Source organism: Panthera uncia, chromosome C2 (genome assembly GCF_023721935.1).
Source record: "Panthera uncia isolate 11264 chromosome C2, Puncia_PCG_1.0, whole genome shotgun sequence".
In the NCBI taxonomy this organism is placed as follows: domain Eukaryota; kingdom Metazoa; phylum Chordata; class Mammalia; order Carnivora; family Felidae; genus Panthera; species Panthera uncia.
Genome location: NC_064810.1, coordinates 13,797,559 through 13,869,647, shown reverse-complemented (window position 1 = coordinate 13,869,647; position 72,089 = coordinate 13,797,559). Strand labels below are relative to the sequence as shown.

Below are 72,089 nucleotides of genomic sequence, written 5' to 3'. Positions count from 1 at the left end.
GAAAAAAAAGAAAAAAAGAAGATACATATACCAGGAGTAGCAATAAAATAGGGACATCACTACAGACCCTATAATCATATCAAAAACAATAAGAGGACACAGAGAACAATATCATGTTCATAAATTCAACAACTTAGGTGAAATGGATCTGTTCCTTAAAAGGCAGGACATTGCCAAAAGCTTGCTCAAAGGGAAATATATATTTGAAGGGTCAAATGACTCGTGGGAAACTACATTTTGTGATTAAAATCTTTCCAAAAAAGAAAACTCACAGTTCATATAATTTCCCTGGTAAATTCCACCAAACATGAAAGGAAGAAACAATGCAAGCCATATGGAATCTCTCCAGAAAAGAAAGAGAGAAGAAAAAATTAAAAAAGTAGGAGAGGAGGGAATATTTCTCCAGTTATTTTATGAAATCAGCATTACCCTGATACCAAATCCAGGAAATTGGATGTCAGAAGTGTTCCCACCATTCCCTAACTGATAAGCAAGACTCACTGTGCCTAGATTTTTTGTATAAACAATGCAGTTTTTGCTGAACTAGTGTTTTCCTTGTGGGAGTCTGGAGACTTTTTGATCTGTTCTCAGTTAAAATTTTGGGCTTCCTTGAGAAGAAATAACACCCATGGATTGCTTCATTTCTGTTGCTGGGGGAAGAGTAAGTTCTGTGTGGCCCCTCCTAGAGCGAGAAGGAATAAGAAGGTCTTCACAAGGATACCTCCAGAATCTGCTTGGGTCTCTTCCCCTTATTATCTAGCTATGTATCATGACATACTTTGCTATAATAAATCTTCACCAAGAGCACAATTCTATGCTGAGCCCATGAGTCTTTCTAGCAAATCTCCAAGACTGGGCATGATCTTGAGGACCCCCCAACACAATATGACCTGGAAAAGGCAAAGGTGTAGATAGATTGAACAATCCGTTATTTATAGGGTTTAGGAGTGTGAGGAGGGCTTGATTGCAAAAAGGTTTTGAAGAAGCACGAGGGACCTCCCTACTATTTTCCAGAGTGGCTGCACCAGTTTGCATTCCCACCAAGAGTATGAGAGGGTTCCCCTTTCTCCACATCCTCACCAACATCTGTTGTTTCCTGTTCTGTTAATTCTAGGTGTGAGGTGATATCTCATTGTAGTTTTGATTTGTATTTCCCTGATGATGAATTAAGCATCTTTTCTTGCCATTTGCAATGCTGTAGGTGGAGCTAGAGTGTATTATGCCAAGGGGAATGTCAGTCAGAGAAAGACAAATACCATACGATTTCACTCATATGTGGAATTTAAGAAACGAAACAGGTGAACATGGCCAGAAGTGGGGGAGGAAGAGAGAGAGGCAAACTGTAAAACAGACTCTTAACTTCAGAGAATACATTGAGGGTTGCTGGAGGGGAGGTGGGCAGGGGCATGAGCTAAATGGGTGTTGAGCATTAAGCATGACACTTGTGATGAGCACTGGGTTTTATATGTAAGTGATGAATTGCTAAGTTCTACTCCTGAAACCAATATTACACTGTAGGTTAACTAACTGGAATTTAAATAAAAACTTGAAACCATAAAGAAAACAGAGCATGAGAAATTTTTGGGGGGAGTGTGATGGCACTATTTTACATCTTGATTGTGATGGTCGTACCACGACATCATGCATTTTTCAAAATCACAGAACTCTACACCAAGGGAGTGAACTTTTCTGTCTATAATTTAAAAATAAAACATAAAAAAATGATTTAGGGAGGCTTTGCAGATGATGGTTTATGCAGGAAAAAGATACACAGAATATTTACCATGAGCTAAGTAAAATAAACTAATTGAAAAATGTTATGTCATTTAGTCTAAAACCTCCCAGCAACAGAGACACAATAGAACTGGTAAAGCAATTCGTAGAGAGCAAAAAATATATATGGCAAAAACAAGCAATTTCAACCTTTCTTGGAATCAAGCAAATACAAAAAAAAAATTGTTAAATACAATAAGTTCTATTCCTTATAATAAATAGAAAGAAAACCAAGGTTTCTATTTCAGATTAGCCAAATTTATTAAGATCACTGGGAAACATGCATGAGAATTATCAAGGTAGGATCAGTGACCGGTAAGAAGATAAAGTGGGTTCACAGGATGAAAACCACATTCTCCCTTTTTAGGAAGCAAAGGTTGGGAATAAACAACTAAGGGTTTCAGATCCAGACAGGAGCCGCCAGACTGTAGGTAATCTGCAAATCACATCAGAATTATCCCAATCTAGTGTGGGAACACAAGGGCACGGGAATCAAGGCTGGTGAATCATGAAGTTACATGTGCAGGCGATAAAAGTCTCCCATGGTGTTCTCAATAGTAGTAGCCAAAGCCACAGCCGTAGCCAGAGCTGCATCCATAGCCGCAGCCACAGAGAGAGCGGGAGCCATACCCGTAGCCACAGCCATAGCCACAGCCTAGTCTGCGGAAGCCACAGCCATAGCAGGAGCCATAGCCACAGCCCAGGCCTCTGTAGCCACAGCCTCCATAGCCACAGCCTCCGTAGTAGTTTCCATAGCAGCTGCCACACATGATGTTGGCTGTTGAGGTTGTGCTTGGGTAGAGAAGGCGAGAAGTGTCACTTCACTGTGGACAATTCCCCTGCAGAGGGCCTTTTATATGCCCTCAGTGTGAGTGGGACCCACCACACAAGTCAGGCCACTGGCTAATCTTGTGACTATAATTAGTTTGTTGTTTCTCAACCATGAAATAAAACCACAGAGGCATTAAAGAAGCTTGTTTTTTTATCTAGAGACTCGGGACTCCCTCGAAATAATTCAATGTCAGCGATGAGAGCAGATAGACATACAAATCTCTGCATGACACCAAATACTCAAACCTCAAGAAACAGGCATCATTTCAAGAAGTAGCATTTGCAGCAGGCCAATTTTGACTTGCTCTTGGCACAAAATAAAATCTCTATTCTTCTCCCTATCGTTGCAAAAACCAATAGCACTCATTTTTAACCAATGAGTTTTGCCTCTACCTTGTTTCAAAACATTCTTCCTCTTCAGTGTTTCAGCTGTCGGTCCTCCCCTGAAATGACGCAGCACAGAAAATCGCAATGCCCGTCCATCTCTGTAATACACTTAACAAACAGCCAGCTTATTCCCATGTCTTGAGAGCCAGCTTGAGCCAACTGCATTTCCGGGTTTTCACTTATACAAATTAGTCTTTTATTTTTTATGCCTAATTCTTCTTCAGGACACTAAAAATAGTTTATCCTATGAACTGCAATTTCTGTTCAGAGTCTACCACCAGAAAGAGTGATAATAATTAATCCTGTTTTATTAAGACTTCTATCAATTGCCATTTTCAATTGGCCATTTTTTTAACTTTGAGAAATTTATCTGAAATGTCAGTGCTTCCCAAAACTTTTTTTTTGTTGGTAATTCCTCACCAGTCAATAGGGAGATCTGTTCACATTTGGGAATATATAATAATCAGCTAATATTCTGACTAACTGATATTTCTTTTTATCTTCAGATACTTGATTTTGCCCATTATACAAAGGAAAGTTCATTTGTAAAGATACACAATGTTAAAAAGGCAACCTATTTTTAATCAGGCACATGGAACTCTCTTAAATAATCATTGAATTTTTTTTATTTCATTGTTTTCACTATGATAATCCAGGCTATTAGGAGGTACAGAAAACCCAGGAGAATCTTGTCATCATGTGAAAACAACTAGATTTTATGTCGTCAGGATGATTCAGGAAGGAGGTCCAATTACACACACAAATCCATAGTCAGTGACCAGGGTGGTCACAATACAATGATTTTCTGTGTCTAAAGATTGTTATTACATATCTCTTCATATAACTTTTAAACATAACCAAGGAGTATAAGATTGGGTTATGCAGTAGCAAAGAGGGTTCGGGACTGAAAACCACAGTTAACCCTGCTGTGGAATTCAGTGCCCAAGATCTTTGTAATTCATTCAGTTCATCCGTTTTGATAAGTAATTCAAATTATCCAAGGGTAAATAGCCTCTAAATAGAACACAGCAATGTTTTTCTACTAATAATCAGGTTAAACACAATCACTTATCCATTTACCATGCATTTTTCATGTATTTTCTATTTATTTTATTGATAAGTGTATTTCCACAAACTAGACACATCATTACAGTCGTGTATCATTTCAGTCCCTCCTTCACCATGATAATAACTGTTAGAAAATCTCACTACATCAGATACTTGTTTCAAATTATCATACTTTAGATTCCATCAATCAGTTATCTTTCAATGGAAATTTATTTTTTAATGAACGCTGGTTGGAATAATGTGATTGTCATTTTTTTAGACTTAAATCCTATATATTGAATGAATTCATTGCCAGAAGGGTGTATGACTAAATTATATTAGTTAACAAAATAATTATGTAGCGAGTAGTTTTGTAACTGGTTAAAATGATTGTGGAAGTTTCCATCTGTCCCATAACTATCAACATCTGGAAGCAGAATGGAATATTTTTTACAACCAATGGACCTACACTGACATATTATTAACAGTCAAAGTCTATAGTTTAAATTGGGATTCACTCTTGATTTTATACATTCTATGGGTTTTGACAAATGTATAATGACAGGTAGCCACCATTGTAGTGTCACATAGAATAGTCTCGCTGCCCTAAAAATCCTTTGTGTTCTGCCTATGTATGCACCGTGACATTCCAGGTTTTTTTTTAAGTGTTGCTGGCCAATGCTTTGAAATATAATTACTGCTAATTGACTCTCATGAAAAACAAAGCAAACAACAGACAAATCTTTCTCCAACAAAACTCCTTGAGTTTTCCAAGGTAATTTCTTAATTCACTATTCTTCTTCATAGAAATTTCAGGAATGTATTTCTAAGATACTGCATCTACTGTCCTGTATCCTTTTCTCTCAAACATTTAGACTATCGACCCACCACTCCACTGAAAGCATGCCTGTCATGTCTTACCAAATCTAAATATGGTTTGTTTCTCTGTATTAATCTTACCAAAGCTCTGAAAATTCAGGTCGGTTGAACTCTTTGTTCTTGACATATTCTCTCTCTCGGATTCTGATACACTCTGCTCACTTATTTTGCCTCCAACTTCACTTTTTCAGAAATTTTTGTATTAAATGATCCCTACTTTGACCCAAATCTCAGACCATTGTTTTTGGCCTTTCTATGTCCTTTAACTTCACCCTTTTATAGATGTCCACTCAACTGTCCACTTGATAATTCAATTTTTATCTTAAATAGCCATCAGAAATTTAACATTCCCCACACAGAGCCCATTATGACACCGAATGTATTCTCTTCCAATATTTCAATCTCATGGCTCAAGAAAAAATTAAATCATAGCCTCCCCCTGGGGCATACCTACATAGACTTCCCATTGCATTTAGAATATCCTACAATAGGGGCGCCTGGGTGGCTCAGTCGGTTAAGCGGCCGACATCGGCTCAGGTCATGATCTCACAGCCCGTGAGTTCGAGCCCCGCGTCGGGCTCTGTGCTGACAGCTCAGAGCCTGGAGCCTATTTCAGATTCTGTGTCTCCCTCTCTCTCTGACCCTCCCCCGTTCATGCTCTGTCTCTCTCTGTCTCAAAAATAAATAAACGTTAAAAAAAATAATAAAAAAAAATAGAATATCCTACAATAAACTCTTTCCAACACTGTCCTCTACCATTTTCTTTCTCATCTTCCATATGCCAAACACAGTGGCTCTTCAGTATCTCAAACCAAGTTTTCTCCCTCCTTGCCATTGTACTGTTGGCCTCCCTGTCTGGAAATTGCAGCAAGAATGCTTGAATCCTACCTTGAGCAGGTATTAATTAAAGTGCTATCTCTTCAGATATGTCTTCTCTGACCACTCAGTTTAAAATTAACTCCCCCAAGTAATAAATAAGCTTATTCAACTCATTGGGGTTTTTGTGTTTTTCAAGTAGTCATTCTTATCAGAATTTAATATATTTCTTTCAGAGTTTAATTGCCTATTGTGTGTCTGTCACTGACTGTCTTCCTTACAATGAGAAATTTAAGTTCCTTGAGAATATGGACCATATCTATCATTTTCATTTCCTCATCCCATATGCTTGAAATGAAACCCTGGCATGGAGTAAGTTCATAATAAAAAAACAACTGAAAAAAAAAAAGCAACAAAGTAGAATAGCTTTCTAAACTGAGATTTCTAGTAGAATAAATATTTCCTCTCCATGTCTAAGTCCCATAAAGATAAATGGCACAAACCCAGCCATAAAAAAAGAAGGCACTTCTGCCATTCGGGAGAACATTGATCAACTGGGAGGGCATTATACTAAGGGAGATAAGCCAGACAGAGAAAAATAAATACTGTATGGTATTACTCATGTGTGGAAGCTAAAACAAAAAACAAAAACAAAAGGCAATTTCATAGAAACAGACAATAGAACATTGTTTGCTAGGGGCTGGGGCAAAGGAGAAAATGGGGTGATGTAGGTCAAAGAGCATAAATTCTCAGTTATAAGAGTAAGTTCTGAGGAGCTGACGTACAGCATGGTGACTATCGTTCACAACAGTTGTATGCTTGAACGTTGTTGAGAGATCTCACGCACTCTTACTGTTTATGAAAACCGACCTATGTGTTCCAGAGCCAACATATAACATGAAGACAGGGTTTGGGGATTAAGAGGAATGATAGTTGTGTTACCTTACCAGGCAAATGATGTTGCGGCAGGCTAATGCCTTCAAAATCGCAGATCCACCAGGGGTAAAAGGCTGAGGGGTTTTATAGGAAAATACAGGACCTGAGTGGTTTTGATAGGAATCTGGTAGTCCTACCAGTCACTTTCCTTATCCCTTCAAGGTGGTCTCATGACCAGCGCTGGTGCGGGCTATCTGAGTGTTGTTCCTAAGTGTTCACTGAGGTCAGCCGGTTGCCTATATGGATACCGAGGTCCTGGAAGAGAGGATTCTACAGAAAAACAAGTGAGAGAGAAGGGGAGGTTTCAAGAATAAAGAAGAGAAAAATTTGTTTACTTTAAAGTCAAGTCTTGCTGAAACACTAGGGTGTCCATCTTAATTTCCATCTATCTTTACATTTCTACAGCAGTTTCATCACCACACACACACACACACACACACACACAAAGAGTTAACGATGTAAGATGATAGACACGTAAACATGCTAGTTACCCCGATCGTGGTAATTATTCCACAATGAATATGTGTATCGAAGCATCACGTTGTACACTTTAAATGTATACAATTATATTTGTCAATTTTCCCTAAATAACTTTAAAAAAAAGGACCTACCTGTCTTACCTTTTAAAAATCAAATCTATGGTTACCAGAGGGGAGGTGGATGCAATAGGTGATTGGGATTAAGGAGCACAATTGTGATGAGCACAGGATGCTGTATAGAAGTGTTGAATTACTATCTTGTACACCTGGAACTAATATTACGCGGTCTGTTAACTAACTGGAATTTAAATAAAAACTTAAAAAATGTCAAATCGAAGGTGCCTGGGTGGCTCAGTCGGTTAAGCATCCAACTTGGGCTCAGGTCATGATCTCAAGGGTTGTGAGTTTGAGCCCCACATCGGGCTCTGTCTGGACAGCTCAGAGCCTGGAGCCTGCTTCAGATTCTGTGTCTCCCTCTCTCTCTGCCCCTCCCCTGCTTGTGCCCTCTCTCTCTCTCTCTCTCTCTCTCTCAAAAATAAACATTAAAAAAGAAAAAAAAACTTTCAAATATTTTTTCAAATCAAATAAACAACATTATAGCCTTGCTCATAAGATCTCTTAGAAGCTGGGTTCTCAAGTAAGCAAACACTGTGTAATTAGGAAACAAGTTTTGTTTTAAAGGCACATGACACTACAGCAATAGAGTCCCCAATATATTGGTTATAAGGAATTCTTCAGATTTTTTTTAATGTCATTTGTTTGGAAATGAGTCAATTCTGCCTGTGATTTACCCACATACCATTCAGGTTGTATAAAAGGCCCTGTGCAGATTATGAAGTTCAAACTCGAGGAACTGATTCTGCTCCTCAACTGAACCCTCTGTTCCTGACACCATGTGCTATTACGGCAACTATTATGGCGGCCTGGGCTATGGCTATGGTGGCCTGGGTTGTGGCTACGGCTGTGGCTATGGTGGCTATGGTTATGCCTGCCACCGTCCATGCTGCTTTGGAAGATACTGGTGTTCTGGCTTCTATTGAAGTATTCTAGACTTCTGATACCTTGGATAGTTCTTGTTGTTATATAAGGGTTGATTATTATATTAGTGTTATTTTCTCTTCTAACACTAATATCTAAATCCTAGGCCACCTGTGATAAAAGAGTCACCAATCAATTCATTATCTAGACTGTCCAATGATTTTGTCGGAAAAAATATCCGTTCGTTTCTATACGTGTGCACAAATCCAATCTTAATATTTATTTGGGAAAATTCTGGTTTTATTTTTCATTAAATAAAAGCTCATTTGCAAGTATGCCATATATTTGTTTACATACATTTATTTATCTTCATCATTTCTGAGCGTAAGAATGTGTGCATGCGCGTGCGTGTGTGTGTGTGTGTGTGTGTGTGTGTGTGTGGCTGTATAGCTGCTATTTTTCTACCAGCTAAAGTCTGCTCCAAAGACATGACTTCATTGGCACTTGAAAGGACAAAGACTTCATTCTGAGAACTGCAATGGCTTGCACTAGGAAGCCATCAGCATGAGTGAAATGATGAATGAGACACTGATGAAGCACCCTCAAGCATCATCTAGAGTTTATTCTTTACATCACTCAGGTGCAGGCGTATCTCATGTTATGTTCAAGTTTTTCTGTCACCACTCCTTAAAGACAATAGCCGGTCATGAATTCTGAAAAACAAAACACTATTAAAGAACAGCAAAAAGATTGGTCGGACCAGCCAAAGTCTCCTTTCAGCTCCAAACTGCTTTCTAAGCAGTAATCGACATTCATTGTCTCTGTTCTTTATTACCTATTCTCCATTGCCTTCCGAGTTTTCTGGCACCTCTGCTGGTCTTGGTAGCTAAAACTTTATCCTGAGAAGCCTGACCCCTCAGGTCTTGTGCCCGTGTACAGCAGTCCTTTGGGAATAGAAGCAACCCCAGTAGATCCTGGGAGTTTCTGCCATGGACATTCAAACTCCCACTATAGAGCAGAACTATATCTCTTCATAATAATCAACACTGTAATTAATTTCTCTGTCTACTGGTAGGTGGAGCCCATGATTACCAGGTAGGCAAAAACTCTATATTAATTCATTAACTAGTGGGTCCCAGGGAGTCATGGTGAAAGAGAGCAATTTTACCTAACAGGTGTTTTTTTCAGACCAATATATTCTAGATATCGGGGACAGGGTAGCATCGGTTAAAAATATATTTCTCCATTGTAAAGACAATACCAAATCTCACAAACTATAATCCTTAGCACATTCATTCGCAGCATTTTAAGAAGCCATTTCAGCGGGCTGATGTGGTATGTGCTAAGATGAATAGATCTCATAGCAATGGGTGTATTATTTCACTTTCTTCTCAGAGACTGTCTCAGTCCAAAGCAATGTTGTGCAGAATTCTGTGATGATAAATAAGCCACCACATGTCTCAGATACTGGTGATGATCATGTCACTGTGGGCAGCCGAGACAAACCCATACCCAGAATATCTATCATTCTTATTAAATAGCAACTTCCATCTATATGGAAGGCGCCTGATAAAATCAACTTGCCAGAAAGAGCTGGTTGGAATCCTCTAAGTATGGTACCACATTAAGGGCTCAGAAAAACCCTTTGATGCTTTCGGATTGGATATTCAATTCCAATATCAGCTAGATCAGCTTTGTAAAAGAAGAAATAGTTCTACCACTATGGCTATTCTATTCTTGGGCCCATTGCACATATGCTGTTATTACAGATGACAGAAGCTGTTAGACATTTCCTGGCTGAGTCACTGTCCACCTGATTGTTTCGTACGTTCTCTGTTGTGGATGCACTATGGTGAAAACTGACATCAAGCTCAAATATCTACTTAATTCGTATCCACTCCAATATGTCCATCTGTACAATTCCTCCCCAGATCTCTTTGTTTAATCATACTCTTTCTGACCCCTGAACAACTAACCAAACTATTAATAACTGTCCAAATGTCCTTGTATGTTCTTACCTCAGACCACATCTCTCTCCACGTAAATTTCATGATTGGGTATCCTTCTAGAAAGCTCTGTCTCCTGGGAACATTTTCCCTGACTATTCTTTCTCAGAGCAATTCCGAATGCAACAGCAGTCCATTTTCAGGCTAATTCCAACATATTGAGAAGACCCATCCATGAACCAGGCCTGAATGTATTCTCGCTCTGCCATTTAGTCATCTGAACACCCCCGTAGGGCTATAGCAGTGAACTGATAGAAAGACTTCAGTGCTACAGGTAGGCTTTAGGCCCCCTAAGTCTTTAGGCAGGGAACACGTGCAACTCATTCATGCCCTTTGCACCTGCTCTAACTGACTCTGAATCTATATTACCACTTAACATCAGACTCCTGCCGCTAAGTCTGCCAAAATTTATGACTTGGTGGGTCTGAGAGTACCCAGTCATGAAGGTCAGCACACATCGTCATTTGATGTTGCATAGTGACAGATGTTCAGTCTCTGCTTGGGTCCATTAGTATGCCAGGAGCTTCTTTTTGCGCTGTGAATATATTCTGCCACAATATGGCCTTGCTCCAGAAACCTAGCCATCTGTGCTACAACTCGCACATGGGCGTTTGCCAAAAACTGAATTTTGCAGGAAGAACAATAATGAATCAAGTGTGTATGTGATGGGTATCACTATTCCTACATCCTATAAGTCTTTAATGGTGGCAATAATCCCTGTCATTCTATGCTGTGATGGTTAATTTTATGTGTTAACTTGACTGGGCTAATGGATGCCCAGATAGTTGATACAACATTATTTCTGGATGTGTCTGTGAGGATGTTCCTAGATGAGATTAGCATTTGAGTTCATAAACTAAATAGGGAAGGTCAGTCACCCTCACCAAGGTGAGTGGGCATCATCCAATCTGCTGAGGGCGTAAATAGAACAAAAAGGGAGAGAAAGGGTGAATTTGCTCTCTGCCTGACCCAGGATGCCCATCATCTGCCTTCAGACATTGGTGCTTCTGGTTCTCAAGGCCTTTGGACTCACATTCCACTGGCTTTCCCAGTTCCCCAGCTTGTAGATAGCAAATTGTGAGACTTTTCAGCCTCCATAATTCTGTGAGACAATGCCTATCATAAATCCTCCTTTCTCTCTTTATATATATTTTTTCAGGGTCTTCCATTCGAACATTCCCACTATACTGGTGAGGGAGCATAGCTTCTATGTATATCCATGCTATTTATGCCCACAAGACTGCCGAAATTACTGTGAAATGGGTTTACGGAACCATTAATCCCATAGTGAGACAGATTTGGATCAGAACTCTGACTGACATCTGGTCTTTGTGTGCCTCCAGCTTAATAGAGACAATTCTTGTATTTAGGGTCCCTATATAAACGTGAGCTCAGACCCTATGTCAATAGCATTCTAAAAATTTAGATATTCTCTTTTCCTAGACTTCAGTCGCCCTGGTAAATTCCAAAGTTCCCTAAAAAAGAGATTGGATATCGGGGCATCTGGGGTGGCTCAGTCAGTTGAGTGTCCGACTTTGGCTCAGGTCATGATCTCACTGTTCGTGAGTTTGAGACCCATGTCGGGCTCTATGTTGACAGTTCAGAGCCTGGAGCCTGCTTCAGATTCTGTGTCTCCCTCTCTCTTTGCTCCTGCCCTGCCCTTCCCTTCTCTCTCTCTCTCTCTCTCTCAAAAATAAATAAAAAACATTTTTAAAAAAGAGATATTGGATATATATCCATTGAGAAAGAAATTAGTTGGGGGATGCTTGGGTGGCTTAGTCGGTTAAATATCCAAGTCTTGATTTCAGTTCAAGTTGTGATCTCAGGGTGGTGAGAGTGAGCCCTGCATCAGGCTCCATGCTCGGTGTGGAGCCTGATTGAGGTTCTTTGCCTCTCTCCCTCTGCCCCTCTCCCCTGCTCACATTCTCTCTCTCTCTCTCTCTCTCTCTTTCTCTCTTTTAAAAAAAAAGTTGCAAAAATCAAAGAATCTATCTAAGGGCTTGGAATAAGCCCATCTGTCAAAGTGCTATTGCAAAATAAGGGAGAACCCTTTAACATATTTTTTTAATTCTAAAATTCATAATGTTTAGGACACATGGCATAGATGATGCTATTACAAGTATACAAGCAAACAGCAAAATAAAGGGAAGAAACATATATCTGTCATGAAAAATGTACTAAATTTACTGGAGGTAGAAAATTTAACATAAGCTGAGATGGGGGGAAGGACTGAAAGACTCTCCTAAAATTTAGAGCAAAAGCAGAAAAAGACAACAATTGTGTCAAGTAGAGTAAGACATATACGTCAAAGATTCTAGATGACTAGCAAAGGAGACTTGGAATTTCATAACCAAAGTGTCAGGAAGAGAATAAAGGAGGAAGGAAGAATGTAATGGAAGACTTTTTAATGGGGAAGAAGCGTTAGAAAACAAACTTGGTCATCACATTATACACTAATTTAATATTAGTTAATAATAAATGCTACTAGTAACTCAACTTATCTTTCTTTTGCATTTAGTGGGGGGAAAAAAATCCTGGCAATTATGTAAGCAGGACAAACCAATAGAAATTTATATTCACACGCACAGAGAAAACAAACAAGTAGTTATAAAACATTCCTTTGCCACATTAAAACTGCCCATGAGAAAGTGAGCTAACTCATTGCTCTTTTATTCAGCTGTAAAGCAGGGTAATTTTAACACATTGTAGAGTTGTTCTGGCGCTTCTGTGGGATGATATGCATAAAGGACTTGGCAAGTGATTGTCCTATGGTAAACAGCTAAAAAATGCTACATTATTATTATTATTATTTAGATTATAAATATATATTATAAATATAAATATATACAGAGCTTTGACATATGAATTACAGAAGCAGTGCAGAATAAGCTTGACAGAAAATTACTCTTTTATATGCAAAGAATTCAGAAAATAAACCATGCATGAGATAGCAAAAAGTTACATTTACTAGATACTAACATTTCATAGCAATCTGAGAAGACTGGTTCTACCGTTATACCTCCCATTTAGGTAAGAACACCAATGTCCAAGGGGTTCCATAATTTTTCAAATGTCATGAGACCTATGTTTTACATTTTAGGGTGGTAATTTAGGAAATATTTTGTGTATATCGTTGGATAGGGTAAACACAGCGTTGTTGGGGTGGAGGTTTGTCACTCTAGAGAAAGAGAGACACGGATAAGGAATAGGGTAATGTGTAAAAGATGCCTATATAATTCAGTTTCAATTAGAGATATTCATAATTTGAAGACTTTGAAGACACAAACCAACCAATATGAGCACAAAAATGGATGTTTCTTTGGGGATGATAATGGTAACATTTAACATCAGATTCAATATGTTAGAGCTACTAAGAATGTTAATTAATTCTAGGTGACATTAAAACATATGTTGGGCGGAGATCTTGGAAAATCATAACCAACAATCTTCGCTCGTGAGCTACATCAAAGGCATTGCTTGTCTCCAACTGTTTTGACTTACCAAGCAAGTTAAAATAGTTGTAAAATCTACTATTTCTTTCGATGTGTAAGCATAGATTGGCTAATTTTTACTCAATACTAAACAAAAATTCTAAGCTTCAAGAATAAATAGGAAAGACAAGTCCTCACATAGGTATACTTTGGGGAAAATATGGTCTCTTTGGAGATTTGATATTTCCAGTTATCTTAATTCCTTCTTGCGAGGTCAATAATTTCAAAGTGTGAAGCTATCAACCTGTGAACTGGGGCATATCCATGACCTTAAACTAAGCACAACACTTAAACTCATTCATGTCCAAGATTTAGAAATCACATTTCAAGAAAAAATAATTGACAAGTTTACAGACATATGAGTCTCACACACACACACACACACACACTCACACACACACACACACACACACACACACATGTGGGAAAGGCAAATAACTACAGCTACAACTGTGAAACCACACAAATGATGGGAAAGAAACAACTCAGGATAAACAAGTACCCTGTTTTCATGGGGGATGCCATGAAACAGCTTTAAACATAAATACATAATGGGTTTTAGAAATGGCATAATCTTTTAAGAATTATTTTTTAAACCATAACAAGACTTGTTAGCTGGAAACAGGCTGGGGTGGATTTGAACCACTTTACTCTTGAGTGGAACAAGCATAAGAAACACTTGTTGCTTAAATATGCCCCAACCAAAGACTAGATATTGGAATCATGCATCAAAACTCATATCTTGTAAGGAATTTCACATAGATGAAAATTTTGATGTAAAAGTACATGGAATATATAGTACTGCTTAACTAAATTGGCAAATACTGTCTTGTTTATCTTAACAATAGCCCAGCGTCACACATTATTACTGCTTAACCAGAGAAGAAAACTGACCATTACAAAGACTGTTACTTTCTTCGTATCACAAATCAAGGACTTGGTATGGCAACGGAATTAGAAATATAAAAAGAAAATATCCCCTAAAGAAGGCTATTGGTTCCTTTAATACAAATAATTTTTCACAAGCCAAAAAGATAACTATTAATATTAAATAAGAAAACCAGGATTGTTATGCCAAATTGAAGAAGTTTATTAGAGAAATGGAGAAAAATATTCAGTATGGAAATCAAAAGACAGGAACTATGACAGCCTCATCCGGATGAAACACCACACAGGAGCTCAGAGGATAATTTTCACATTCTTCTACTTTTCACGGGTTATATTCAAGAAAGGAAGGACTTGTCGTTCAGACGTAGAGAGCACCAGAGTTCAACTCTTCAGAAAAGTGGTGTCTAAAACCTGTGATGTAGGATAATCAGCACCCAACAGTGTGAGGCTCAGAATTGGTGAATCCCACGTCCAGGCGTAGAGGGTGAGAGTCTCTGTTACCAGTAGCCACAGCCAGAGCCACAGCCATAGCAGGAGCCATAGCCACAGCCCAGGCCTCTGTAGCCACAGCCTCCATAGCCACAGCCTCTGTAGCCCCAGCCTTTGTAGCCAGAGCTTCCATAGCCGCAGCCTCCATAGCCGCAGCCTCCATAGCCACAGCCTCCGTAGCCACAGCCTCCATAGCCACAGCCTCCATAGCCACAGCCTCCATAGCCGCAGCCTCCATAAGAGTTTCCGTAGTAGCTTCCACACATGGTGTTGGCTGTTGAGGTTGTGCTTGGGTAGAGAAGGCGAGGAGAAGTGTCACTTCACTGTGAACATTTCTTCCTGCAGAGACCTTTTATATGCTCTCGATGTGGGTGTCGCCCACTACACGTGTCATGTCATTGGCTAATTTTATGACTAATTGGGTTAGTTTGTTGTTCTTCAAACATAAGATAAAGCTTCAGAGGTATTACGGTGATTTGCTTTGTCTGGACTTCATGTATCCAGTCTAGAACTTGAATGAGGGGAGGCACTCAGTCACATCTACACAGTCCTACCCCAAATTAGACCTTCACTTTAACCTCCTATAATCATCCTTTATTTCAAGAAAGAATACATTTGCTAAGGTCTTGGCCCCCAAATAATTATATTATTGTAAAACATTTCACAGAGAATAGCATTTCTTTTCATTCATGAGTTTCTCTTCTCTTTTGATCCAAATAATTAATTTCTTCAGGGATTTAGTGGCTTTTTCTATATTGAAAACATAATGCATCTTTCATGCTCATAATGTTGATAATAATTTAACTCATTAAAATTTCAAGGGAAACAGGTCTGAACAAAATATCTTCTACTTTTGCACTTATACCAATGAGTTTTATTCTCATTTATGTCCAACTTCTATTGAAGGACAAGACAATGCAAGTTATTCTGGCGGAATCCAATTTTTACATTTCTTTTTTTTGTCCTAATTACATATGCTATCATTAGTTACTATTCTAAGTAACTGTCCAATAAGCTTAGCATCATGCATTTTTGTTAATAAATTTAGACAGAGAACTGTTTCTTTCTCAAAACAGTATGCTTTGTGACCCGACATGCTGAGCCCTCTTGTATAACCCTTGAATTATAACTATCTTCATTCAAATAGTGTGATAGCTCATCTTAAAGTGATGCCAAAGAAAAGTGGGGGGGAGTTTTATGTTAGAGTTAAAAAATGTACTGCTGTGTATTTGAGAAAAATGCATGTGGGAAGGCAGTATTATCTATCTAGTCACATTGATTTCTAATAATTTGGTTATAGTTCTTAGGCAAAATATCATTTTATCTATTCTCTCAAGTAATGTTAGGCAGGGTTTGTAGAATGGAATTGGGGCTGCTTTATATCACCATGAAGATGGTTCAAGAAGTTAGACACCTTCTGCATTTTAATCAACTCTCTCTGGAGATCATCAGAATAACGACACAGAGTTTCCCAAATTATTCAATTTGTCTTACTTGGTAACTATTTCAAATGAGTCAAAAAAAAATAGCCTCTTAAACAAAAAGTTGTTTCATACTAATGATCACAGCAACACATTCATCACATTCAGTGATCATGTTTTTGAATGTACTTTCCAGGTGCATTTCTTGGTAGGTGCATTTTTTGTAAAGTGCCACATTATTGTGACAGTTTAGTCACTATCGGCTGGACCAACATATAGGTGTAGGACATCTTCACCACATGACATTCAAATTTCCCACGGAGTAAATAGCAATAAACTCAATTCTCAGAGTTCAGAGCCTTAGCAAACAATTCGTTTTTAAGAAAAAATAGTGGAAATAGCATGATTTTTATTGTTCTTCAAAGATACTTACGCTCTTAAAACACTGCCTAAATTTGGTAAACATGAATTGCATCAGTTAATTAAAAAAAACTATAATTAAGGTTTTTGTATTTGATTTAAAAGGATATCGAATACATTGCATTCTGTGCAAATGATATCTGTAATAACATTTGCTAGACATTTATCTCTCTAGAATTTACTTCCTAAAATTAATGTGGTTCTCCTGAAAAATTAAGTTATTCTCTCTGATAATAGCAATGAAAGCTTCGCACTTGCCTTTTTCTTTTTTTCTATCTTTTCTGGTGTGTTGTCCTAAATATACTCCATTCTCAATATATCCTATTATCATAAATTAGTACTCTTCTGAGTAATCCCCATTTCTATATCCTGCCTCATAACAAAACTTCACAAGTGTATTTCCATGGCAGTGTTCTGAGAACCTTTATCGCTCTGGTCCTGTGTTTCGATATTTCATCTCCAATATGCTTCTGAGACTGCTCTTCCTGAGGTCATCAAGACCGCAGTCCTGCCAAATCTAGAGGTCAAGTCTTTATTTTACTCAGCCTCTGAGCAGCGTTCAGATTCACCAACTTCTGTCTTCATTCCTGAAAGGCTCTCCAACCTTCACCTTCAACCTACCAGGCACACTTGGTTTAATCCCAACCTCAGTAACTGCTTCTTCTAAGTGTCCTGTCTTTTTACGTCTCAGATTTTACCCTCAAATGTGAGAATGTCTTGCTAGGTATTTGCCCCACTTATGGTCTCTGGTCTCTACCCAAACTCTTGTTAGATGGATCACTTTGTATACATTCTCTTCTCCAATCCGTCTCTATTTATATTTCCAATCTCATTGCAGGTGTATTATATATAATATTTCATATACTTCTAATCTTAATATATAAATGTATATATCTTCATAGATTAATCATCATTAGAAATTTAACATGACAAAATTAAGTTGATGATTATTTATACTACCCAGACTTTTTCATTCTTTCCTTTTATGTCTCAAAGCATGCGTGGCACAGATCAGATCATGGCCCTCCTTGACGGTAATCCTTCAGTGTCTACTACCCACATTAGGATGGCTTGAGTACCTACCAGGCATGCAGTTAAATTTGAATTTCAATATTTATTTGCTACACCTAGCAACCCCGAAGCTTAGCAAATACAGCCGACATGACCCTGCATCTCAGAGCCTTGACTACATCTATGAGCTCATATGATTCCTCTCCATTATAATATATAGATCACAGTGGTTTCTCGGCTCTTCAAATGGCCCTAGCTTGTTTCCACCTTAAAGTCTCTGCCTTTGATCTCTTGAAGTAACATCGAGAATGGCTTATCTTTCTCTTCTTCTTTCAGTGAAGCTTTCCATGACCAGTCAGTCTGAAGTAATCCTTCACCAATAACTCTTGAAGTTTTCTTTAGCTCATCTTGATTCATTATTTACAGAGACTCATCACTATCAGAAGTTATCTCATTCACTCCCTTAATCTTTGTCCGTCTTGAATTTTCTGCCCCTACTTAGTCTAGAACATAAGTTCTGCAACAATAGCATCCTTGTCTGTCCTGTTCATTGCCCCATCCCAGTGCTCATAATAGTGCCTAGTATATAGTTCGTTCTTAATAAAATTTGACAAGTGAATTAGTAAAAGGCCAAGTCAATAAAATGAAAGATTATTTTTACTTTTCTTTTTAACTTCATATTTTGGAATAACTTTAGACCTATAGAAAGTTGCCAAAATAGTACAGAAAACTCTTATATGCCCAACACTCAATGCTCTATAATGTTAACATCTTTCATAACCATGGTATATTTATCAAACCAAAGAAATTAACTTTGAACAATACTTTAAACTGTAGATTTTACGGGTGCCTGTGTTAAGCATCTGATTTCAGCTCAGGTCATGATCTCACGGTTCATGGGTTGAACCCCTGTGTCGGGCTCTGTGCTGACAGCTCAGGGCCTGGGACCTGCTTCAGATTCTGTGTCTCCCTCTCTCTCTGCCCCTCCCCTGCTCATTCTCTGCCTCTCTCTGTCTCTCAAAAATAAATAAACGTTAAAAAAATTAAAAATAAAATAAAATAAAATAAACTATAGATTTTGTTTCACCATTTTTTTCCATTAGTGTCCTTTTTATGTTTCAGAATCCAATTCACACTGCATTTAGTTGCAGGATCTTTTTAGTCTCTTCCAATTAGTGACAGTTCTCTGTCTTTCCTTGGCCTTCCTGGCCTTGACAGCTTGAAAGATTTGGGTGTTTTGTAGAAGAGTTTCCAATTTGGATTTGTCCGAATTTTTATCATACCTAGATTGAGGGTATACATTTTGAGCAAGGAAACCAGAAGAGATGTGTCTTTTCGGGGCAACATACCCAACAGTGCATGACATCAATAAACCACTTGAGAGTTTCTGGCATCCTTTAAAACTCAAATTTCTAATAAAATAAGTCCCTTCTTTTCTATATATTTAGGGGTAATTGGGTCAAACTTCAAGGTCACTGTCTGGTTTGGGGTCATGTATAAAATTATAGATTACGTGTACATGTGAAGTAAAAACCAAAGCTAATAATATTACTCCCCCCAAAAAAGATAAAACACTTAGTCATTCAATGTTTACAAGTGAATCCTGGCACTATGTCTCCTCTCCCACAATTTTTCCATCTTTCTCTCCCCCTTTGAAACTACCCTTTTGTTCCCAAGACAGAAAATATTCAGGTGTAAGGAGAATATTATTAAATAAAACTAGGGTTTTACACAGGTAGAATCTGCATAAGTTATATGATGGCATGGTAGCAATAACATAGTCTAAATTTGGAATCTGGAATAAACAAGTCACCAAAGTAGAAGAATCTCTCATCAAAGGCACATGATTTCATTATAGGCATCCTGACACACAGTAAAGTTGTCTTAAATATATTGGTCATGAGAAATTCTTGAGATGGTTTTAATACCAACTAGTTTGAAACATGAATCCAAAAGTGCCTGTGGTTTGCCCCACATACCACTCAGTTTGTTTGTAAGGTTCTGGGTATATTATAAATTTAAAGCTCTAGAAACTGACTCTGTTCTTCTGAGCCTTCTTCTCACACATGAGCTTCTACAGCAACTACTGTGATGGCCTGAGCTATGGCCATGGAGGCCTGGGATATAGCTACTATAGTGGCTATGGATATGCCTCTTATCGTCCATGCTGCTATGGAAGATTCTGGTCTTCTGGATTCTTCTCAGAAATCTAGATTGTTGATCGTTATAGATCATTACCCTGTGAGGCACTATGTGTATCCCCTCCATTATTTATAATAACAGTATTATGGGCTATTCAAACAATGACAACCAAATCTTGGCCTATAAGAACCACATCAGGGCTTCTTTGATCTATTATCTAGAGTTTCTAACAATTTAAAACAAAAACAAAGAGCCTCAATGTTGTGTTACTCATACATGATTAAATATAAACAACCTTAACAATTCCATTTGAAAAAATATCCAAATTCATTTTTCACTGAATGTAATCTTATTTTACAAATGCACAGCATACACTATACACGTGTGTTTATATATATATGTATATATATATATATTGCTGTATGTGTGAAAGAAAGAGAGTTTGCTCACCCTTTGGCAATGTATAGTTGATAATATGGATGTGTTAGGCCTGATCGCTGTATTCAACCAGCACTTTGGCAAAATGTGTTTTCATGGGCAGATCCAAAGGCTACTGTAATATACCTTGGTCTTATCAAAGCCTCATCTTCGGTATCTCCAGTGTTTGGCTAAAATCATTGGTAAAAACAGTGCCCCCTTACTTAATGCTTCATTCAATTTCATTGTTTCTTGATACTCAGCAGTTGAATTTGTGGTTCTGGGCAACTGTAACTGTTTTCCTCTAAATTATATAGGATGCCTGTTTCTTGTCACTCACCGACAAAATATATTCTCAAACTCAATCTATGCATGGTGGTTACACAGGTAGCTATTCTGCGATTCCAATGTGGGCATAGAGTGAACACAGAATTTAAGTCTGCTTCCCTAAATTTTTCACAGAGGTTGATATTTGCCTGCCTTCAAGCCAATGACCTTTTATTATTCATAACAAAGCAGTAATTCGGGTAGACCAAATTCACGAAATGCAACTTTGACCCAACTATAGGCTGGAAAGTGCAGCCTTGAGCCTTCTAGTTTGGTTCGTGTTCAGCAAAGATGTTCATAATAACACTTCTTCATTTATCCCATTTATTATTAATGTTAATGATGATGTCAATAATGGTAAAGTATAACACAACAATATCTTCTAAACATTTAATGACTATGTTAGAATTTGGGGCCTTTACAACTAATTTAAGATTCATACAAAATTACTTCCTGAATGGCTATTAAAGTATGAAGCTGGAAAAACTCTTAACCAGCAACAAAATGCATGTTTCCTGAAGGCATCCAGAGGATGTCTGTTTATCCTCCATCAATTGAAAACAGACAACACATAACTGTACCACTCTGACATCTACAAACATTGACAGGCAGTGAAACTAGAGGGAGAAACACTAAGGTAAGTCCCTTTCTAATAAGTTTGGCTTTGGTCCTGCCATAGTGGGCAGAAGTCGTAAAAGGCAGGTCAACAGAGGGCCCTGTCTTAAAGCAGTCGAAAAGGTCAGAGTGGAAGCCATGTGGAAGCTATGGCTTTTGACTCAATCCCACACACTTAAAAAGTGGCCATCAGATATCAAGCCCTCTTCAATTATATTACACGCTTAAAAAAATTCAAGTCTTTCTGAAATTGTCCTAAGGACACAAAACAGATGAAGAAACATTCATTCAAAAAAATCAACATAATCTAGGTTTAGTGAGAGTCTTGATCTACTTAAGCTACAATCTGCTCCTTCTGTTTCTTCTCCTCCAGGTTAATATGGCAGAAGGTCAACACTGGGAAAAGGAGGCCATAAAAATAGTACCCCCTCTTTGTTGTCAAAGGCTACAGTATCTCTCCTGTGTAGGCAGGCCATTAGTATATCTCATGATCTCTTGTTCTATGTTGCAATGACTAAGTTGCAAGTGAACTTGGCCAAGAGGTAGGTGGTTCCCTTCATCTACCCATTCCTACCTGCAGTGCCAAGCTCTACCCATCACCCAACAAGCTAACAGCCATAAGTCCCTATCTTGCTTTCCATTACACCATTCATAGGAAGGAGGTTTCATGACAGGACGGGTACATCAAACCTAAAAACCTAGAGGCTACTGCCCAAGCCCAGTGACTACTAGTAATGCAGATGTGTCTCTATGAGAGAATAAGCAAACAACTGTTTCTATCTCCAGTTCTGGAGTAGTTGCTCAGATATTTTGCACAGAGCAGGAGGCAAGCCATAAAAACAAAGAGCTCTGAGGTGCCTGGGTGGCTCAGTTAGTTAAGTGTCCAACTTTGGCTCAGGTCATGATCTCACAGTTGGTGGGTTTGAGCTCCACGTCGGGCTCTGTGTGGACAGCTCAGAGCCTGGATCCTGCTTCGGATTCTGTGTCTCTGTCTCTCTCTGTCTTCTCCCCCCACTCACGTTCTGTCTCTCTCTCTCTCTCAAAAATAAATTTAAAAATGTTAAAAATAAATAAAAATAAATGAAAAATAAAACAGAGAGCTCTGAACACTTCTTCAAATGAATTAGTTTATTTAGAATAGTGTGTAGGAAATTCAAACTTAAGGGTATGCTTCAAACAATAGAGATTTTGATGATAAACAATTAAGAGGAAGTTTGTTGCTCTAAGACAACAAGCTAAACCATCAGCTGGCTAGTTTACCAGAGAGAACCAGGAGAAAAGATGGCTAAGAGCCCTCCTGGGTGCAGGGCAAACCTTAAAGACTAGCCTAAAAAACAAACAAACAAGCAAACAAACAAACAACAACAAAACAAAAACAAAAACTATATATATATTCTCACTGCTGGGTGAATTCTATATATGAAAAACTCTTTTGACTGTGTTCTTCAGATCATCTGTCTCTTGGGTTATTTTCTGCATACTAGTTCTATCAGTTTGTCAGAAGGGGAGTTGAAAATATCCAAGTGTAATTGTAAATTTCTCTATTTCTATTTTCAACTGGATCACATTTTATTCATATGTTTTGAGACTGTTGTTTGGTGTATACTTAGAATTATTATTTTTCCTGGTGGATTAATCCTCATAAAATATGTAATAGTTCTCTTTGTCTCTGGTAATTTTCTTTGATGTGATGTCTATTTTGTCTGGTCTTAAGGTGGCCACTCCTGCTTTAGTTTGTTAATTATAGAGCCTAACTTTTTCCATCCTTTTACTTTCAGCCTACCTATGTCAATGAATTTGAAGTCAGTTTCTTATGAACAGAATCATGTTGGATTTTTTTAATGCACTTTTCCAATCTCTGTCTTTTGGCTGTTGTATTTAGACCATGTGCATTCAATGAAATTGTTGATATGTTAGCAATTAAGTCTGCCACTTTATTATTTGTTTTCTATTTGTTTCTTCAAATTCTTGTTACTCTGATTATTTTTCTTGCCTTCTATGTTATTTTTTAACATTTTATAGCATTACATCTCAATTTTTTGTTTTTTTTTAATTTAAATTTTGTTAGTTAATATACAGTTACATATTGGTTGCAGGAGTAGAATTCAGTGTTGCATACAACACCCAGTGCTCATTACAAGTGCCCTACTTCGTACCCATCACCCATGTAGCCCATCAACCACTGACCTACCTCCATCAACCCATAATTTGTTCTCTATCGTTAAAAGTCTCTTGTGGTTTATTTCTATCTCTCCTCTTTCCCACCCCTTCCCATATGTTCATCTGTTTTGTTTCTTAAATTCCACATATTAATGAAATCATATGGTATTTTTCCTTCTCTAATTGACTTATTTTTCTTATTATAATATATTCTAGCTCCATCCATGTCATTACAAATGACAAGATTTCATTCTTTTTGATGGATGAGTAATATTCCATTATATATGTATATAATGTGGGATGTAGTATATACATACTATATCTTCTTTAACCATTCATCAGTCGATGGACATTTGGGCTCTCTCCATAGTTTGGCTATTGTTGATAAACTACTATAGACATTAAGGTGGATGTACTTCTTTGAATCTGTATTTTTGTATCCTTTGGGTAATGCCTAATAGTGCAATTGCTGGATCAGAGGGTAGTTCTATTTTTAGTTTCTTGAGGAACTTCCATACTGTTCTCCAGAGTGGGTGCACCCCTTTTCATTCCCACCAACAGAGCAAGAGGGTTCTCCTTTCTCCTCATCCTCACCATCACCTGTTGTTTCTTGTGTTGTTAATTTTAGCCATTCTGACAGGTGTGAAGTAGCATCTCATTGTGGTTTTGATTTGTATTTCCCTGATGATGAGTGAAGTTGAGCATCTTTTCATGTCTGTTAGCCACTGAATGTCTTATTTGGAAAGGTGTCTGTTCATGTTTTCTTCCCATTTTTTAACTGGGTTATTTGTTTTTTGAGAGTGGAGTTTGATAAGTTCTTTATAGATTTTGGATACTAATCTTTTATCAGGTATGCCATTTGCAAATATCATCTCCCGTTCCATCGGCTATCTTTTAGTTTTATTGCTTGGTTCCTTCACTGTTCAGAACCTTTTTATCTTGATGTCAACATGATGTTATCATATTTACTTTTTATTTTCCTTGCCTTCAGCAATGTGTCTAGTAAGAAGTTGCTCCAGCCAAGGTCACAGAAGTTGCCGTTTCTAGGATTTTGATGGTTTCCTGTTTCATATTTAGATCTTTCATCCATTTTGAATTTATTTTTATGTATGCTATAGAAAGTGGTCCAGTTGCATTGTTCTGCTTGTCACCATCCAATTTTCCCAACACCATTTGTTAAAGAGACTGTTTTTTCCCCATTGGATATTCTTTACTGCTTTGTCAAAGATTAGTCGACCATACATTTGTGGGTCCATTTCTGGGTTTTCTCTTCTGTTCCATTGATCCATGTGTCTGTTTTTGTGCCAGTACAGTATTGTCTTGATGACTACAGTTTTGTAATGTAGCTTTAAATCCAGAATTGTGATGCCTCCAGTTTTGTTTTTCTTTTTCATGATTGCTTTGGCTATTCAGGGTCTTTGGTGGTTCCATACAAATTTTAGGATTGTTTGTTCTAGTTCTGTGAAAATGCTGGTGGTATTTTGATAGGGATTACATTGAATTTGTAGATTGTTTTGGATAGTATAGACATTTTAACAGTGTTTGTTCTTCCAATCCATGAGCATGGAATGTTTTTCCATTTCTTTTTGTCCTCTTCCATTTCTTTCATGAGTGCTCTATAGTTTTCAGAGTATAGATCTTTTACCTCTTTAGTTAGGTGTATTCCTAGGTATCTTACTGTTTTAAGTGCAGTTGTATCTGTATTCCTTGATTTGTTTTTCTGCTGCTTCATTACTGGTATATACAAATCCAACAGGGGTGCCTGAGTGGCTCAGTCAATTAAGCTTCTGACTTTGGCTCAGGTCTTCTTTAATTTCTTGATTAACTCATTCATTCTTTAATAGGATGTTCTTTAACTACCATGTATTTGAGGGCTTTCCAAATTTTGTCTTGTGGTTCACTTCAAGTTTCATAGCATTGTGATCTGAAAATATGCATGGTATGACCTCAATCTTTTTGTACTTGTTGAGGGCTGATTTATGAGCCAGTATGTGATCTATTCTGGAGAATGTTCTAGTGCACTCAAAAGGAAAGTGTATTCTGCTTCCTTAGAATGAAAAGTTCTGAATATATGTTGAGTCCATATGGTCCACCGTGTCATTCAAAGCCATTGCTTCCTTGTTGATTTTCTGCTTAGATGATCTGTCCTTTGTTGTAATGGGGTGTTAAAGTCCCCTACTATTATTCTATTATTATCAGTAAGTTTCTCTATGTTTGTAATTAATTGTATCATGTATTTGGGTGCTTTCAAGTTGGGAGCATAAATATTTACAACTGTTAGATCTTCTTTGTCACAGACAATGAGTCTGGAGTTCTTTCTTGTCCAGCAAGAGAGCAGATGCAGAAATGAAAATGAGGAAGGCTAATGTCTGGGAGAAGACAAGGATCCCAAACAGAGATTTTGTCTTCATGTTCATTGATCTCTCAAGATCTTCCACACATGGTGAATGTGAAGAAAACAATCAGATAGTAATCATTAACTTGTGTGTAAGAAGCAAAGGTCTGGGGGGGGTGGGCAAGTGGAGTTTGAAGTTGTGATCAAAGTATACAAGTGCCAGATGGAAAGTAGTCTCTTGCATATAATATACCAGCTACTCTTGACTCCATCATAATACCTCACTAACTAACTCTGGGAAATTTTGCCCTGTGGCAGCGGCTTCCCACCCTAAGCTTTTTTCTACTTAATGATTAACTTTGGGTGCTTTTGCCCTGTGGTGGTGGCTTTCTGCCCAAAGCTTTTTTCAACCCATTTATGTACGTATAAGGAATTCTTGAACCAATTTCCCCAAACTTCTTGATGGATAGATCCTTTAATTATGATGTAATGCCTTTCTTCATCTCTTGTTACAGTCTTTGTTTTAAAATATAATTTGTCTGATATAAGTATGGCTACTCCAGCTTTCTTTTTATGTCCTAGGTCTAAAATGAGTCTCTTGTAGGCCACATATAGATGGATATTGTTTTGGGTTTTTTTTTCAAACATTCCAATACCCTGTGTTTTTGACTGGAGCATTCACAGTTGACTATTGAAAAATATGAATTTAGTGCCATTGTGTTACCTGTAGAGTTCATGTTTCTGATGATGTTCTCTGATCCTTTCTAGTCTTTGTTGCTTTTGGTGTTTTGTTTTGTTTTCCTCCACTTATAGAGTCCCCCTTAAAATTTCCTATAGGGCTGGTTTAGTGGTAACAAGTGCCTTTAGTTTTTGTTTGTCTGGGAAACTCTTCGTCTCTCCTTCTATTTTGAATGACAGCCTTGTTGTAGAGAGTATTCTTGGCTGCATATTTTTATCCACTCAACACGTTGAATATATTGTGGAACTCCATTCTGGCCTTTCAAGTTTCTGTGGACAGATCTGCTGCAAACCTGATCTGTCTTCTCTTGTAGGTTAAGGACTTTGCTTCATTTGCTGCTTTCAGGATTCTTTCCTTGTTTGTGTATTTTGGGAATTTGACTTTTTTTTAACGTTTATTTCTTTTTGAGAGAGATAGAGACAGAGAGAGAGAGAGACAGCACATGAGTGGGGGAGGGGCAGACAAAGAGGGAGCCACAGAATCCAAAGCAGTTCCAGGCTCTGGGCTATCAGCACAGAGCCCGGCATGGGGCTCGAACCCACAAGCTGTGAGATCATGACCTGAGCTGAAGTCAGACGCTGAACCCACTAAGCCACCCAGAAGCCCCAGTATTTTGTGAATTTGACTATGATATGCCTTGGTGATGGCCAGCTTGGGTTGAATTTGATGAGAGTGCTCTGTGTTTCTTGGATTTTGATGTCTGTGTCCTTCCTCAGATTAGGAAAGTTTTCAGCTATAATTTTGTCACATAAACATTCTGCTCTTTTTCTCTTGCTTCATCTTCTGGGACTCCTATGCTATGGATGTTACTACATTTTGGGGTGCCTGGGTGGCTCAGCTGGTTAAGTGGCCAACTTCAGCTCAGGTCATGATATTGTGGTTCATGAGTTTGAACCCCACATCAGGTTCTGTGCTGACACGTTGGAGCCTGGAGCCTGCTTCAGATTCTGTGTCCCTCTCTCTGCCCCTCCCCCACTCATACTCTGTCTCTCTGTCTCTCTCTTTCTCTCAAAAATAAACATTTTTTTAAAAAAAGAATGTTATTACATTTTAATAAATTGCTGATTTCCATAAGTCTGCTTTAGTGAGCCCTGACCTTTGTTTCCCTCTTCTTTTCAGCTTCATTATTTCCCATAATTCTATATTCTATATTGCTAATCTGTTCCTTTGCCTTGTCCATCCTTGTTTTTATCACCTCTATTTGTGTTTGCATCTTGGTTATAGCATTGTTAACTTCAGCCTGACTAGATTTTTGTTCTTTTTTTCTCTGCAGAAAGAGATTCTTTTGTGTCTTCTACACTTTTTTTTCAAGCCCAGATAATATCCTTATAATCATTCTTTTAAATTCTAGTTAAGACATCTTACTTATATCTTCATTGATTAAATGCCTCACTGCCAATTCTTCCTGTTCTGTAGTTTGAGGTGAATTCCTCTGTCTTGTCATTTTGGATGAAGAAACACAATAATAATGATAATAATAATAATAAAATGAAATAAAAATTTTAAAATTTTAAAAAAATCAAATAAAGGAAGCTTGATCCTATGCATATTTTGGTCTGATTTTTAAGAGAAGCTTGATAGAAAAAAGAGAAAAGAGACAAAAAGAAAAAAATAAAAACTAAAAAACTAAAAAGCAAAAAAAAAAGTAAAATAAAATAAAACAATTTGCTATTTCTCCATCCAATAAACAAAAGAAAAGAAAAACAACAGCAACAGCATAAAAACAGAAGCAACAACAACAAAATGAATAAACATAAATAACCAAATGAAATTAAATCCAGTTTCCCCTAGAGCTGAAATTTTGTAGGACTCTATGGTCAGTGGACTAAGCAGGTGGAAGGGATTTGTGCTGTTCTTCTGGGGGAGGGGCCTGCTGCTCTGATTCTCAGGCCAACTTCCCCTACTGGAGATGTGCCTGGAGGGCACAGCACAGTAATGGCTCCATTCTCCACTTGGTGGCAGTGTTTAGTTCACTGGGGTCTATCAGTGTTGATGGGCTAATGTTAAAATGGCTTCATCTGGTCTTCAAAGCAGGGAGTTTGTGCCTTCACAGATGCACAGTCCCCCTTCCTTTATCCCCCACTTCCATCAGCTCCCCACCTTCCCCCTGTCTGTGTCCAAGCTGCCCACCAGGTGGTACCTCTCTCCAGAAGTTTAAGTGCAGCGGTGTTTCAAAACCCACACTTCAGCGACCCCTGAGGTTCGGATCCACAACATCTTCTGGGGGACCGTCTCACCGTGCTGTGGCTGGTGTCAGCTTGTCCCAGGAAACAGTCATGCCACTGCATAGCCACAGCAGCTTAGAGTTTATGATAAATCACTGCACACACCGGCACCAGGATTTGCTGCCCTCAGCTAGACTCTTTCTTTCTATACTGGTGAATGTGAGTCTACGGCCATACCACCCTGAATGTGCCAGATCCCGTCTATACTGGTGAACGTGGCAGCTTAATGAAGTCCAGTGGGTCTTTTGCCCACAGAGGCAACTGCATCACCTCTACCAAATGCACTCCAGAAACTTCAGACTCTGTGCTCTGCTGTTTATAAAAATCTAGTGGTATTAAAACCTGTTCCTTTTTTCTCTGTCAATGGTTTTAGGGAACAGTTTTCTTGTGTAGTCTCCTATGTAGGTCTCCCAGCTGCTTTCGGAGGGAATGCTTTCTTGTGCAAACTTGATGAACTGCTCTCCCTCTCCCTCTGTCTTTCTCCTCTTGGTAAGAACGGCACTGTCCCCTCTCCAGCACTATGGCTCTTCTCTCCTCCAGTTCACCTCTCCACACTAGGTACCTGCCTGCCCAGTTTTATCCCTCAAATTATGCAGGCTATTCTGTTAATCCTTAGATCAATTTCCTAGGTGTTCAAAATGGTTTGGTGTTGATCTAGCTGTGTTTGAGTGAGGAGACAAACCCAGGGTCTCCTTACTACTGTGTCATCTTAACTCCCCTCTCCTCTCATCTTAACTTATGGTATTTTTGAATGTATATATTTGCATAGTTTTTTTTTTTTTTAATGCTTCCTCTGGGTATTACTGTATGCACATGCAACTTATAACAGTGTACTGGTATATCAATATTTATGGGCACAAGTGAAGTGTTGGGCATTTCCTTTGATTAGATTCCCTCATCATGTCTACTTTTAATATTATTGCCTTCTTATAGTGTTATAATTTTTATTTCCATCACCAAATATGATTTCTAAAAGTCATGAGGAAGAGATTAGTCTATTGGATATACTCATATTTCTGTTTTTTCCATTGTACCCGCTTGATGGTTCAAGATCCCCTCCTTTAGCATTTCCTTTTTGTTTGAAGAACTTTTTTTTTTTTTTTTTTTTTTTTTTGTTTGAAGAACTTTTTGAAGTCAATCTTTAAATGTAGGTTTATTAATGACAAATTATTTCTTTTCTCCTGAGGATGTTTTTATTTCCCCTTCATTTTTTAAAAATGTTTACTTATTTATTTTCAGAAAGAGAGAGAAAGAGAGTACAAGCAGGGCAGGGGCAGAGAGAGGAGAGAATCCCGGGTGGACTCTGTGTTGGCAGCCCAGAACCAGCTGAGCCAAAATCAAGAGTGGGATGCTTCAGTTCATGGGTTTCAGCCCCACGTCAGGCTCTGTGCTGACAGCTCGGAGTCTGGATCCTGCTTCAGATTCTGCCCTCCCTCTCTCTGCCCCTCCCCCTCCTTCTCTCTCAAAAAGAAAAAAATAAACATTAAAAAAAGAGTGGGACGCTTAACCAACTGAGCCACCCAGGGACCCTACCCTTCATTCTTGAAAATAGTTTTGCAAGATGTAAAATACATTGATGACAGTTCTTTTTTTTTCAGCATTTGAAAAATACTATGCTGCTTTTTTATTACTCCATTGTTTCAGATGACAAATCAACTGTTATTCAAATTGCTGTTATTTAGATAATGCGTTGTGTGTCTGGTGATTTTCAAGATTTTTTTCTTTGTCTTTACTTTTCAAAATTGTAATTTTGATGCATTTTGGTATTAATTTATTTTGCTTGATCTAAAAATTCTCATTGACAGGTCCTAATTGGAAACAGAGAACATTAATATAAAATTATTAATTATAAATATAAGCTATTAAAATAGTATATTTTAATGATAAAGAAACCTTACTCAAGGCTTTTAGGCAATCAAATAATTTACATAGAATAAATAATTAGGCTATTAGTCAGAATTTTCAAAAGCTGCATTCAAAAAGAGAAGAGAATAATCTAAAGACTAATAAAAACAAGCATTAACTAAAGACTTTATATCTAAGGAAGCTGTTATTCATATAACAATGTATTAGAACAACAGTTTTCAGCATAGAAGAAATTAGGAAATTCTTCACCCACAAGCCTATACTGAGTAGCAAAACATTGAAGACATATAGATATATGTCTGTGTGTGTGTGTATACATGTCTGTGTGTATACATATATACATATATGTGACTGTGCGTGTGCAGTGATATGTATTGAGTGTAATATACAGCCAAATCAAAACAAAGACTAGATTTGAGGATTATAATATATTAATTAATAATATATAATTTATATATTAATTATACCTAATTATATTAATAATGTATAAATATGTTATATAAATGTGTTGTGATGACAACGTAGTAATAATCCAACTAAAAGACAAGGGAGTAGCAGAAGAGGTAAAGAGGAAAATAAATTAAGCTGATGTTGTATAGACAACAGGGCAAGTTACGAATATGAATATAACTAGTATATATATATGTCAGATATATATGAATATACATGTGTCAGATAATAAAAGGTTGAATAAGCAAAAAGGAAACTAAACACATTAAAATTGTTACGGATACAAAGAGACCCAAATAAACACTAGAAAAACCACAGCCATCCAAATACCATTTTTATAATTTATTAAAGTATACTGAATTATGAAACATATCCGTCATATCAACACATATGAATTGGCTTCATTTATCTATTAAAGAAAACATTTTAACTTTGGCTCATGAAACAAAACACGCATATATGTGCTGTACATATACATCTAAAACAAAATGTTCAGGAATACAAAAATAAAGACATATACAAAGGTATCTGGGCAAAATGTCACAAGAAAATATAACAATCCTGATATCAACCAAATAGAATTCAGGCCAAAAAGCATGAACTGCGACAAAGAGGGGAGCTTTCTCATGCAAATACGAAACCAATCACAGGAAATATCTTACACTTCTCAAGATGCATATGAAGCTACAGATATATGATGCCAAGACATAGATAGTAACATATTAGTAATAGGTGACTTTAAAGCAGCACGTTCAGAACAAGACAAATAAAGTGGAAAAAATAAGTAAAAAAAAGCGAAGGCTTAATGCTATCAAGAAGGTAGCTTTTATGGTTACATATTAACCTTTATATACTAGTAACAGACATGAATCATCTTCTCAAGCTCCCACAAAACATCCACAAAAATTTATTGTGTATTTACAGAAAGCATTAATAAGTTTTGTAAAGTAGAAATACTAGAAAAAAATACTCTCTGATGTCAGACAATAAAACTAATAATTGTTAACAAAACCAAAGAACAGAAAGCCCTTTAAAAATAAAATCAAGCTGTAAAAAAAAAAAAAAAAAAAAAAATACCCGTTTACTTGGAAAATATAAAGCCTTCTGTCAAAAAATTCTTGGGTGAGAGAGGTCATACAAGTGAAATTACAGATTTTAAAATAATTAAAATGATGAAAATGGTCCATAACAGGGCCTATGAGAAATATTTAAAGCAGTGTTTTAAAAAGATTATAGCATGAAGACTTTCATCAGTAAAAATGAAATAAAATAAATTCATATTTCATACTATGCTTTAAAACACTTATAAAGGAAACTTTAAAAAGCAAAAAAGCACAAAGGTAGAAATAATAAATAGAAACGTAGACATTAATGAGGTAGGGAATCACAAAAAAAGGTGATTTTATAATGAGCCAAAATGCTGTTATTTGAGAGAATTAACAGACCTTGCTAATTTGATGAAGAAAAAAAAGAGAGACAGAAACCATATAAAAAATAAATAGCATGAAGGAACATTAAAACAGAAGAAATTTTAAACATCATATGAGGCAGGCTCTATGTATATAATAAATTTGAAAACCTAGATGAAATAGATCATCTCTTAGGAAAATACAGATTACTAAAATGGATGCCATTAGATTTAGAAATCAAAAGCAGACCAATTTCTTTAGAATAAAGAAAATCATTAACAAAATACTTCACAAGATAGCCAAGACACAGACGATTTCTCAGAAGTCTACCAAATTCAAGGATGAGATGATCCTATTATCTAAGTTGTTAAAGAACACTGAAAATGAAGGACAACTTGTTAATTCCTATTATAAAGGATGAATAATATTGAGTCTGTGGTACACAGACTCTCTTCATGCCCCCTTGATTCCTGCCTCCTGATGAAAATGCCCTGGGATGACCTCCTCCCTGTGAGTGTGAGGGAGACTTGTGACTTGCTTTGTAACCAATAAAATATGGCAAATTTAATAGTTATGTGTAAGTGATTATGTTACATGAGATTATGGCATTCATCCATAATGCTGGAGTCTTTCTTCTTCCTTGCTGGCTTTGAGAAAACAAGCAACCATGTTGGAAATTTACTTGGCAAGGAACCATGGGCAGCCTTTTCCAGCTGAAGGTGACTGCCAGCGGAGGGTTTGCAAGGGACCCTGGCCAACAGCCAGAAAGAAAATGAGCCTTTCATTCCTACAACTCCAATGAACTGAGATCTGCCAGCAATAACATGAGTCTGGAAATGAATCCATCCCAGCTAAGCCTCAGATGTGACCACAGTCCTATCCAACATCTGGAATTGGAATCTCATGAGACCCTGAAGCTTCTCAGCCTACATGTGAAACAGAGATTTTATCTAAATATTATGGCCCACCATGCATTCCAAATAGTTTTACAATTTATTACCAGCTTGGCATGTAATAGATCGTTAAACTATTCCTTAGGTTATGTCTCTCATACCTTTAAAATGGATACCTTTAGGGATGCCTGGGTGGCTCAGTCAGTTAAACCTCCACCATGACTCCGGTCATGATCTCACAGTTCACAAGTTCACAAAATAAATAAACATTAAAAAATAATAAAATAAAATAAAATAAAATAAAATAAAATAAAATGGATCACTTTAAAAAATGTGTGCCTATTTAAAAAAAAATTTAATGTTTATTTTTGAGAGAGAGAGAGAGTGCAAGCAGGGGAGGGGCAGAGAGAGAGGGAGACACAGAATCGGAAGCAGGCTCTAGCTCTGAGCTATCGGCGAGCCTGATGCGGGGCCCGCACTTAAACTGTGAGATCATGACCTGAGCCAAAGTTGGAGGCTTAACCGAGAGAACCACCCAGGCATCCCTTGAAATAGTACCTTTGAGATGGAAGATTAAAAGTAGAGAAGCATACAGCAACAATGTTCATTTGATTTATGGAACACGAATATAAAAGTTTGGGGAAATTAATTTTTTCTTTATTATGTACTATATGCCAGGCAACGCTTAACCTAATGTGTAAGTAGTACTTGATTTACTATTACCTGTTACCCAGCATAAGAGATAGCATTCCCTCAGTAGCAGAGGAGGAGGAAACTGAACTTTACAAAAACTTTTCTCAGACGACTGACCTAAAGATAATAAAAAATACCTCCCAAAGAAAGCAGTTGTTAGCTTTCTTGAAAACGGAAAACAAAACAAAACAAAAATTGTAAGTAATCCTGGGCATTAAATGACCAACATCAAAACCAGGACTGCCATTTGGATTGAACAAGTTTATTAGGTCAACACAGAAACGAACTCCCGCATGGACATCATCGAGGCAGTCGCTGTGACACCATCATCTTGATGAAGGCGGAACTGTGGGGTCACAGGTGAATTTCACCATCTTCCACTCCACCAGGTAAATCCAGGGAATCCGTAGGTTAGGCTGTAGGCAGCAACAGACCTACTAGACTTTCATCCTGCAGGATACCGTCACCCAAGGGAAAGGCTCAGAACGTGTGGGGCTCAGAATTGGTGAATCCCACGTCCATGTGTAGAGGGTGAGAGTCCCCCATGGTGCCCTCATTACTAGTAGCCACAGCCAGAGCCACAGCCATGGAGAGAGTGGGAGCGATATCCATAGCCACAGCCATAGCAGGAGCCGTAGCCACAGCCCAGTCTGCGGAAGCCACAGCCATACCAGGAGCCATAGCCACAGCCCAGGCCTCCATGGCCGCAGCCTCCATAGCCACAGCCTCCGTAGCCACAGCCTCCATAGCCGCAGCCTCCATAGCCACAGCCTCCATAGCCACAGCCTCCATAGCCGCAGCCTCCATAAGAGTTTCCGTAGTAGCTTCCACACATGGTGTTGGCTGTTGAGGTTGTGCTTGGGTAGAGAAGGAGAGAAGGGTCACTTCAGTGTGGACGATTCCCCTGCAGAGGGCCTTTTATATGCCCTCAGTGTGAGTGGGACCCACCACACAAGTCAGGCCACTGGATAATTTGCAAGACCTCTCTGAGTAATTTGTTCACTCCTGGTTTTAGGGTATGGCTTCAGGGGTAATGAAGACATTTGCTGTTGTTGTGCCACAACCTGAATCATTTGTGAATCATTAATAAGAATCAATTGTCTCATCTTCAAAACCTTACTTACACAAGACCTTCAAATTAGCAATTTGTAACCAGCCTTTATGATAAGAAACAACATTTGTAGTAGACATTCTGGGCTCCAAACAACCAATTTTTTTACCATTTTTTGGCTGACATCCAACAGGCCATAATAATCTACCTTCATTTGAGATTCTCCATCTCTTCTGTTCCAAACTCGGTTTGTTTTTTTTTTCTCTTTAGGGATTTTCCATATTTTCACATGAGTGATGGTTTACTAGGAAAAGCCAAAAGGTATCACTCAATTTCATGAGACCATCGACAAAAAGCCAACAGTTTGAAATTCTGGACCACCAGTCCCGGGAAGACCGGGCTTTTCATTTTCACTTACATTAATATTTCCTTTTAGGTCTATTTTTAAAACATCATTTTTTTTCACGGTTTCAAATTTATGTCCGCATCTATAGCCAGAAAACAGAAATGAGATTTTATTTAATTTATAAAATTGCATTTTCATGAAAGAGTTTTCTTTAAAATCCAACACATTTGTAACGTTTGTGTTTTGACTCAAAGGTGAATATAGGCATTTCTTTCTTTAAAATAACAATACTGGCAGAGATATCTTTCACGGTGCTAATAGCGTTTCAACAACAAGCAATGAAGTCTTGGTAAAATATCTTGGATTATGAGAAACGTTAATAGGTTTCTAATGCCCAGTGTTTTTTAATGCAATGAGGCTCTGAGCTTACTGCAATAATTAAGAGAAATAGCCCTCTGAACTTGTGTTCTTAGTAAGATTAATTCCTAAGAGTCAGTAGAGCATAATAGATAAGAATGAAACTTCTGAAATCAGCTCTCTGGGTTCAAATCTTACCTCTATCACTTATAGCTTTGTGACTTTAACAGTAGGCTCTGCTTGTATGTGGGATGGTAACAGTAACACCTACCCCACAAGACAATTTTGAAGGGTCAAATTAGCTAGTGTGTGTCAAGCACTTACAACACTGTCTGGCACGTAGTAGGTACTAGAATATCCTTTGCTCTTATTATCATTTATTTCATCCCCAAACTGTTTTCCTGGCTATAAGCTTTAGTGGAGAGCGGATGAGTTGAACAAGAGCGGTCAGACATACTTAAGTCCTCTTGTACGGGTCTTGGGTCATTGCAAAGGAAAGAGAAACCCCTACATTAAGGCTCTGCATCTAAAAGGGGCACCTGGGTGGTTCAGTCGGTTAAGCGTCTGACTTCAGCTCCGGTTATGATCTCATGGTCCATCGGTTTGAGCCCCACATCAGGCTTTGTGCTGACACCTCAAAGCCTGGACCCTGGTTTGGATTCTGTGTCTCCCTCTCTCTCTGCACCTTCTCTACTCAAGCTCTGTATCTCTCTCTCTCTCTCTCTCTCTCTCAAAAGTAGGTAAACATTGAAAAAAATTTTAATAAAATAAAAAAATAAAATAAAATAAAATAAAAGTAGAGAAAGGCACACTCTGATTTTCCTGAGAAGGAGCAAGTCCCATGAGTGACCCAAGAAACACAACACCAGCAGGTAGAGAATACACTTGGTGCCTACCGGATGGATTTGAGTGCAGGCTCATTATTTTCCCTCGCACAGCACAAAACTTTTCTGGCTGTAAAGCCACAAAGATGTAGCACTGGATGGCAGGTAATGGATCGACCAGAGGAGTTTTGTGGTTAATGGCAATGGAAACTGGCAACCTGCATTATGCAGACACAGATGTCAGCGCAGGACAGATGAAGGCATTCCCTTTCAATCAAAAGCATACCTCCGCACAATAAAGTCAGCCTCAAGAGGGGCAGGAGAGGTGAAGGCTTTAATTCAAGTGAGCTTTCATTCTGAAGACTAGAATGTCGTTGAATTTTGTTGTTGGCCTGGAAGGGACAAGAAGAAATGTTTTGCCGTCAGGTGGAAATGGCAATCCAAGATAGAATTTGGTAAAATATGAAAATAAAACATAGGTGTACACTTGTAAAGATTGATCTTATAAAAATGTCACCCGGGTTATGCATTTCAAATAAAATGAATTGTTTTAGCTGAAAAGACGTATTGGGCAATATTATATATCTCATACTTTAAATAAAATTTACCCCTTAGCACTTGTGTTTTTCCAAAGCTAAACTGAGTAGCTTTTTCATCTGCAATGGGCAGATGAACTTGAGGTTATTATTGATAAGCCCGAAACGATTGGAATCAATTGAAGTCTGCACGGTTTTTGTGATTTCATAGAACTCCATTATGGAATTTAAATTTGAGCCCTCAGTGAGAGAGGGCTTTAAAACCAAGTCAGATATCTGTCATTCAATGCACATGATCTGACTGAAAACCTTGACACAACAGCAGAGCAATTTGGGTTCTGAAGGCTTCACGCTGCCTAACGAAACGAGAGTTTTGCAGTTGGTGTTGTTCGTAGTTAATACAAAATAATTTGCAATACGCACAACTTTGCCTGTGACTTGCCTCGCCTCCTACGGAGGAAATATAAAACACCTCATGGAAATAGTGATACTCGAACTCAGGGAAGTATCTTCCTCTTCTACGCCATCCTCCCTGACACCATGACCTACGACAGCAACTGCTATGGGGGCTATGGCCGTGGCTACGGCTGTGGCTGTCACGGGTACGGTGGCTACGGATATGGCTGCTGCAGCCCATCCTGCTATGGTAGATATTGGTCATATGGATTGCACTGGAAAATTCTAGAACCCCTGGACTCACAAGACGTGTCCTCCTGCGAAACATGGATTCCGCTTCTGGTCGTATTCATCCCATGCTATCTCTTCAAAGTAGCAAAATCCTCAATCCAGGCTATGGTGAAAGAAAGGTGTCGTCTTTCTCTGGCTCCATCATGCAAGCTCATGCAGAGTATCTTTTAAAATGCAACAAAAGTTTTCTTCTTGATCTCTAAGTACGTCTTTCAGTAAATTGAATCTTTTTTGCAAAGATGCGGTCACATTTATTTATTTTCACTGTCATTATTGCCCATGGATGATTACAAGATAAAAATGTGTGTGTGGTTACTATCCCAGGTTGACACTACTTTCCTCCATCTGTTTTTTTTCTTTTTTTTTTTTTTTTTTTTTTTGGCCCTTTAAATATTTTCCATTCTATTTAAAGCTGAGCCTCCATGTGACACGGTTGATTGTTTCCCCCTCAATAAATTTGGCTTCTCTTTAATTTGCAGGCAAAATAGTCCAAAACACACCTGAAGTCTGGTAGCTGCACGAGGCTGGCCGGCTGCCCTGGTTTCCCCAGGACACAGAGGAACACACCCACGCGTTAAGTGGTGCTTCTGTGAGTTTTCCAGGCGTCTGCTTTCTAGTGGCTTCATCACAAGAAAGCTTCTCAGGTGCCTGATGTCATTTGTATAGAACTCATGCCCAGCCTGAAAGTGGACCTAGGGAGTGTTGGACCAGCCCTGAGAACCTGGCTGTCTTTAGTAAATTTCTTTACGTGAGATCATTTCGATTACGAAGTCCATTTCATATACCCACCCGGTCTCTCATTCGTTCAATACTCTGTGTTTAAAGGATGCCAGGCATGCCGCTGTGTTGGAAAGAGAGCATTTTGTAGATGGTCATTTGAGATTGTTTCTGTTGTCATGTTACTGAATTTTATATGGATGTACCAGCGATTACACATTGATATCTATGTAATATTAAAATATGGAAGTGGAATATTCTAGTGTTTTTAAATTTTTCCCAAATGAAGAATTGAAGTGTGTTTTCACCCTATGTATATAAAAATAAAGATTCTCAACATTAATTTGTAAAAACAAACTGCTGAAATTAAGAAGGATATAGATTAGCCAAATTTCAAGAATAAAGTATATAACTAAATAATAGGATCCAGATTGATTTAAAAAATGATTTGGTGAACATAACAAATATTACCTTTTTTCCAATAATTAAAATAAACTGAATTTAGAGCCAAAACTTCAAATCTATGTATTACAAAATCTTAAAAATTTTTCTAACATGTTAAGGCAAAGCCTATAAAAATGTGAGTTCTTACTGTTATAAATAATTTTGTGTGTTTCTTCAAGATTATTTATTTATTTTGAGAGAGGGAAGGCACATGTGCAAGCAGGAGAGGGGCAGAGAGAGAAGGAGAGGGAGAATCCCAAGCAGGCTCATGCTCTCAGTGTAAAGCTGGACACGGGTCTCAAACTCACAAACCACGAAATCATGACCTGAGCTGAAATCAAGGGTTGACTGCTTAACCTTATGAACCACCCAGGTGCCCCAATTTTGTATGTTTTAATATTCAATGATTATTTAATAGTAATTAATGCGTGTAACAAATTGAAAATAAATTCTTATCTTCAAATGTTGGATGCAGCCTCCAAATATTTACTGGTATAGTTTTCTTTTTTTTAAGTTTGAAGAACACTGGGGTGTCTGGGTGACTCAGTCTGTTAAGTGTCTGACTTCAGTTCAGGTCATGACCTCACGGTACGTGGGTTCAAGCCCTGTGCCAGGCTTCGTGCTGACAGCTCAGAGCCTGGGGCCTGTTTTGGATTCTGTGTCTACCCCTTTCTCTCTGCTCCTCTCTGACTCGTGCTCTGTCTCTCTGTCTAAAAAATAAATAAACGTTAATTTTTTTTTTTAAGTTTGAAGATCACTGCTCTAGACCAGGGCTTATCAGACTGTGGTCTGTTGCCACTTGTGGGACCCAGAGACCCTTTCAAGGGGTTTGTAAGCCCCCAAAGTATTTTCATAATATATGTATTTACCTATTCCACTCTAATAACCCCATGAATATGCCCTAGAGTTTTCCAGATATATGCTTTGCATGACTCGCTGCCACAATAGACTGAATGATGAAGCAGATATAAGAAACCCATGGCCCATGTTTCTTCTGCCACTATTTCAAGAAAATCTTCCCGGAAAAATCCAAGAACAACTTTAAAGCCAATGTGAGTATATGGGAACGCAAAAGGTGAAATGAGGGAGGAGAACCAGCACATAGGTTTGGATTGCTGAATAAATGCTTCATTGCATAGTATAATGGTGTAGTCCTATAGAAAGTTACAGTTAACAAATAAGCTGAACTCTCAAGAGGAAAAAATGCAGCTTTGTATTCACTCTTTAACGGAAACATAGTCAGTTCATCGTCAGTAAGTAGTAGAAAATATTATTTGGTGTGAGGAATTGTTTGCCTGAAGGAAAGGAATTATAGAATTTAAAAGATATTTTACTTCAGCTAACCATAGTTTTATCACTTCCTCTCTCAGATAGTCTCTAAATTCCTTGACTGTATATGTAGATACGCAATAGAAATTATTATTGTAAGAAAACAAAAACAAAGCAAAAAAACAAGGAAAATTGAGTCCAGGCGCTTGAATATCAACAACATTTCAAGGAACCTAAGTACAGACTTTAATAACAAAACGTGAGTGAGAAGATCTCTAAAATATAAAAAGAATCTAAAGACCTGTGACATGATTATTGTATTCCAAAAGAAATAGTTAATATTTTCTATAAGGACATCTTCTGGCTTATTGAAACAAGTGTTTCGTGAAGTTTTATTATTCCAACTTTGCCTGAAGTATGAGGCCATGCTGCCTCATACACCACAGAAGGTGTATAAAATGCCACACGCAGATGGTGACATTCGAACTGAGGAAAATAATTCCCTGCTCCTCAGTGGAAACTTCTATTCCTGACACCATGCACTGTAACAACCACCATGATGGCAGCCTGGGCTATGGCTCTGACTCGGCCATAGGATGGATGTGGGCATGGTGGCTGCTGCCCATTTGGCTGTGGCAGACAGTGACCCCATGAATTCTACTGAGGAATATCTAAGCAGCTCAGCCTACAGTACTCCTTCACCTGTGATTTCCTGACTCAGCTTCCGTGGTTTTTCCCAAGAGTAATTCTATTCTCTATACAGTTGTGACAAGCTCATCCATGATAATCTGAAAAACACAAAGTTCAGATCTGATGTCCTTCTCAGTTGATGAAGATGGCCAGGACCGTGTCGAAAATTATAGATAAGTCCTACCTTTGAGACTGTGTTACCAAAGTAACTTTGGTACTGTGTTTTCTGGTTTTGATCAATATATTTCATAATGGAAAAGTTTAAGTTAACTTTTGGATGAACTTGTTTTTTTCATTTTTGGTATTATTTCACTTAGATCGATTTGCAGGTCTCTGGGGAACTGTCTTTGGACGTCGCCTTTGTTGTTATTCTGAGATGATCATTTTCAAAAAGGTAAGGATATGGCCATCATTCCTTTATAACAACATCAATATAAAAACTTTGCTTTCATATACACCGATAAGCAGCACTACTATTCATATATAAACAAGTTAAATGTCACTTCACATAATAATAGCACCATTTTCTATTAACCTGTGCTACAGGTGTCTGTCTTTGGCTGTTTTTTTTTTATAACCCCACAGTTTGGTTGTATCCTTAAGATATGTGCCTTTGGGTACCTATAAGTGGTTCATTCTGCCTTTCATACTCCTCCCTCTTCTTCTGAGCTCAACAGCAAAAGAGTACAATACATAGCTACAAACTGGTAGGTCACTTTCATTTTAGAGATCTATCGGAAAAAGCCACCTGGCTCCCTTCTTAATAAACAGGGTTTTAACAAGCTGGATCATCACCTTCCATTTGCATTCGGGGTATTAAGCTTCTTATTCCAACTTCTAATTGGAAGAAAACAAAACGTCTTAATTTTTTTTAGAGTTTATTTATTTTGAGAGAGACAGAGACAGCATGAGTGGGGGAGGGGCAGAGAGCGAGGGAAAGAGAGAGAATCCCAAGAAGGCTGCTCACTGCTGGAGGTCAGCCTCAGTCCCACAAACCATGAGATCATGACCTGAACCAAAACCAAAAGTCGGACACTTAATCTACTGAGCCACCCAAGGGCCCCTCTTTTCTTAACTATTCTAGCTTTCTTCCTCAAGCAAATGAGCCAAAGAAATCTCCATAAGACACCAATGAGGAGTAATGTTTCTGAACATACAGACAGTATTCTCAGCTATCAACACACATGGCTGAAAGCACTCTAGACATTTCAAAAACATTTCAACATACATTTCAGGAAGTATGTATACTTTATATTATATCACATTATATTTTAAGAAGTCCTCTTCCTTTGTCTCAGCAACTGAAACAACTCAAGGAATTCGCCTCCGAATTTTTCTCTGGGACAGTAGATGTTTCTCAAAGGCTCTATATAACTGACACACACTCAAGTAATGAATACTGAAGAAGATATTACTTCACATAATATCACTGCTAAAGGATTGGAGCCTGGCAGTGAGAAGAGTTGCTGGAACATGGTGGTGCCTAATAAATATTTTTAATAAAGAAATTAACGACAGTGAATAGTGTTGAAAAATGTCTCCCTGGAATTTTATATTCTACTTGAGCAAAAAATGGGAATGTAAGGATATAAGCTATCTCTGGGGTCTTAATGTACTAATAATGTTATTTCTCCCAGAAAGTATTGATTGTGCCTTTATGTGCTCCCTGTGCATCACTCAGAATGGAACATAGTTTTATCTTAAGAGGGACATTCTCAGTCCCTCACCCAACTCTATTATGACTGAGGGACTGAGGACAATGAGAATGACAGATCACTCTTAATACTTAAATTTGTTTAATGTTTACTTATTTTTGAAAAAGAGACAGACAGAATGCGAGCAGGGGAGGGGCAGAGAGAGAGGGAGACACAGAATCCGAAGCAGGCTCCAGGTTCTGAGCTGTCAGCACAGAGCCCAACGTGGAACTTGAACTCATGAACCACGATATCATGACCTGAGCCGAAGTCGGATGCTTAACCAACTGAGCCACCCAGGCGCCCAGATCACTCTCGATACTTAGATAAAGTCAAAACTACCTTTTAAAAATAGAATAAGATAACTTTTATTAACTCAGTCATGTTTATGCTGCTTTTCAGGAGAGATTCCACTTGAAGATCATCGCATATAGCTCGGTTTCAGTCAACATCACTGTGTCTTCCTTTTTTCAAACCAATTTCTTTTGCTTCCTTCATCTAGTTTCTGGCCAATGTCAGTAAGAAGCACTTCAAATGCTACATTTAAATGTTCATCTTAAAGTCTAACCTGGCTCAAAGCCTCTCCTAAGAGAGAACCTAGCTGTTTCATGAGTGAGAAATGTTCTCTGTCTGCATCATATACACCTGTCCAGTTGCCTTCAGAACAGAATTCAAAACTCACGCAAGTAATGATGTGTTCCCGATGCTGATACGCAGCTGCTTTGTGAGGATACTTCACTCCAGATACCCTCCCTCCCCCGCTGGGCAACTGTAAGATCAATGGAACCAAGGGATTCAGAAGATGAATGGTAGAGAAGTCTCCAAATCTCTACTCGGACTGACAAGAGGGGACCACTGCATTGAAACGAATGTGACACACTATGACAGAGAAAAGCAAAAACTCCTTCTGTTCTGCCCATTCTCTGTAGAAAGATAAACTTTCTTTTTCTTTTTCAACAGTTTGTGGTATAACTGATATGCAAAAAAACCTTCACAGATTTAAAGTATATGTTGTAATGGGTTTCAGCATATTATTACACAGTCACAATCAAGATAATAAATATATCTATCACCTCCAAAAGTTTCCTTCTCTCTTTTGGGTTTTTTTTTGTTATCGAAGTAAAAACACTTAACATAAGATCTACACTCTTGTCAAAATTTTAAGTGCACAATATGAACTATAGTCACAAAGCTGTACAGCAGGTCTCTCGAACTTATTTATGTTGCATAATTGAAACTTAATACACTTTGAACAGCAACTTCCTGTTTCCCTCTCCCCACAAACATTGTGTACCACCATGTATACTCCATTTCAATGGGTGTGACTATCTTATGAGATGCCTCACCTAAGAATCATGCACTACTCCCTTCTGTGACTGACTTACTTCACTTACCAGAATGTCCTCCAGGTTCATCTACGCTGTCACAAATGACAGAATTAAAAAAAAACAAACAAACACATACTTTTTAAAAATTGAATAATATTCTGTTATATGTATTACCATATTTTTTAAGCCAATAACATTCTAAGTATTACCACATTTTTTGATCCATTCATCCATCGATAGACATTTAGGTTGTTCCCATATCTTGGTTATTGTGAGTAATGCTGCGATGAACATGTAAATACAGATATCTCTTTGAGATCCTGATTCCAATTATTTTGGATGTATACCTGGATATATGCCCAGAAATTGAACTGCTGGATCATATGGTAGTTCTGTTTTTCAGTTTTTGAAGAATTGCCATACTTTTTTTTTTTTTCCCATAGTGGCTGCACCATTCATTCCCACCAAGAGTTTACAAAGATTCCAATTGTTCCACATCCTTTTAGTACATGATATGAAAAACAACTATGTGAGTCTAGCTTTCACCTTTTTTTTTTTAACATTTCATTTTATAACAAAATTGTAAAATTTCCCAGAAATAATAAAAAGTAACATAATTACATATAAAAATACAGGTTCCTTTACAGTGGGACTTGGATAAACATTGTGTCAGTCTATTCATTAAGAAGCATTGAAGGAATATTTTCCTTGGGGAGAGGAATCATACAAAAAATAAGATAAAACACACAGGCATTCTGATGGGATTTCTACTTTAGTTAGAATCTGCCCATGAAACTATAAACCCAAGTAAGGAATCAGCATTCTCTAGAAATCCCATAAAACCCGATCAAAGAATTTTCACTAATTTGATGCAGATTTGAAAATATATCAATTATTAATTATTAGAGTCATATGGTTTGATGGGGAGAATTCTGACCTGAAAGAAAAAAAGATCTAGCCTATGAGAGTCTGTTTGCCTAAAAGAAAAACCACGAGCCTAAGGAATTTTTCTAATGTAAATTAGTGTGAATTATGAGTCCAACACTTACCGCGGTTTGCTCTAGCCATCACTGAAGATACATAAAAGCCCTGGAAGACGGTGGCATTCGGATTGAGGACACTGGTTCCCACCATCAACGGAACCTTCAATTGCTGGCACCTTGTGCTGCTCCTACAGTAACTACTGTGGCGGCCTTGGCTGTGGTTCTGGCTGTGGCTGTGGCTCTGTCTCCGGTGGGTATGGACACAGCTGCTGCCGCCCATCTTATTGTGGCAGATACTGGTCCTGTGGATTTTACCGAGAAATTTCTAGAGATACTCCAGGACTCCTCTTCCTGTGTTTCCTGAATCCACTTTCTGAGTTCTTCTCTTTATGAAATAGTAATTCTCTCATTCTAGAATACTTGGGAAGGAGAGAAGAGTTGAAATTCTATGTCCTTCATCTCCATTGAATAAAATCATCTGGAATGTCCTGCTCTAGAAAAGAAATTTTCTCCTGTTATTGGATTACTATTGCTACTCGGCTTACATTTTAGTTCAACGTTCTTCAAGTGAGACAAAATTTATTTCCATTTTCTTTTTTTTTTTAATTTTTTTTTTAACACTTATTTATTTTTGAGACAGAGAGAGACAGAGCATGAACAGGGGAGGGGCAGAGAGAGAGGGAGACACAGAATCTGAAACAGGCTCCAGGCTCTGAGCGGTCAGCACAGAGCCCGACGCAGGGCTCGAACTCATGGACCGCGAGATCGTGACCTGAGCCAAAGTCGGCCGCTTAACCGACTGAGCCACCCAGGCGCCCCTTTACTTCCATTTTCAATAAAATCTGTATTGAAAATACTTTTTTATATTACTTTTTTTATATCTGTTGCATGCGCATATGTGTATTTTTGTGACAGAAACATCGTCTTTCTTAATATGCTAAAAAATTAAAGCCTAAAACTAAATTATTTCTAAATGAAATTTGTTTTTGATGAATCTATAATCACTGCAACTACCTGATTATATTTAAACATTAGCCCATATGCTAAGTTTTTAATTAACAGATAAAATCCCACAATGACACTCCTATTTTCAATAACCGTATTCTATGTGACCCTGTCTTTGGCTATTTCCTTATATCCCACATTTGCAAATTTTGAACTGTGCTTCTTGGATTTTCCACTTCATAGCCTTTAAATGACCCTCCATATCCCACATCTAATAGTAGCACACAAAGTAGATATGCACAGTGTTTTTGTCTTTGAGAATTTCTAGAAAGTGCCACTCCATTACCACATCAGCCCATCAAGCATAAGACATTAAATCAGTGCTTTCATGGAACAGTGATTTTGAATTTCATATTTCCAACTTCTGTTTTGAGGATATCAAAATTTATTTTTATATTAAATACAAATTTCCACCAGACCCTATTAGAAAAAAAAATAGAATAATGGAATTTTAACATCAGTGTGTTGAAAACTTATTTTAACATTCTGTATCATTTTGATTTTTGTTTGAAATTACAAATTTCACAAATTTTCACCACTTTATCGATATGAAATATCTACATGTTGTTTGTGCATATATTATTCCTTAAGAACAACATAGATGGCCAAGCAACTTTTTGAGAATTTCAAATTTATACTAATTAATTTTTAAAACTGGATCATACGATGAAATAAGGACATTTATGATTTGCTATAGAGTATTAGAAGTCATTTTTCTCAGTATGTAAAATATTTTGATGTATCCATCTTGTATAATAGAATTTTCTCAGCTTTATGAAAATACCACAGCCTATGTTATGAGAGGAAAATCAAATAACACTAAGTAAACAATACCACTGATAGAATCCACATGGTTCCAGCACCTAAGACAGGGCCTGGAGGTATTACAGATTTGAGTTTTGTTTCTGTCTCTGGTTTTTATTTGTTTGTTTCATGAATAAATAAAAAATAAATGAATGAACGAATAAAGCTGATAAATCTTTGTCAATGTTTTATGGGATTTTTAAAATGCTTTCAAATTAAGAGTCTACTACTTGGCAATGAAAAAGAATGAAATCCTGCCATTTGCAACAATGTGGATGGAACTGGAGGGTATTATGCTAAGTGAAATAAGTCAGAGAAAGACAGATATCATATGTTTTCACTCATAAGTGGAACCTGAGAAACTTAACAGAAGACCATGGAGGAAGGGAAGAGGAAAAAATAGTTACAAACAGAGAGGGAGGAAGGCAAACCATAAGAGACTCTTAAATACAGAGAACAAACTGAGGGTTGACTGGGGGGGTGTAGCAGGGGAGACGGGAAAATGGACGATGGGCATTGAGGAGGGCATTTGTTGGAATGAGCACTGGGCATTGTATGTAAGCAAAGAATCACGGGAATCTGCCCTCCCACAACCAAGAGCGCACTGTATACATTGTGTGTTAGCCAACTTGACAATAAATTATATTTAAAAAAAAATTGAGTCTACTTTAAAAATTAACAGCATGTGAAAATGCATGGCTGTTCAGATGTGTACACATTTATCTCCCTCCAGAGCCTCAACGCCCAAATGATTCTCTTTTGTCCAATTGATATTCAAATTTTTGTCACATTGGGCTCACAGGGGAAGATGACTATAGTAGCAGGTGCAAAGTAGAGGGCTTGTACCTATGGCCAGGACTACCTGGAACCTCATTTTGTGATCAGGATACACACCGAAGTACTTGTAAGAAAAATACTACTTGTCTTAGATTTGTTTAAAAATATTCAGCACAAATAACAATAACTACAAAGAGTATACAAGGAGAGAAGACTGATGGTGGAATACTGACAGATATTAGATCCTGAGGATATGTTTATAAAGCTCCAAAATACAGCTCAAGATACTTTTATGCTCACATGAAACTTACTTATTAAAATGAATAATAAACATGAAAAGCTTACCTGACTCTGCTGAGGAAGCTCTATTTTTAAGAAGGTTATTTTCCACATTATGGAAGACCCTCACGTAAAATATTAGAAGTAACGACAGAATTTTAAAAATCAACATTTTAGAACCTTGTCAATGACTCACCTCGATAAAAATTCTTTCAAATATTTTAACCTAAATAAATAAAAGGTGAGCAAGGGTCTTAAAAAGAGAATAAGAAAAACACATCAAAGGCACAGGATTTGATTGCAGGGAAGCTGACTCAACAGCAAAGCCATCCCGCTCGCACAAGGGCCTCACCTTGTCTAATGAGGCAAGGACTCAGGAAGTGTAGTAATGTAAATTAGTAGGAAATATGTGATCAACAGGTCCCGCCCACTGAAGATACATATAAAAAGGACCTGTGTAGACAGTGATGTTCAAACTGACAGAAACGGATTCCCTGCTCCAACAATATCCTCCACTCCTGAAACCATGTCCTACTACGGCAACTACTATGGAGGTCTAGGTTATGGCTATGGTGGCCTGGGCTGTGGCTATGGCGGCTATGGCTATGGCGGCTGTGGCTATGGCGGCTGTGGCTATGGCGGCTGTGGCTATGGCGGCTATGGATGTGGCTTCGGTGGCCTGGGCTGTGGCTATGGTGGCTATGGATGTGGCTACAATGGCGTGGGCTATGCCTGTGGAGGCTACGGGTATGGCTCCAACCGCCCATCTTGCTGCAGAAGATGTTTCTACTGAGAAGCTTCCAGAGAAACTCAACTTTTTATTCTCCTCCAGCTTCCTGAATCTGCCTCCATGATTCTTCCTATGAATAATTCCATTTTCTCCTCTGAATGTCAACATCATCCTAAGACATCTAAAAAGACAAAATAAAATAGGTTGGATTCTGCAAAACTTATCTGAACTCACTGAAATCACATGGAATGTTTCGTAGTTTTTAAAACCTTTTCCTTTGATATTGTATTGCCTATCAAATTTCCCTCATTTTTGATCAACAATGATATGTGAGAAAAGTATACAGTAATTTTAATAAACATTTATCTCATTGAAAATACTTGTTGCATTTATGTGTGTGTGTGTGTGTGTGTATGTTGAAATAATTCGATTTAATATTGCTTTGGGAGGATTAATGTTTTCAACTGGCTTTGCAACTTGCTACATCTTAATGCTATAAATGGGGGGGGGAGGTCATATGAGAAGTCATAATCACTATTATAGAAGTAATATAATCCATTTCCTTAAAAGTGACTGGCATATAGGGAGTGCTCAATAAATATTCCCTAAGTGATGGAATATCACTGGCTTTAAGGATGGGACATAGCAAACCATGTAATTTCTAACAAATTCTGTTAAGTTTTGATTGGCAACGTGAGAGAAATTGGAGCTACGCCCATGTATACACATGCCCATTACCAGGCTCTTATTGTCCAGATGATGACATTGCGTATGATGGGAATGCCTTAGGGAATCTGCATGCAGCAGCTGAGAACCACAGGAACTCGAGCAACCATGTTCTTGTGCCCAATCCTCCTAGAGCTCTGATAGACATGATGTACTATTGATCATTTTGTTCAGCCAAGATACTGCCAAGCTGAATTATCTTTAAATAAAATAGATTGCCATTCCACTTATTGGACTCATTTCTTGTGTTTCCTCACCCAGCTTTTCCTATTCATGTCAGAAATGCCAACCTCATTCCTGACTATTGGGGAAAAGATAATTCACATTCGGCATGCCCATTTCGATCAGCCAAAATCAATGGGATGACTTATAATTTACAGAAAAGTTTTACTTTTATGTTGTATTAGCATCATGCTTCTTCATATCACTCATGGGAGAGATCAAGTTCATGTTTAATAATGACCTATGGCTGTAAATATTGCTGCATTGCATTTACATTAAAATGTCCCATCATTTTTGCTTTTCTCGATTTATATATGTGCGTACGCATGTGAGAGAAAGGAATAGAGAGAGAGAGAAATGAGAGACAGAGAAAAGAAGGCAGAAACAGAGAGGAGAGAACAGACTGTCTTTGGCTGTCTCTGAAGTTTTGATGTGTCTACAAATTCAGGGATCTGAACATGAGCTCTTCTTATCGAAGGACATATGTCATCCAGGCTTCCATGGGATTCGGCAGCTACTACCACATCTGATCAGACTATGAAATTACTCATGCCAGATAAATGATACTTTTGCCTACCGAAGCAGTTCTTCTTCCTATCACTACATTTAACAATCCTTGCCTTTGTCTCTTTCCTGATACCCTGAGTCTTAGCCGAATTACTTAAAACTGTGCCTCAAGAAAGAGATCATTTGCTCCCCACACCACACAGGCTTCTGGTTATATTCTACATGTTATCCATAAAATAGTTCATGAAAAATTCCATGCTTGGTGGCTGCCGACTGCCTGATGTTTGATAGATCCTTCAAGAGGGACCCTCTCACTGCTCACCACCTCACCACCACAGTCTTCCACGCACTGAGTCCCCACCATCTCCCTTTATACTACTCCCTCTCTTCATTCAGCTCGGCATTTACAATGTCCAACATGAACGAATATTTCTTTTTTCTTAAGAAGCCTCATGACATCGGGAAATGGTGAAGAGACAACAGAGGTTTATGGAATACGGTATCAGTCAGGCAAAGATCATTTTGATTAAATGGATTTTCTACTTTATTTTCAAAAATTGCTACATTTTGCTCAAAAAAAAAAAAAAACCCCACCAAAAACGTGCGGCCATCATTGCATTTGAAAACTGAATCCTACCAATGAAATTCTGCTTGACTAGCAGGTGCCACGCGTCATTTTGATACCGGAAAATCTACCTTAATGCTGTGAAGAGATGTGCATTAAGCATAACGCCAGACACACGTTTCACCCAACGAAGAAAAGTAATGATTCCAGAAGAAACTGAACTTATTTTATTTGTTTTTCTTCACAATACTGGAAGTTTCTCTCATGTCTTTTTACCACTTCTGGCATCTCATGCTGTGAATGAGATCAGTGATATGAGGAGACACAGGAACAATAAAAGCTGTCACATGACACAATGTCTTAAAAACGGCCGGCCCATGGTTAGTAACAGATAAGTAACAATTGAATGGTTGAAAGGGGCTGAAAAACCTGTGTGATTTTTTTTTCTCTAAAGTTGTATAGAATCTAAACCAGAAGCCCGAGGGAAAGCCGTGTTCTTCATCCCATCTGTAGACCCATCACTACTCTCAGTGTTGGAAGCAGTGTTTGTGGGGTCAGAGAAAAATTGGGCTCGGCAACGATAAAGTCAGGAAGCTTCTTAACAAAATCTCCCAATAACTTTACATACAGCGAAGATATAAAAATTATATTAATCTTGTTGTCAAAACTCACTTGGGTATGCAGGTAGCTTTTCAAAAGTTTGCATTAGGACCCCTGGCTTTTACCAAGAAACTTAGACTTGCACCTGTTTTCTCTAACCAAAAGAAATCCAAAAGGGGTTCTCGCTTTTGTCAAAAAGGGCAAAAAGTGAAAATAGCATTCAGTGTTGGCTTTGCAGGAAGTCATTATAGAAACAGCAAGCACCCCAAGCTGTGAGAGTGGCGCCCCCCCCCACACCCTGCCTGCTCCCTTCCCAAGAACTATGCATCGTAGCATCACCCTCAGAGGCCTGAATTGTGTTTGTGAGCATCGTGCTTCCTCCTGATTTATTTTGTGCATCTGTTAGCAAGATGTGTCCTAAAGTATCACCAAAGCCTTACAAGGTTCTTCTTTTTTTAGTCTGGGAATGCTCAATTTTTTTTTTTTTCATATAAATTAACAGTAACTGTTTCTTCACTTTATGCCATTCCACTCTAGGAAAGGTTTCATAGGAACATTGTTCTATTTTCAGATAGTGGGAGAAACCTGTACTCTTAAATAGATCTAAATTTCTTTTCTGTAAAGCATATTAAAATTAAAATTATATTTTAATTCTCATTAAAATGTTGAAATAAAGAATGAAAATAAAGGAAAAAAAAAAGCCTGGAGCCTAGTGTCTGCTGTGTGGTCAGTTAGTCTTTCCATTGGGGATTTCTATCTCCACCAACTCTTCATCAATCAGCCAAAAACTGAGGGAATGAAGAATGAATGCAAAACTCTTTTCACCTCTCATACTTCCCACACATCATTTAGGACACATCGCTACTGCAAATCCAGGGCATTCTGTAAGAGCAAAAATGAGCCCTGTTAGAAAAAACATTAGCTTAGGATGAAGTACCAAGCTTAACCTTCATGTGGTTTGCAGGTACATCTACAGCACCTCCATATGTGATGACACAAGGAAGCATAAAGCATAGACAGTTTCTGCCCATAAATGGTCATACATTTTCCGGAAAGATCAAGGCAGCACATACTCAAGGGTAGGTTGATAAATAAATGCCAAATATGTCCATATGTGATAGTACTTGCCAGCATATTGCCAGTAACGTAACCAAAGAGTAGCCATATTGAGTTGGAAGGAAGTGTTTTTTGTAAGAGTAGATTGGATATTTTATAAGGGTAGAATGAATATATATTCTACCATCCTTTATGTGAAAGATTCAGGAAGCGTGTTCCTCCAGACAAGGCTCGTTTTAAAATTCTTAAAGAGGAATGGAATGAAAACCAAACAATGGGATGCCTATTTTCAGGTTTTGCATCATACCACATAATCAGGCCACATTTATGCAACTAAATAAATATACAGTGAAACATAGCCTTGAAAATAGAATAGAGTTTCATTTTAAAGGCCCATAAATTCATGGTGGAGTCCTGACATAAGGGTAAAATTATCTGTTATGAGGGCCATGTTTTGCCAACAAATCAAAATACTCATGATGTTGTAGGAAGCAAATTAGTGAGATGTTGGCCACTCTGCTGCCTGTGGTTTTCTCCACCACCACTGAGGGTGTATAAAAGGCCCTTGGCAGATGGAGGCATTCATATTAAAGACACCTACCTCCTGCTCCTCAACTGAACCTTCCACTCCTGACACCATGTGTTACTACGGCAACTATTATGGTGGCCTGGGCTGTGGCTATGGTGGTCTGGGCTGTGGCTATGGCCGTGGCTATGGTGGCTATGGTTATGGCTGCTGCCGCCCGTTGTGCTACGGAAGATACTGGTCCCATGGCTTCTACTGAGGAATTTTTCGTCTATTGGCTACATCACTCTATTTTACTTGCATTCTCTTCATGTTTCCCTGACATGAAAAATTTTAAAATGTCTTCAAAAATACTGACTCTGTATTAAACTATCTGAGATAAATAAAGGAAATTCAGCATGCCTGTTTTGATTCATCATTATCAATTAGATCCTATCACAGTTTATAGGAAAGGATTTCCTTTGATGTGATATTACCTTTATAATGTGATATAAAATTTAATTGTTGGGTTATCAATTTTACTTGAAAGCATGTATTTTTTTTTTTATTTTTTAACGTTTATTTTTGAGAGAGAGAGAGAGAGAGAGAGTGAACGGTGGAGGGGCAGAGAGAGAGGGAGACACAGAACCCAAAGCAGGCTCCAGACTCTCAGCTGTCAGCTCAGAGCCCAATGTGGGGCTCGAAATCACAAACCGTGAGATCATGACCTGAGCTGAAGTCAGACACTTAACTGACCGAGCCATCCAGGTGCCCCTTTAAAACATGTATGCTTAAATAAACTTTATTTCATTGCAAATATTGCTTTGTTACATTTATACTAAATTATCTCCATCAGTTTAGCTTGTATGTTTGTGTGTTTGTGTATGATTATTCACATGTGTATAAGGTGGGGGTGGGAGTATGGTGAAACAGAGCAAGAGAGAGCCACAGTTCTCTTTTGTGGTCATTATGTGACTGATATTGAAGAGTAAAAATATCAATTCTTTCCAACAGCATTCATATGAAGTCTGTTTTTATGTAAATCTCGATAATCTCTTTTATCATCTCTGTTGGCTTATGTCCTTATCTAAGCCTTAAAAATAACTAGTTTTTACAAGAGTTGTATTTCACATCAGGACATTAAAACATGTATGTATCTGTATGTTTTGTGGTTTTGGTAACACCTATGGTTGGATTATATCAGCAAAAGCTCTACTTCTGCTAAATGTTTTTCAATTTTTTTAAAAAAACATTTCACCTAAAGAATGAGTTTCAAATTTAAAATATCAGCGCTAATAATAAATCCTCCTAGTCATATTACCAACATTGTGTCTGAAAAATACTTCAAAATACACCAATTTATTCTAAGTATGTGGAAAAACTAGATATGTATGGCAAAATAGACTTATGAAAACCATGAAATATTTTCTCAGTTTCAAATTAATATGAGCTTATTTCATTTTTTACCTAGGGGTCTGGCCTTTATCAAATGTATACCTTATACATATTAAATTTCCCCAGAATCAAATTTATCTTACACCCTTGAGGCAGTTGTTTTACTAGGGAAACTCAAACTGAAAACATTAAATACAATGAAGAGCTTATTTAAAAATAAACAAATAAAATAAATGATTCACTCATATGTGGAATTTAAGAAACAAAACAAGTGAGCAAAGGATAAAAGAGACAGAGAGAGAGAGATGCAAACCAAGAAACAGACTCTTTAGACAACAAACTGGTGGTTACCAGAGGGGAGGTGGGTGGAGGGATTGAGGAAACAGGTGATGGGGACTAAGGAGGGCACTTGCTGTGATGAGTACCAGGTGTGCTATGGAAGTCTGACTCACTATATTGTACACCTGAAACTAATATTACACGGTATGTTGGCTAACTGGAATTTTAATACAAACTAAAGTAAAAACTAAACTAAACAAAAATAAAATAAAATAAATAAAATAAAGCAAAATAAAATAAAATAAAATAAAATAATAAAATAAAGTAAAACAAAATAAAATAAAATACATCTAGGCACGACCCCAGAGCTAAAAATTAAATGTAAAGCTAAAATCAGAGCAGCTAGAGAAAACTAATATTACCTACAAAGAGTAACCGTAAGTAAACTCCTCAACAGAAGCAAAGGAAGCCAAAGGAAAACACAGTAACATTTTAAGGAAGAATAGGTTGCAGATAACTATCAACCTAGAATCTCATATCATCAAATGTTTCTTCCAAAAATAAAAATAAAAGTTTCTGAATGATAAAATAGTGAGACAATTTATTTTTCTCAAGTATTAATTGTAAGTAACAGTAGAGTTGCTCAGGCAGAAAGAAAGAGATCCTGACCGAAATGTGGACATTCACAAAAGCATGAAATGAATACAAAAAATACATGTGAACATTCATTGTGCACAAATAATGATAATGTCTCTGGAGGTTTCAATATATAGACAATGAGATATGTTACACATATTCCATAGAAGACTGGCTTATAAAAATTGTTAGCTCTAAGGCCCTAGACTTATTAAGAAAGAAGTAAAATATTGCAATAGCTGGTAGTAATTCATTGATGCTGCAAACAAGATGAAGATACAGAGTGTAGTAATAATGGACAAACTGCAGGGGCAAAGGTAGAACTTTGGAAAACTATTTGGTAGCAGCATCTGTAACTCAGCAATTCTGATTCTGAGTATATACCTAATTGGTATGTCTATTTTGATAGATTAATCAGAAGTAGGCAAACTTTTTCTGTAAATAGTAAAATATTTTAGATTTTGTAGGCCATATGGTCTGTGTCTCCACTTCTCAGTTCTGTCACTATAGCATGAAAACAGCCACAGACCATACATAAATGAATGGATGTTTTCCAGTAAAACAAATGGTGGGCAGGAATTTATGGATCCCTCGGTTAAATCATTCTTCAGCAGAATATGTTCTCTTCCCTCTTAGTTTTAGGGCAGGAGTATGCATCCCTTCCCCTTTGGGTACAGCAGCCAATGTCATTTGGTCTGGGTCTACTGTGGACAGAGTGTATTTCTCTGATCACTGCCTTTGGGCTTCACCATGTTATTTGCATTGACCAGAGGGATGCTGCCATATAGCCTTGGAGCGTGCATGTCTGAGCTTTCCCTGTTGTACTCTAGCCTTTTCCCCGGGGGAGGATGCCTCCAGTAGCTGCCAGTCCAAGGAAGATACATGAAGAAGGCTCGAAGCCAACCCACAACTTGAGCCAAATCTACATTATATTGGCTGAACCCCAGCAGACTCACAAACACATAAGCGAGGCATAAATGTTAATGTCATATGACACTGAGATTTGAGGGCTTTTAAATGCAACATCATTATGGGAACAACTAGCATATCTTAGATACACACATAAGTGTACCAAGAGACATGAACAAGATTGACTGTGGCAACGCTATTTGTAAAATCTTGTTAAAATGTTGAAGCAAGACAAGTGACCATTAAGAGTATGAATAAAGAAATTGTGGTATATTTGTAGTATATTGTTTTTAGTATATTGTATATTGTTTGTAGTATATTGTATATTGTTTGTAGTATATTGTAGTATATATTTGTGGTATATTGAAATTTTATACAGCACTAAGAATTAACACAAAAACAAAAAGCATGACTCTAACAACAAAAAATACAGATTGAAAGAAGCCAAATAAAATAATCCTCTTTGTGTGATTCCATTTGTGTAAGGTTCAAAAGTTGGCCACAAATCCATAGTTTTGGATATCAGGAATGGTTACACTTAAAGGCTTGTACTAAATGGAAATGGACACACGGGGAGTCATCTGGGATATTAGTGATATGTGATTTTTGGATGTAAGTACTGATTAAGCAGCTATGTGCACTTTGAAAATTCATCAAGTTCTACCTTTTTGATTTATTCATAGTATGAATGTTATACAATATACATGAATAAGGTTTTTTTATTAAAAATCATAAAAATATGTTAAGTCAGTCCACTGAAAGTACTCTGTAGAAAACATGATCTAGTAGACAAGACATATTTTCATCTGAGAACAGATGAAGAAAGTTGGCAGACTTTCAGCATCAAGTAATTTCCCTTTCAAGGTATTCACTCATCCAGCAAATACAATATAAAACTTTAGACTATATAATAGAATTGTGTAAATATAAGGACTCCTGAAATCCACAGTTGAGTAGAACTGATATCCAAAACAAAAAACCACAAATATAGAGGAATGTTTGTGTGCTCTATATCATCCCAAGTAATTTGGTAATATTTATCAACTAGCCAAATCCAGAGTAAGCAAAGTCTTTGAAAAATAAACAACCACATCTTTAAAAAAAAGTAATACACTGATTTGATCAGTTTTAGATGTACAAAAAAGCTGTGCAGAAAGTACAGAAAGTTCCCATATGTACCCTTACCCTTTTGTCATGAGTGTCTTCCATTATTAATTTTTTTTTTGCATTAGTGGGATACATTTGTCAGAACTGATAAGTCAATATTGACACATTATTAATTAAAGACCATAGTTTAGTGTACATTGTGTTTTATATTCAGTGGGTGTAGATAAATGTGTAATAACCTGTACCCACCATTACAGTATCGAGTAGCTTCACCCTCCTAAAAATCTCCAGTGCTTCACATTTTCATCCCTCTCTCATTCCCCCATTATCCTGGCAACCGCTGATCTTTTCATTGGCTCTGTCATATTTTGCCCTTGTCATATTGTTGGAATCATTCTGTATGTAGCTTATGCAGATTGTCTTTCACTTAGCAATACACATTTAAGGTTGCTCCATGTTTTCCAGTGGGTTGACAGGTCATTTCATTTTTTCACTGAATAATATCCATTGCATGGATGTACCACAGTTTGCTTATCCATTTACCTACTGAAGGACGCCTTAGTTGCTTGCATATTTTGACAATTATGAATAAAGTTGAAATAAACAACTGTCCGCAGGGTTTTGTGTGGACGTAAGTTTCAATTTACTTGAATAAATGGCAAGGTGCACAGTTACTGGGTAGCATGGTGAGACATCTGTTTAGTTTTGTAAGAAGATGCCAAACTGCCTTCCAAAGTGACTGTAACATTTTGCATTCCCACTAGCAATGAATGAGAGTTCCTATTGCTCCACATTCTTGCCAACGTTTGGTGGTGTCAGTGTTTTGGATTTTAGTCACTCTAAAAGGTGTATAACAGTATCTCAGTGTTTTAATTTGCAATTCTCTAATGACATGTGATGCTGAACATCCTTTTGTGTGCTTCTCTGTCATCTGTCTATCTTCTTTGTGAAGTGTCTGGTCAGGTCCTTTGCCCATTTTTAATTGAATGACTTGTTTTCTTTTGCTGAAAAAAAAAATGCCTCTTCTTAAAGCTACATGATTTGACAACAGGAATTCTAACGTTGTAGCAAAGTAATCTTACTTATGAAGGCTTCATTTTACCTTATGGATTAAGAGACTTTAAAATTTTTCTAAAGAAAAGTAGTGTGAAATATGCAGTGAACACTGCCTGTGGTTCTCTCCACCCACTACTGAGGGCGTATAAAAGGTTGAGGCAGATGTTTACATTCAACCTGAGGCACTGTTTGTTTCACAACTGAACCATCCACTCCTTCTACTGTGTGCTTCCACAGCAAGTACTAATGTGGCATGGGTTATGGCTATGGCCACTTGGGCTGTGACTATAATGGACATAGATATAGTTTCTGCCACCCATCTTATTGTGGAAGATTCTGGTCCTGTGGATTCTACTGAGGAACTTCTAGAGCCACTTAGGTTTTTGAACTCCTCCTCCTGTAAATGACTAGGTTTTTATAACTCTTCACATAGAACTCCATTCTCTCTTCAAATAGTGGCCGACCCAATCTCAGCCTACAGGAATGGTGGCAGGGAGGAGTAAGGTTCAAATGTGGCATTTTTCACCTTGGTTGATTAAAATCATTTGAAACATGTTAGGATTTATGGAACTTTTTTCCTCTTAATTTATATTTCCATTTTAGTTCAGTGCACAGCTTATTCCAATAGCTTTCATAGGAAGAAAAAGTTTACCTTCATTTTAAAATCAACATCTTTGTGCTCGCTTCGGCAGCACATATATTAAAATCAACATCTTCATTGCCAATATTCCTTTATTTTCTTTCTTAATACAATTTATTGTCAAATTGGTTTCCATACAACACCCAGTGCTCATCCCAACAAGTGCCCTCCTCCCTGTCCATCACCCACTTTCCCCTCTCCCCCACCCCCCATCTACTCTTAGTTTCCTTTATCATCATTTACCCGCCTTTGTCTCCATTAGAATTTGGTGATTAGGGCTGAATAAACTGTGTTATTTGCATTTCCAAAGTGATGAAATGTCAAAAAGATACGACTCTCATTTCTTCCTAGGCATCACTAATGTAAATTGTGCATTCAGGTATATCTACAGCCACTTACTATCATCATCACCTTGATCACACTAAGACCTTATCTTCATAAGCTAAAATTGTAACTAACAATTATTTTAATTACTTAATAATACTATCTATAATGGTCACCTAATTTTCCATGTTTCTATTATGATGTCTCTGTTCTTAGCCTTTTCCTGACACTACGCATTTGGATTGAACCATTTATTGCTGTGCTTTTGTATACACTTCCTATTTTGGTTTGACCAAGCCTAATATTTTTCCACTGAGGCTACCTTTCCTATAGACCCAACTTCTGGAAACAATTTCATTTGATGTGATGTAAGTGAAATGCATCTTTTTGTCATTAAACAGCATTCATTTTTTATTTCATTTATATTGTATTTCAAAATTTCACACAAAATTATGAATATGTCAAAATAACTTCATTCCATAAATACCCAAGATAGATATTTATCTAATGGTCTTTTGTAACTGTCATGTTCTCATGGTATGACTGTAGAAAAAGATTATATAAAGAGATGAAAGAGTAAATCTTATCATTCAGCACGTAGAAAAATGGTCACCAAGTATATATACACCAAGCATTGTATAAAGTAGTCACTTTATAAACATTTATTAAATGGGGGCGCCTGGGTGGCTCAGTTGGTTGAGCATCCGACTTTGGCTCAGGTCATGATCTCACGGTTTGGAGTTCAAGCCCCATGTCGGGCTTTGCACGGACAGCTCACAGTCTGCTTCCGATTCTCTGTCTCCCTCTCTCTCTCTGCCCCTTCCCCACTCACACTTCCTCTCTCTCAAAAATAAATAACCATTAAATTTTTTAAATAAAAAATATTAAATATTAAAGGGATGCATTAAAGATGGTAACAATTATGCAAAATTAACCATTCTGTTTCCACACTGTCACTTAAAAACATACAACAGATAAGATCTATTTATTTTCATCAATCTCCAGAATCCTAATTTTTTTATATTATGGCATTTTTGTCAATTTATACATTCTCTGCAGAATGTGACATCGAAAAACTGGAGAGCTTCTCAACAGTGGGATCTGTGTTGCTGCTACAGTTTGTCACTCATCAAACCAGCACTGAGATGGTTATGTATACAGATATAATAAGTAAAAAATAGATTACTTGCAGTGACCACAATATCAACAGGGCCCACCGGGAAGTTGTGTTATATCCCCCACTGAGAGGCAATGAGGCAGAGTGCAATTAAGCACCCCATTTTCACCAGAAGGTGTCAGCAAGACAGAGGTGGATACTAAACATTTACTCCACCCATCTGCATTGTGAGTGAGCAGTTCACATTAGCCAGAATGGTTTCAGTGACCCAAGAGGAAGCTAAATAAACACACACATCCAACCCTTGCTACCTCACAAGAGAACAGCTTGCTTCAAAGAGAGAGAGAGAGAGAGAGAGAGATGAAATAGGATTCAAGTCTTATGCTATCCCAAATATTCAGAACATAATTTAAAAATTATTCACTATACTAAGAAACAGAAAAATCACAATTTGAATGAGAAAAGAGAACAGATGCCAACATCAGCATCAGTCAGATACTGGGATGATCCAACAAAGATTTGTTCACAGTACTGATAAGAATTTTAATACAACCATCATAAAGTTGCTTCAAGAAGCAAATTAAAAATGCTCTTGAAATGAAAAAAAAAAGTAGAAAATCTAAGCAAAAAGACTTTCTAAAATGAGCCAAATAAAAATTATGGAACTGAAAAATGCAATAACCAAAATAAAACTCACTGAGTTGAACAGTAAAGTGGAAATGACAAACTATAGAATCAATAAACTTGAGGGAAGAACAATAGAATTTACTTAATCTGAATATGGAGAAAATAGTCCAAACAAACAAATAAACAGAGCCTCCTGGACTTGTGGGATAATAATAAAAAAAGCTACCACTAGTATCATCAGAGTCCCAGAAGATAAGAAAGAGAGTAAAACTAAAAAAGAATTTTAACATATCATTATTTCTCAATGTGAAGACACATTGGGAAAAACCACTTTAAATGAAAGCAAATTTCTTATCTGAAACCATGGAGGCTAAAAGGAAATGACACAAAAATTTTCCAATACTAAAAGAAAAAAGAATCAACTGTCAAATTTACATCTGGCAGAAATATCCTTCTGGCATTCACAATGGAAGGATAGCGAAGACAATTTGTCGTTAGCACCTACCTTTAATGATCAGCTAAAGAAAACTCTCCAAAACAGACGCGATAACAATAGAAGGTTTGGAACTATAGAAATCAAAGAAAGTTGCTAGAATGGGTAAAATTGTGTTAACTGTATTAAACTATTCTTCTTCTCATTATTTTCTTAAGTCGCATTTGATGGTTGAAGCAAAATCTGATGTGGTATCAATAAATGTAGGGGAAATGCTTAAGATAAGTATATTTTAAAAGTAGGGAAGAAACAACAGGTGTTGGTGAAGATGTGGAGAAAGGGGAACCCTCCTGCACTGTTGGTGGGAATGCAAACTGTTGCAGCCACTCTGGAGAACAGTATAGAGTTTCCTCAAAAAACTAAGAATAGAACTACCCCACGATCCAGCAATTGTACTATTAAGTATTTACCCCAAGGATACAAAAATACAGATTCAAAGATACATGCACCCCAATTTTTATAGCAGCATTATCAACAATAGCCAAACTATGAAACTATGGAAAGAGTCCAAATGTCCATTGACTGATGACATATGACATATACATGTATATATATATATATATATATATACACACATATATATACACACATATATATTCATATATATATTCATATATATTCATGATATATATATATTCATATATATTCAGCCAACAAAAAAATGAAATCTTGCCATTTGCAAGGACGTGGATGGAGCTAGAATGTATTATGCTAAATGAAATAAGTCAATCAGAGAAAGACAAATACCATATGATTTCATTCATGTGGAATTTAAGAAACAAAACAGGTGAACTTATGGGAAGGGGGGGGAAGAGAAGAGAGGAAAACAAACCACAAGAGACTCTTAATGATAGAGAACAGAGTTGGTGGAGGGAGGTGGGTGGAAGATAGCTAGATGGGTGACAGGTATTAAGGAGGGCACCTGTGATGAGCACTGGGTGTTTTATGTAAGTGATGAATCACTGAATTCTCCTTCTGAAACCTATATTGTACTGTATGTTAATTAACTTAAATTTAAAAAAATATACAAAACATTTTTTAAAAAGTAGGGAAGACAAAGAGACCTAAATGGGAATAAGATTACTACATTTCACTTAAAGTCATAAAATGTTGATATAAGTAGACTCAGATAAGTAATATAGGTAATAGTGTGAAGCCTAAAGCAACCCTAAGAAAAATATAAAACATAGATACATTCAAAAATGGTGCAAGGAAATCAAGGTGGAATCAAGAAAAAGTTCAAGTAACCCACAAGAAAGTAAAGAGAAAGAGAAGACCAATAAACACAGAAAACAAATAGAAAACAAGTAATAAAAGTTCAGACATGATATGTTAGCATATCAATAATTGCTTCAAATATAAATGGCTTAAATACACCAACTAGAAGACAGAGATAAGCAGAGTAGAAGAAAAAATGATCAAACCATACGCTCTCCACAAAAGCTCAATTAAAAAGTGACATAGGTAGTTGAAAGTAAAATGTTGGGGAATGATATACCTTGCAAATATTAATCACATTTTGATCTGTCTATACTTAAAAGCACAATCTGCAGTCACAGAATTAAGTTTAGCTTTCCAAAGAGATTTTACCAGTTTATAATTCCCATCTGCAATATATGAAACTTTATTGTATGCATATATGTGTACTTGAGAATTATGTTTTCTTGATGTTGGTTTGGTCTTTTATTTTCATCCACTGGTCAAGTTTACTAATCATGTTGTCTAGGCCATCAATATTCTTCCTTATTTTTATTTCTGTTTCTTTCTTCTCTCCATTATGAAGACACACCTTTTATTTTATGCCATTATGATAAGAAAGGTATTTTGCTTAATATTGAAGCTATGTTATTTAAGTCATATTAAATAAAAGTTGTTATGCCTTCCTTAAGGATTGGCCCCTTTATGGTTATGAAATTCACTTCTCTTGTTCTAGAAATTCTTACTGCATTAATGTTTGATGTTATATAGCTACACTAGCTTTCTTTTGCCTAGTGTTTGCAAGGTAAAAGTTTGTTTATACTTTCAAATATCCTGTAACATGATGTTAGAGATGTGTCTATTTTAAGTAACATGTAGTTAGGTATTATATTTTTTTTCCAGGTTTACAATCTCTACATTTTCATTGAAATAGTCTATTTACATTATTCATGTATCTGGGTTTTAATTTACTATTCTATTTGTTTATGTTTGTTCTACTGGATTTATGTTCCATTTCCTGTTTTCTTGCCTTCTTGAAACTGGTCAGATATATTATACACTATTTTTCCTCCATTTCTTGATGATTATCTACTCTTTTACTATTCTTTCAGTGATTCACTAGAGAATAAAACATGTATTTTTACTAATTACACTCTCATATAAATTGGCATTCTTTACTACTTGTCATATAGTACTGGAACCTCAAAACACATTAACTAAATTATACTATCTTTCATCTTTTATATTATGGTTTTCAAGCCTATTGGTTCTACATGTTTTATGTCCCCTCAGAGACAATGATGATGGTGACAATGATGACGATCTGGGCATATAATAGTCATGTATCTTGGCTTTCATATTCATTCATTCCCTGCTCCTCACTCATTTATTTCTGTATTTCCAACTGAAACAATTTTCTTTCTGCTGAAAATTTTCCCTTTAGTATTTCTTTTAGTATTTCACAGGCTTTCAACAAATTCCTTCAGTGTTTGTTTCTCTGAGTATACAATTATTTCTTTTTAACTTCTAAGTATTTTCACCGGTATATATTTTATCAGAGACTTAAATATGCCTTTCTTTTAGAAAAAAATAAAAGACATGTACTTTGCCGCATGATAAAAAAATGTAGGATTAATTTACACAATTTTGCATATTACTTCCTGTTAATATTATGTGTATATCAAGGCATTGTTAAGAATCAGGTCTTGGGAAAAAGAAAACAGAAAATATTCTGGGTAATTTAAGACAAGAAAAGATTCAAGTAAGAGAAGTAGTAGGGTACTCAAGCAATGGAAATTGGGGAGGAAAAAAAGCTCAAGAAATGTCTCCCCTACCGCTCGGCTCAGACTTTCTGTTTTGTTTCAGTGAGTCAAGAAAGTGAAAGAACCACAGACGATTCTCGATAGTAGCCGGTATTTCATGTAAAACATCACATATTCCAAAAATCATATATTATTCCACTGCTGTTCTTCAATAATGTAGTTTTCTCCTCTCTTTAACCAATCTTGATCAGTCTTGAACAAAAGCCTGTCATTGGAATAGTTTATTTTGAAGCCCTTTTAGCAAGAGACTCTGAGAAATGTAGCTTCCTGCCCTCTGATAAATGGAAGATGATAGAAAGTAGAGAATAGTTTGGGGTGCTCTCAGAAACAAATAGTACTGTGGGGTTCAATTAGGCATATAATGTGTTCCTCTAGTGTTCCAGAATGTGTGTCCTATTTAGAATCCTGATTTTAGACAAAAGTTTTGCCCCATAACAATATAAAAATGTATAAGGACATACGTAGGTTCCACCCATAAGGATCTTAAATTCTACTTCTAGCAGATTAGCTAACACATTATAAGGAAAATGAATATATAAATAAATTGTTAATTGCTCAGTTGAATTGATAAACTCACATAGACACAAAAATGATACAAATCTAAATGTGAATGGAAAGATCTATTAATATGGATTTATGAAACAAAGTGCCTATGAAAGAATGAACAGGCAGTGCCATAAGTAGTCACTAGGAATGCATAGCCACAAAAGTGTTTGCATTAAAAATTCTTTTTAAAGCAAAGATTATCCATTTTGTGATTTCATTAACTTATCCCATCCACAAATCCACACTTACACATAAAGGTATTTATAATTCTACATTACACATTTCATAGATAAAAATATCCCCAAAAATGTGATGTAGGAGCTTCCCATGAAAATGACAGGATTTCAACAAAAATAGAATGAGTAAGGGCTTTCCAAACAAAGAATTGCTTATCAATTAAACTGACTTGACTGTGAGAATCCTGACATAGTTGCAAATTATTTGTATTTATGGGGACTTCTCTTCCCAACAAACAATAGATTCAAGAAATTTTCAGTGCAAATTAGTCTGAAATAGGAGGCCCAAATTTCCATTGGTTTGCCTTACCTTCTTCTGAGAATATATATAAAAAAGCCCATCTGTAGATGGTGACTTTTGAGCTCAGAACTTCACAACTAAACCTACCACTCCAGTCATAATGTGCTACCACAGCAACTACTCTGGTGGCCTGGGCTGTGGCTCTGGCTATGGCTCCAGTGGGTATGGATATGCCTGCCATCTTGCTGTGGCAGATACTGGTCCTATGGATTCTGCTGCAAAACTGCAAGAGCCACTCACACTACTGGTCTCTTCTACCTGTGTTTTCTGACTTTTTCATTAAAGATTTTTTAAAATATAATTTACTGTCAAATTGGTTTCCATACAACACCCAGGGTTCATCCCAACAAGTGCCCTCCTCCCTGCCCATCACCCACTTTCCTCTCTCCCCCACCCGCCATCTACCCTTAGTTTGTTCTCAGTCCTTAAGAGTCTCTTATGGTTTGCCTCCTTCCCTCTCTGTAACTTTTTTTTTCCCCTCTTCCCCTCCTCCATGGTCTTCTGTTAAGTTTCTCCAGATCCATATATGAGTGAAAACATATGGTATCTATCACTAAAGATTTTTTATTCTCTCTTCTAGAGTGAAACTTCATCCTAGGCTACCTGAAACAAAACAAATAAAATAGAGAAAATCTTGAACCAATGTGTTTCAACTTAATTAGCCAAAATCCCTTGGACCATCTCACAATGTATAGTAGCTCTTATCTTTGATATCACATTATCATTATACTTCTGTTGTTTACTATAACATCTCTATGTCATGTTTCAAAATATTCTACATCTTATTGTAAATAATGCCTTTTTGCATTTCTTCTCATTTCCATCTTATGTGTGTATGCCATGTATACCCATGTTCAATTATGAGTATGAAAGAAGGAGAAAGAAATCATTGCACAGGGTTTTTCCTGCAGGGATGATGTGACCAAAAGGCAAGAACAGATCAACTGTTTCTTTCTGTACTCATTTAAATCTATGCACTGTGCATTTGGGTGATCTGAAGCCATTATATATATATATACATATGTATATATATGTATATATATATATATATATACACACATACATACATATGCCATTATATCTGATATATAATAGCATCCACATCCTAGCAGGCTGAAGTCTGAGCCCCATACTTTGTGTGTGTGGTGTGTGTGTGTGTGTGTGTGTGTGCGCAGAGTAATTAACAACTTGATTCCCATGAGTACTCTTTTTTTTTTTTTTTTGGTTGCTTCTGGTCAGTACCAAATGGGTAGCATCTGTGGGCTGACACTGGTTTCTTCTACCTACATTTTCAGTTTTTCTTCTTTGGGTCATTGGCACAAGTCCAGATCACATTCCACATGGCTCCTCCTTGTCCGGATGCAATTTAACAACCACTTTTATCATAAGCAATGATGCTTGCAATGTCGTTGACATTTATCACCTCATCGAGGTACCAGGAGAGTAAAACTAGCTGGTCGAACATAAGATTAAATTCTGATGTAGCAGGGGTAAGGGTTTGGTTCATTATTCCTCTTATACAGCTCAATAGTAAACAGAGTTGAGCCAGTACGTCACAAAGAAAGGATACCTAGAAATGGCTGATAATATGTAAGAAAATGTTCAGCTGCATTAGGTATCAGCAAAATGCAAAATGAAATCACTACACGCCCACAAGAATGGCTAAAGGAAAAGACAGGAAGTGTGACCTTCTGATGAGAATGTAGAGCAACAGCTTGTGGAATTATCAGATGACATGGCCACTCTGGAACACCATCTGGAAGCGTATACCCAACAACTGAACAATTTTATACTCCTAAAAACTGCAATTCCAATTCTAGTTATGCCCCCAACAAACTGCATCGGTGGCAGAACAGATTGCTCTTCATCAACTTTTCACTCCTTCCTGACCTCCACGAGGGGATTAGATTCCCTGTTTCCATTGTTTTTGGCTTAGCTATGGAACTTGTATGACCTCAGAGTGGCACAGGGTGCACACCGACAAAGGGCGTATCCCCACTCCCTGACTTTCTCTCCACATGGGATTATTGGGTATATGAGCAGGGGTTCGAAATCTGCCTCCGTCACTGGGGCTGGACCACTTGTACTTCTGTTTTCTGTAGTAAGAAGATGAATCCATGAGATGCCGGTTCAAGTTAAAGGAGAGTAACATGGGCCTAACTCTCTGCTTTGTCCCAAGACCCGCCTAGTTCAACCAGACCATAGGTAACAAGTAGACATGTAATGGTGAAGTATATGTTTAGTCTTACATAAAACTTTGTTCTCTGTCCATTTGTTATGCAATATTATTGTGGCAATATCTGACTGAGACATACCTGTTTACCAAGACATATTTACAGGACTATTCATGAAGCAATATTCATCACGATTAAAATTGGAAGCAAGCCAACGCCCCACCAGCAATAAATGGGTAAACAAATTGTGGTATATGGTACCAGAGAATACGGTTCAGCAATGAAAATGAACAATTTCTACACAAAGTGTGTGACTCTCAAAATCACAATGGTGAACAAATGAAACCAGATAAAAACGATACACAGAGTATGAGTCCACTTATGCAAAGTGTAATGATGGTGAAAGATCCATGGTTTCAAAAGGTAGGATCAGATAATTTCTCCTTCATGTGCCCACACACTCAGGGTGTACAATTTGAATTGTCAGATAGCATATCTACCTTAAAATGAAGTTTTTGTTAGCAAAAACAAACATCTGGAACATGACTTTCGTGTTTCATGTGATCCCTCTTAACTTGGACAAGTTTATGCTACCAAATTTGGAATTAAGGAAGATGTTGAAAATAAGACAGAAATCACTTTTTTAAGTATATGACATATTTCTGGCAATCTTGATGCAATAACAAAATAATAGTTTTGTATTATGAATTAAGAGGCTCAAAAATTCTTATGTAAATCGGTCCACCTCAACCTGTGGTTTTCCCACTACAGAGGGGGTCTGGACAGGTGGTGATATTCAATTTAATGAAATGGACGTCCTGCTCTTCAGTTGAACCTGGCCCTCACAACACCATGTGCTAGTTGAGAAAGTTCTCAGGTGGCCTGGCCTGTGACTGTGGTTGGTAAGGATACCATGCCACCACCCATGTTATGTGGCAGATCCTGGTCCTACGGATTCTCCTGAGAAACTTTCAGAGCATTTCAGCCCATTGGATGTATCCTCTTAATTTCCTTAGCTCTGCCTCCAGAAATTCTAACCTCTTTTCAGACATGGAAAATTCATCCTAATTTCCTGAGTACGAGGTTGGGGAAATCAGGTACAATTTTGTCTTCTTAATTGACAAAAATCATACAGGGTTTCTTCCAGTTAATAGGAAATATTTCCCTTTAATGTAGTATTAATCATTTTACTTCTGTGTAAGGTTTAATTCAGTCTTTCTCATGTGCAAAAAGTTTCAACTTCATTTTTAAATAAACTCTCTTTGACAACACAGCTTTTTTTTTCATTTATATTTCTTGTTTTCTGTTAGTTTTCTGCCCATGCAACATATGTATGTGTGACCTGTTTGATGTATATAAGTGAGGGAAGTGTCATCTTTATAAAGCAAACTTTTAAAAAATATCTTTCAGATAACTGAATATAGAAAAGACCTTGTACAAATATGATTCTAGATTGCTATATTCTAGACAGCATGTTCAGAATTGAACATGTATGTTATTTGGAAATATCTATGATACATGTATCAATATCTATTTATTCAAAATTATGATAAAACATGTTTTATAGTTTCAGAAATGTATTAAAAGAATTCTCTTCCATTTTTTTTCCAGAGATAGTTAATGTTACTCTAATGATCTCACAAAGTTGCAATGTCTTCACACAGTAAGTATGAAAATAGATGGTATTAGAAGCCAGAACTAAGTCCTATGATTTAGCACTTAGAAAATTGTCCAGCATACCTTTGGCACTATTTAACTATTTATTAAATGAATGAATTAATAAGGCAGGCAAACTCATGGTATTTCCATACTATTTCATTAACAAGTACAGGACAAATTTAGACTACTTAAATATTTCCATTTATAAATATCCCCTATCTTAGTTTCAAAATCAAAATTTTGCAACTCAATAGTATTTTTTGTCTCCTCACAAAATCTCTGAGGTAAAGGCTGTCTGATAGGAGCGTGGCCTTCTCCAGAGAGGGAGGTTATGCTACTGTGAAAATCACTATTGTCCACCCACCTCTGCCGTGCCTATAAATTGACAGAGCAAATGACCAGAAAGCTGACCATTCAAATAAAGGTTCTCCTTGGTGAGCACCTTTTGCAAATAATAATAAAAATAGGCCTGTTTAATTTCATATTCTTTTAACTAAATGTTTAGAGTGTAAAATCATGCTGAAAAATGCACAAATCATAAGTAAGCAACTGGATTATTTGTTACAAAATATCATCAACATTATCTCAATCCCAAGACAATCAATATCTTTCTTTCTAACATGGTAGATTAGTTGTGCCTGATTTAGATATTTATACAAAAAAATATCATCAACATTATCTCAATTCCAAGACAATCAATACCTTTCTTTCTAACATGGTAGATTAGTTGTGCCTGATTTAGAAATTTATACAACTAGAAGCACCATATGTGGTCCTGCTATTTTGTTCATTTTCATGTTCGTGAGATTCAAATATACAAATTCAGGCAGAAATTCTTTCCTCGTTTCTGTAGAGTGCTCCATTGTGTGACTATAACACAATTTATTCAGTTATGGGCAATTGTGTGTTTTTTTACTTTTTAATGATTACATTTCATCTGGCAAATATATGTGTGCATTTCTGTGGGGTAGGAAGTGAAATTGCGTGCTTACCTTCAGTAGGTGAAATCAAATGCTTTTCCAAATAATTATTCCAGTTTACATCCTTCCTCCAAAGATGTTTCTAGTTCCTCCTCATCCTTGTTAAAGCTGGATATTTTCAAGCATTTTTATTTGAGACATTCTAGGGAGTGTCCCCTGGTTGTCATTCAAATACAGTTCTTTAATGAAGTACTTATCCAAGTCCTTTACCCACTTACCCCCTGAGTTGTTTCAAGCACACACACTGCAAGTATCTTCTCTAACTCTGTGGCTTGTTTTTCCTTCTTGTATTGTGATGAGCACACGTTCTTAAATCACTGCATTCCAGCTTTTCCTGTCCTATTTAAGCAATATTTGTCGTTAATAATTATATCATAACTTTTAAATTTCACATTTAGAGATAAACCTAGCTGAAATAGATTTTTGTATGTGGTGTAAGATATAGGCAAATTTTCCAGCATCATTTATTAAAAGATTATCTTGCCTCATTGCACTGAAGGGTACCTTTGGTATCTATCAGGTGACTCCATCTTGTTAATATTTCTTTTGTCCATTGATCTTTTTGTCCATCTTGTGTCAAATAGCACACAGTCTTAATTGCTGAACTTTAATAATAAATCTTGGTATCAGGTAGTGTGAGACTTCTAATTTTGCCCTTTTTCATCATTGTCTTTGCTATTCTTGCCCCTTGGATTTCTATATAACTTGTAGTCACCTGGTCAATTTTTACCTAAAAAGCAGCAACAACTAAAATAATCTTTGGTATTTTGATGATTTTACATCAAGTTATAGATCAGTTTAGAAAAAACGGACATCATAAAATTGGAATTTTCCTCTACTTAAACTTGGTATATTCCTTGACTTATTTAGATCTTCTCCAATCCCTCTCATTAATGTTTTCTGGAATTTAGTTTATCAGTTAAATATATTTCACTATATTTATTCCTAGATATTTAATGTCTTTGTATGCTTTTCTAATTTATTATTATTTAATTTTATGGGTTTATTATTTGTTTCTCATTTTCATAAATAGAATTTCTTTTTATATATTGACCTTGTGTATAGAAACCTTGATATCTTCCCTTCTTAATTCTAATAGCCTATTTATATATTCCTTTTTATTTTTGTCATCTTTAAATCAGAATAATTTTACTGTTTTGTTTGCATAAATGACATTTTTTACTTGTTCTTGCCTAGTTGATCAGTCTGTAACTCCAGGGCAAGATCCTAAAGAGGTGGTATTTTCACTTATCCTCATTTTCCCTATCGTCCCAGGAGGAACTCTTCAAATATTTCACCATTCAGTATGAAGTTTGCTGTCAACAGTTTATATACACCTTTTCAGAATAAGGATCTTATCTAAAACATCATTATTATAAATCGATCTTGAGTTTTATTATATGCTTTCTGTGCATCTGTTGAAATAGCCATGTGAATTTCTCTTTTATCCTATTATTTTTGTCAATCCTATTGACTTTTTTTTCCCACTGTCCTTTTTTTTGTTTTAAAATAATTTTAAACTTACAGAGAAGGTGCAAAAACAATACTGTTTTATCCCTCTAACCATTTGAGAGTAATTTGCAAACACAATGCCCCATCACCCTACCTGGACTACTCCAGGTAAGCACGTGTTTCCCACAAACAAGGACATTCCCCCTGCCACTACGAAACAACCGTTAAAGTGAAGAAAGTGACAAGTGAGAATTGCTACCATCTAATATTTAGACCATGTTCTAGTTTCATCAACTGTCCCATAAGGTCTTTT

General features: G+C 37.1%; 4 protein-coding genes across 4 annotated transcripts; 2 read left to right on the top strand and 2 right to left on the bottom strand.

Moving 5' to 3' along the window:
* The first annotated feature begins 8,041 nt into the window (after positions 1-8,041).
* On the top strand, positions 8,042-8,188 carry LOC125922071 (keratin-associated protein 20-2-like). The gene has a single exon (XM_049629957.1). It carries the CDS (start codon positions 8,042-8,044, stop codon positions 8,186-8,188), a length of 147 nt encoding a protein of 48 aa, XP_049485914.1.
* Positions 8,189-14,734: 6,546 nt separating this feature from the next.
* LOC125921504 (keratin-associated protein 6-3-like) lies at positions 14,735-19,963 on the bottom strand. Its single transcript, XM_049629146.1, has 2 exons — positions 19,917-19,963; positions 14,735-15,288 (listed from the first exon to the last, which is right to left on the bottom strand). The coding sequence occupies exons 1-2, from the start codon at positions 19,961-19,963 to the stop codon at positions 15,009-15,011; spliced, it is 327 nt and encodes a 108-aa protein (XP_049485103.1). The 3' UTR covers positions 14,735-15,008.
* Positions 19,964-34,330: 14,367 nt separating this feature from the next.
* LOC125921503 (keratin-associated protein 6-3-like) lies at positions 34,331-37,456 on the bottom strand. The gene is made up of 2 exons (XM_049629145.1): positions 37,320-37,456; positions 34,331-35,007 (listed from the first exon to the last, which is right to left on the bottom strand). The coding sequence occupies exons 1-2, from the start codon at positions 37,454-37,456 to the stop codon at positions 34,683-34,685; spliced, it is 462 nt and encodes a 153-aa protein (XP_049485102.1). The 3' UTR covers positions 34,331-34,682.
* Positions 37,457-48,440: 10,984 nt separating this feature from the next.
* LOC125921502 (keratin-associated protein 19-8-like) lies at positions 48,441-53,105 on the top strand. Its single transcript, XM_049629144.1, has 3 exons — positions 48,441-48,543; positions 51,251-51,260; positions 53,018-53,105. Exons 1-3 carry the CDS (start codon positions 48,441-48,443, stop codon positions 53,103-53,105), a joined length of 201 nt encoding a protein of 66 aa, XP_049485101.1.
* Positions 53,106-72,089: the final 18,984 nt, after the last annotated feature.

Coding starts and splice junctions, on each gene's coding strand:
- LOC125922071 (XM_049629957.1), top strand. CDS start 8,042: ATGTGCTATTACGGCAACTATTATGGCGGCCTGGGCTATGGCTATGGT.
- LOC125921504 (XM_049629146.1), bottom strand. CDS start 19,963: ATGGCCATAGCTCAGGCCATCACAGTAGTTGCTGTAGAAGCTCATGT. Junction 15,289..19,916: donor GTTGCTGTAGAAGCTCATGT/GTGAGAAGAAGG, acceptor TCTCTACCCAAG/CACAACCTCAACAGCCAACA.
- LOC125921503 (XM_049629145.1), bottom strand. CDS start 37,456: ATGGAGTTCTATGAAATCACAAAAACCGTGCAGACTTCAATTGATTCC. Junction 35,008..37,319: donor TTAGCTTTGGAAAAACACAA/GTGCTAAGGGGT, acceptor TCCACACTGAAG/TGACCCTTCTCTCCTTCTCT.
- LOC125921502 (XM_049629144.1), top strand. CDS start 48,441: ATGTCCTACTACGGCAACTACTATGGAGGTCTAGGTTATGGCTATGGT.